The 71412-nt window shown below is 49.6% G+C and overlaps 1 protein-coding gene and 1 long non-coding RNA gene across 2 annotated transcripts; one reads left to right on the forward strand and one right to left on the reverse strand.

Annotated features, from left to right (window-relative positions):
• Positions 1-10882: 10882 nt before the first annotated feature.
• On the forward strand, positions 10883-15878 carry LOC143821868 (uncharacterized). Its single transcript, XM_077306341.1, has 2 exons — positions 10883-12752; positions 15862-15878. The coding sequence occupies exon 1, from the start codon at positions 10948-10950 to the stop codon at positions 12709-12711; it is 1764 nt and encodes a 587-aa protein (XP_077162456.1). The 5' UTR covers positions 10883-10947; the 3' UTR covers positions 12712-12752; positions 15862-15878.
• A 2468-nt stretch (positions 15879-18346) lies between these two features.
• Positions 18347-41245, reverse strand: LOC143821476 (uncharacterized). Its single transcript, XR_013225808.1, has 3 exons — positions 41095-41245; positions 18629-18807; positions 18347-18536 (listed from the first exon to the last, which is right to left on the reverse strand). It is a non-coding gene; the product is annotated as an uncharacterized LOC143821476 (long non-coding RNA).
• Positions 41246-71412: the final 30167 nt, after the last annotated feature.

The following is a 71412-nucleotide window of genomic DNA, read 5'->3' on the forward strand; positions in this document are numbered from 1 at the left end:
AACCTATCTGAGATTTTTGCAATGACCTTTGGAGTAATATACCATCTATAAAACATCTTATACCAGTTTTCCCTTAAAATTTGGCTGTTGGTTTGTTTAGGAATTTTGATCCAAACTCGTTCCCATTCCTCCATATCAATTATGGAGCCCAGGTTTTGCATCCATTTAATCATACAATTCTTTACTTGTTCTGACTCAGTCTCGTATTTCAAAAGAAGTTTATAGATCTGGCCCTGTAAGTGTGGTTTTTTGAGCAGTAACATGTTTTCAAAATCACTAAGAGGCGAGTTTTTGTCCACTCGAATCTCAAAGTCTGTTTTTAGTCTAACTTTCAGTTGGTTATACTCCATCCATCGTTGCTCATATCCTTCTTTGTTTAATTCTTGCAGACTCTTGAGCTCACCTGTTCTCGTTAACAAGTCCTTGTACATTGGGCATGTTATTCTTTTTTGCTGCTGTCTGGAAAAATACGCCTCTATTGGCGATTTCAGTAAATATGATGAGGAGCAAAGTCTTGTTTTGTATTTATTCCAGATCTTTAGAAGGGATCTTGTCCAAAAGTTGACCTTAGGTTTTTCCTTTCCTTTTGTTTTCAAAGAGGGCCAGAGCATTTCATGGAGGCTTTGCTTACTATCTACCTTTTCCAGCACCAAATCTCTTGTCATTGGATCAATTATCCAGTCTGCCACTGCTGTCAGTGTTGCCGCATGTAGGTATAATTTTAGATTTGGGACGCCCTGTCCCCCTCTCTTCTTGTCATCTTGTAAAATTTTAAAGGCAATTCTTGGCCTCTTATAATTCCAGATGAACTTATTTATTTCAGACTGCCATTTATTTACCACAGAGTCGTTAATATCTATTGGCAGGGTTTGAAAGAGGAAGTTAAATTTTGGCAATATTGACATTTTTACTGTGGCCATTCTTGCTGACCACGAAAGGTTCAAGCTGTTCTTAATGTCCTGTTGAATTTGTGACCAGAGCTCCCTGTAGTTGTTAGCGAACAAGGTTTCCTTTTTTGACCAAGTAACAGGTTTGCTGGATTGTGGAAATTCAGTTGATGTCGTTTACTTGGATTTTAGTAAAGCTTTTGATAAGGTTCCCCATGATGTTCTGATGGATAAATTGAAGGACTGCAATCTGGATTTCCAGATAGTTAGGTGGATAGGGAATTGGTTAGAGAACCGCACTCAAAGAGTTGTTGTCAATGGTGTTTAATCAGAAAGGAGGGAGGTGGGTATCGGGGTACCTCAGGGCTCGGTGTTCGGTCCGGTACTTTTTAACATATTTATTAATGATCTAGATGAGGGGGTCGAGGGACTACTCATCAGGTTTGCAGATGACACCAAATTGGAAGGACTGGCAAATACTCCGGAAGATAGAGACAGAATTCAACGAGATCTGAACACAATGGAAAAATGGGCAAATGAGAACAAGATGCAATTTAATAAAGAAGTGTAAAGTTCTGCATCTGGGTCACAAAAATGAAATGCATACCTAGTAGATGGGGGATACACTTCTAGGTAACACTGAGTGTGAACGAAGTACTTGTGGATTGTACTTGTGGTACTTGTGGGTACTTGTGGATTGTAAACTAAACATGAGCAGGCAGTTTGATGCAGCGGTAAAAAAGGCAAATGCCATTTTGGGCTGTATAAATAGGGGCATCACATCAAAATCATAGAATCATAGAATCATAGAGTTGGAAGGGGCCATACTGGCCATCTAGTCCAACCCCCTGCTCAACGCAGGATCATTCCAAAGCATCCTAAAGCATCCACGAAAAGTGTGTATCCAACCTTTGCTTGAAGACTGCCAGTGAGGGGGAGCTCACCACCTCCTTAGGCAGCCTATTCCACTGCTGAACTACTCTAACTGTGAATTTTTTTTTCCTGATATCACAAGATGTCATAGTCCCATTGTATACAGCATTGGTCAGAACGCACCTGGAGTACTGTGTGCAGTTCTGGAGGCCTCACTTCAAGAAGGACGTAGATAAAATTGAAAGGGTACAGAGGAGAACGATAAGGGTGATCTGGGGCCAAGGGACCAAGCCCTATGAGGATAGGTTGAGGGGAAAGTTCAGCCTGGAGAAAAGAAGAGGGGACATGATAGCCCTCTTTAAGTATTTGAAACTTTGTCACTTGGGCCCATTATGCACGGCCGCCAAAACGGCGATTTCGGATCATATGGAAAATGCAGAGGGGGAAGAAGCGAAGCAAACCGCTTATAAACAGGACGGGACGCAATGGCAGCAAAACCCAGAGTAACCGATTATGCATGCGGCGACCCTGGCGCCGCTTCTGGTTGCGCCCCAGTCACCTGGAAGCTGCACCTTCTTCCGCGTTTCGCTAACGCGGCTGTATCGGCAGCATGCACCGAATCTGCAGCCGGTTGCAGCCAGCACCATGCGTTATCAGTGATTTTAGTCACCGCCATTCCACCCCGAATGCGCACTATCCCCCCCCCATAATGGGCCATAAAGGAGGGCAGGAAGCTGTTCCCGTTGGCTGCAGAGATAAGGACGTGCAGTAATGGGTTTAAACTACAAATACAAAGATATAGGCTAGATATCAGGAAAAAACATTTCATAGTCAGAGTAGTAGGCCACCTTAGAGAACCCCGGGAGGAAATCCTGGTAGAAATTGGCGAACCCGAGGAAGGATTGGAGCTGGCGGCGAGTACGGGGAACCTCCCACTCCAACACCGCTTGGACCTTTGCTGGATCCATCCCAATCCACTCCCTGGACACCCGATAGCCCAGGAAATCTACCTGACTCCGGTGGAACTCGCATTTGGAAAGTTTGGTGTACAGCTTATGGTCCGCCAGGTGGCTGAGAACCTCCCGCACCAGGGCAATATGCTCTTCCTCCCCCCGGGAGTATATCAGTACGTCATCCAGGTAACCCCCCCCCCCAGTACAACAGATCATGCAACACCTCATTGATTACATTTATGAAAATGCCCGGAGAGCCGCTTAACCCGAACGGCATGATAAGGTATCCAAATTGCCCCAGGGGGGTATTAAAAGCTGTCTTCCACTCGTCGCCTTCCACGATCTGGACCCTGAAGTAGGCATCTCGTAAGTCCAGTTTGGTGAAAATCCAGCCCTCCCCCAGCAGGTCTTTGATCAGGGGCAGGGGGTAGGCGTTGACACGGGAAACGGCGTTGATGGCCCTATAGTCTGTGCAGAGCCGGAGGAAGCCATCCTTCTTCTTCGCGAACAGCACCGGGGCGGCCATGGGTGAGGTTGCCGGCTGGATGAATCCCCTGGCTAGGTTCTTGTCCACAAAGGCGCGGAATTCCCGGAGCTCCGCCGGGCTCATGTTGTACAGTTTCGCCTTAGGGAGTTTCGCCCAGTTCGATGGCACAGTCCGTGGGATGGTGTGGGGGTAGCTGGTTGCACTCCTCCTCGGAGAACGCTTCGGCCAGGTCCCGATAGCAGGCGGGAATTTCCTCATCCTCTCCTGAGTAAAGACCCACGGCCCGGAGCCAGGGATTGAGGATTGCCGGACTGGCCGACCAGGGGACCACCGTGCTCATCACCACAGTGGGGGGAGCATCGGGCTGGTCCCGGTACCAGAAGTGGAGTTTGCAGTTCGGGTGGGAAAAAAACAGTTGCTTCTCATCCCAGTCTATCTCGGGGCAGTGGAGGTCCATCCAGTCCATCCCCAAGAGGATCGAGAAACCTACGATGGGGGCGATGGTGAGGGAGAGACGTTCCCAGTGGGGGCCAATGTTCAGGGGCCCCGTCCACTTGCCTCATGAAGATCAGTTTGTCCAGCTCCTCCAGCGTGGCTCCCAAGGCCCGGGCAAGTTCCGGTTTCACCAGGGACGTTGAGCAGCCGGAGTCCACGCACACCTGGAGTCCATGCACACATCCTTGTGTTGGCCTCCTCGTTGATCAGTATCGCTGGGAGGAGGATGGGGGGTAGGATTCGTCTGGGGAGCGCCGGCGTGCCGATGGGGAGGGTCTGCCGAGGGGCACCCGGCATGACGGACCGTCCTCGTTTCCCGAGCTGTCTGAAAGTGATGACTCGGGACTGGCTCGGGCGGAGCGATCGCTCTCTTCCAGCAAGGGTTTAGGAGCCACGGGGAGTTTGTCTGCCCGGGAGTTCTTCAAGAGGCGGGCCGCCTCCGGGCGTCGGTGGTAGGCCTTGAAGTCCACCAGGGTGGTTTCAATCACTCCAGTGGCTTCGATCCATTGTTGCAGGGTCCCCACGATGGGGGGCCCCCGGTTGTAGATCCCATTGGCGATGGGGCGATCGAGCCCGTCACGATCTGCACCTCATTTATGGTGGGGATCTTGGCCAGGTGGGAGCGAAAGTCGATAACGTAGTCCATCAGGAGCCTCCCCTTTTGCTTAAGCTCGGCCAGAGCGCTTTCCGTTCTCAAAAAGGGTCGTGGGAGGCCTCCTGGAGCTCTTCCCTGAAGGATGCTAAGGAGGTGGCTGCCACATTCCATTCTCGTGCTGGTCGACCCACCACTCCATTGCCTTGCCATCTAGGTTGCAGCCCAGGGTGCGCATCAAGTCCACTTCGTTCCGGAAGGTGCCCCCCCACTCCGCTAAGAACCCATCCACCATAATTAAGAAATAGGTGAGGCTCTCCAGTGATCCATCAAATCTCGCCTTGAACTTCCGTCCTCCCAGGTGCTCGTGGCGGTCCCCCCGGGCAGCTCCATTGTCCCGGCAGCGCGTGTGTTGGCAAGCCGGAGATGGTGGGGAGCGGCGGGGATTGGCGCTGACTGTGGGAGAGGGGGAGGCTGCTGCGGTGTCGGCTGCGGTGGCGCGCCCAGAGCAGGGGGAGCATAGGGCATCCCCGCTGGAATCATCGGGAATCCTCCCATTGGGGGGGCCGAGTAGGGGTTCCCTCCCCATGGGAGGGGGCCCCCCGGGTGTGCATAGGTTCCCCACGGCCCTCCCGCTGCCGGTGGAGGTGGAGCCGGGGGAGTGGGGATTCAGGTGAGCGGCTCTTCCCACGGGCCCAATAGAAATGTCCCGGGGTCCGGGGCCCGTGGCTGGGATCGTGATGGTGAGTCCCCTCCCCGCGAACGTCGGGAGTCTTGGCGGGGCGGGGGTTTGCTGAAAGCTGGAAGCCGTCCTGACCCCCTCCGGGCCCTGGATTGGTGTCAGCATCGTCTTCCACCAGCCAGGTCCCCGTCATGTCCAGGTGGGGGAAAGTCAACCTCCGAGGGGGGGGCAATCACCGACGGCAGGGTGGAGGAGGTGGTCCCCCCCCATGGTGCCGAAACCTACCGCCGGGGTGCTGTGGTGCTTGGGCTTGGCAGCGGGGCCCGCAGGGGGGCGAGTAGCAGCTCGGGAAACCGGGGCAATAGCTGCGGCAGGTAGGGATGCGGGCAGGGAGGTTCAGCCCTTCGTATCCTTCTCCATGGCAAGGTGGGCGTTCCACAGGTCGCGGTAGGCATTGGCTTGGCGGCGAAGGGCATCGATCTCCCTCTTCTGGTCCCCCACGCGCAGCATCAGGTTCTCAAGTTCTTCCGCGGGGACGAGGTGTTGGCGCCCATCCCGGGTGAAGTCGACCCCAACCTGTCGGCCCATTTCGGCCAGGCGATCTAGGGATCCCGGGTCCTCAGGGGCCTCCTCTTCCTCGTCGGGGCTGGATGGAGAAGGCGATCTCCCAGCCGCCCCCGATGGATCATCTGCGGGGGGCGGGCATGTCTGGGCAGTGGTCTTGCCTTCCTCTGTGTCGAGGGGTTGGGGGTCCCCCTGGGAGACGTCTGAGCCGCTCGACCGGGGGGGAGTTGTCAAAGGTACCGTGATTGCTCTGTCATCCGCTCGCTCCTCAATAGGGACGTGGATGATCAGGCGCTGGCGTCCCCCGTCCGGGGATTGCTCCACGACTGTCAGGATCACTGCTTGTTCCTGCCATGAATTGACATGAGAATCTCCATGTTTGTTTGCTTTGCCTTTTGCCTTTCTGTTCCTGGGGCCCCTTGTAACCAAGGCCCATATATTATGCTTGCATGCCTGAAACCGAAACTATTCTGCTGCATCCTGCTATCTCAGGGAGCTGTGAATTATTTGTCTTTTGAACCTACCGGCTGGGTCTGCCTTTTGTAACCATAACATCTTATCTTGTCCGGAGGTGACCAAGGACGTGCGAGAAGTAACACTATGGTTTATGGCACCTGGCACCTCATCTCCCCCTCCCCTGGGAACTCTCAAGTTTTGGGCGGGAGAACACTATTGATAAGAGGAGGCAAATGTGAACAGATTTGACTTTCTTAGCTTAGGTGTATGAAGTAACTTCTCAATAAACACTTTCTTTATTAAAGAAGCTTGTTGTGAGTTCTTGCAACGCTTGACATTAAGTCAAATCTCACAACACCTTTCGCCTGTCAGCATGCAGGACGAATGCAATATCTATAGTGAGCAGGACGAGGACATGTACGGGGATTACACGCAGGACGAGTTGGCCGCGTTGGGCTCCTTTGGCTCGGGGATGGCCAGAGTCCTGAGCAAAACTACCCCGGGACCCTCGGAGTTCCTGGAGAGACACATCACCGAGCGCAGATGGTTATCCAAGTATGACCACCTGACCGGTGACGAGCTGTGGCCCGACAAACTGCCCGCGGGGGTGCCAGACCGAGGGATGGCGGCGACCCTGGAAGTGCAGGAGCTACAGCAGCGAATAAGCCGTGTATCCGACTGGCTGCACTTAGTATCGGGCGAATTGGCACCAGAATCTCAGCGCGAGGCGAGGCGCCTCTTGCGGGAGCTGCAAGCCGACGCTCGAGGGCCGAGTGGGCGACGATCGGAGGCGCACATGGCGGCGGCCGCGGGCGCAGCGGCCGGAGCCGGGATCGTGATTCCGGCAGCGGCGGAGGCTGCAACCCACTCTTCAGAAGAGGAGGATGACTATGGCGACCTGGCGGGTGCCGCAGAAGGAAGGCGGGAGGAACCCCCGGCGGGGGCCCGAGAGGAGGTCCAGGCAGGAGCTGGAGCAGCTCAAGCAGTGGTGGCGGCTGGCGCAGCGGGAGTTGGCGCGGCCGCGGGAGTCCGCGCGGCCGCGGGTATCGTGGCCGCGACTGGGGCAGCTGCAGGAGTGGGACGCGGGGTGCGCCCACGTCCCCGAGGAGCCCGCCAGCCGAGGGAATGGGGCAGCGCCCGTTTGCCACCGCAGCTTCGCGGGGTGGAGATGAGAAGCACCTATAAGTTCAAGGCTCGTTTCTCCGGGGATCTGGCGGCCTTCCGAGGGTTCCTGGTCCACCTCCAAGCCTACATGATGGACATGGGCTTCACCTTCCAGGACAACGTGGAGCATATTCGGTTCGTGGGGGAGTGCTTGGAGGGCGAAGCAGCGAAGTGGTTCATGGACCTCTACCGCTACAATCCTAGAGCTGTGAGGAACTACAACCACTTTGTGAGAACCATGCGCCTGATGTATGTAGACCCGTTCGAGAGAGAAACGGCGGAGAAGAAGCTCAAAGCGATCAAGCAAGGGACGAAGATGGTGGCTGAGTACTCCTGGAAGTTCCGGAAGCTGTCAGCCTCGGTACCAGAGTGGACGGAGCCCCAGAGGGTGAATGCTTTCGTCGCGGGGCTCTCTGGGAATCTGGCCCGCAAGTGCCTGCACCTGGATGACCCAGCGACCGTGATGGGCCTGGTGCACCTGGCAGGGGAGATGGAGAGTCGTTTGCTGAAAGCGGCGGATCTGGGCGGCGGACAGGAAAAGGCAGCTGTGAAGACCTCCACCCCCAAGAAACCCAAGCCGAAGGGCAAGGTGGATTCCAGCGAGAGGGCTTGCCGGCGTGAGAAAGAATTGTGCCTGAGCTGTGGCCAAGCTGGGCATTTCCTAGCCCAGTGCCCAAGGAAAGCGGGAGGAGCGAGCCCCGCCGAAGCCAAGCCGGCGGAAGGTGCCTCAGCCCGGGGATCGACGGCAAAGAAGCCAGCTACCAAAAAGGCAGTCAGGTCCCTGTTGGCCCCGGCGGGGGTGGCAACCGCCCCAGTGGAGTCTAGCAACAGTGGCCCGGAGGAGGGCTCGAATGCCAGCGAGCCGTCGGGAAACGAAGACGACCTGCTGTGAAGATGCCCCGCCAGCAGGTCCAGGGCAGGGGCAAGCGTTTGGTGAGTGATTCCCCTTTGGTACTTTTGCCGGCCACCCTCATGGAGCCCAGCTCGGGGACGCGGTTGGGGGTGCGCTGTATCATGGACTCGGGTTGCACCAAGACCCTGGTGAGCCCAGACTTGGCCGAGACTCTGGGGGTAGGGAAGGTACCCTTGAAGGAACCCCTACCCATCACCCAGCTTGACAGGGAATGTGCCCCGGGGGGGGGGGGGAAGCGACCGTAAAGACATCCCCCATTGATCTGGACATTGATAAGTATTGGGAGCAGATACAACCCTTGGTGGCCCCCCGTTCGGCCTTTCCGTGCGTGCTGGGCTTGGACTGGCTGCGGGAGCACGAACCTGCCGTGAAATGGAAAAAGGGGACTGTGAAATTCTCTTCTCCGGGGTGCAAACAGCACCGACGACCCTCGACGCTCCCTGAGGGGCCGGTGCTCGCCGCAGTCACCGGGGCGGGGGTGCTTGCTCTCCCGAAAGAATACTGTGGGTTTGAGGATGTGTTTGCGGAGACAGAGTGCAATCAGCTGCCCCCCCACCGCAAGACAGACTGTGCGATTGAACTAAAAAAGGGGGAGCCGCTCCCAAAAGCCAAATTGTACTCCATGAGCCCACGGGAGATGAAGGAGCTCAGGGAGTTCTTGGACAGGAACTTAGCCAGAGGTTTCATTAGGCCGGCCACCTCCCCCTTGGCGGCCCCGGTCCTTTTTGTAAAAAAGAAGGATGGCACGCTTCGCCTCTGCACGGATTACTGGGAGCTCAATGCTGTGTCCACCTGCAACGCTTATCCCTTGCCGCTCATCAAGGACTTGTTGGGACATTTGGGGAGGGCGAAGATTTTTACTAAACTTGACTTGAGGGAAGCGTACTACCGGGTCCGCATAAAAAAGGGGCACAAATACATGACAGCTTTTAACACCCCCATGGGCCAATTTGAGTACACTTTTATGCCGTTCGGCCTCGCCGGCGCTCCGGAAGTTTTCATGAACATGATTAACGAAATCATGCATGATTTACTGTACCAGGGGGGTTTGGTGTACATCGATGACATTTTGGTGTACTCGGACAATCCCATAGAGCACGCGGGGCTGGTCAGGGAAGTGCTGAGCCGACTACAAAAGCACCAGTTGTTTGCCAAACTTTCCAAGTGCAAATTCCACCGTGACTCTGTGGAGTTCCTTGGGTTTAGGGTTTCCCACGCGGGGATTGAGATGGATCCAGGGAAGGTGAAGGACTTGCTAGTGTGGGAACCGCCCAAAACGCGTAAGCAACTCCAGAGCTTCTTAGGGTTCGCCAACTTTTACAGAACTTTTATCCTGAATTTTGCCAAAGTGGCCCTCCCCCTAACGAACTTGCTAAAAACCAAGGAGGGGGGGGAAGGCGGCCTCGCGGCCAGGCGCCCCGCTCAAATGGTCGCCACTCTGCCAGGGGGCTTTCGAAAGACTGAAGGAGCTCTTCACGTCTGAACCGGTACTGGCCCACGCAGACCCGACCAAGCAGTTCACGGTGCAAGTGGACTCCTCGGATGTGGCCATGGGGGCCGTAATCCTCCAGGAGGGGGGCGATGGGAAGCTGCACCCGATTGCCTACCTGTCAAAAAAGTTTTCGGGACCCGAACGCAATTGGGCAATCTGGGAGAAGGAGGTGGCGGCTGTAAAATTGGCATTAGCTACATGGAGGCATTGGTTGGAGGGGTCTGTGGTCCCGTTCGTGGTTTGGACGGACCATAAGAACTTGCAAGCGCTCAAGCAGCCCCGCTCTCTGTCCGCCAAGCAGATGCGGTCGGCGGAGTTTTTCTCCCAGTTCAACTTCTCCCTCAAGCACCTGCCTGGGAAACTGAACTTTCTAGCGGACGCCCTTTCACGCCTGCTGCAGTACAACAGCAAGCGCGACCCATTGGTGGATACGGTGTTCACACCCGCCCAGCTGGGGCTGGCCGCGGTGACGCGTAGCCAGTCAAAAGGGGGCATTCCCGTTCCCGGGGGGTGGGTCCAGAAGGAGGTCCTCCAGGACGCTGAGTTCGTCACCCTGCGCTCCACACTGTTCGACAAGGGGGGCCTGTTTTTCAAAGACGTGGCGCTGGGGGACATTTTAAAATTGTGCCACGACTCTAAAGCCGTGGGACACTTTGGGTTTGTGAAAACTCTGCATTTGACAAGGCAGCATTATTGGTGGGTGTGGAGAAATATGTGCAAGGGTGCCCCACTTGTCTCGCATCCAAACCCTTGGGGGGAAAGAAACGTGGCTTGCTACAACCTTTGCCCACTCCCTCCTGCCCATGGTCAGACGTGTCCATGGATTTTATAACTGATCTCCCTCTGAGCCAGGGCAAAAGCATGATCTGGGTGGTGGTGGATGCTTTCTCAAAGCAAGCCCATTTTATCCCCTGTGGTGGGTTGCCCTCGGCCGCCAAACTGGCCTCTGTCAGGATTGTAGAATCTCTGTCATAAATTAGCCTGAGTTCCTCCATGTCAGTTATATTACTAGATGGGGCCCGGCGCCTGCTAGTCCCGGCCTTGTAGTTTGTAAGCAATAAAATAGAATAGTGATGTTATGTTAACCTTATCTTGTTATGGGCAGAAAGGGCTGTTTGTCACCTCTTTCAAGGATGGGAGTTTGGAATCCTGTTTTGGTTTCACATATGTCTTTTCTCACTCACCTCCCCCCCTGGGAACTGTCAAGTTTTGGGCGGGAGAAATGTATTGATAAGCTGAGGCAAATCTGGCTTCTAGTCAGATTTGACTTTTCAGTCCATTGCGTGTAGTGCTAATCAATAAAACTATTTTTCTTTTGAATAAGTTTTGTTGTGAGTGTCCTGTGCGCTTGACATCAAGTCAAATCTCACAACTCCTTTCACCTGCAAAATGCAGGGCGAGGGACATACTTTTTCTGATCAGGGAGAGGGCCTGGATTGGGACCTCTCCCAGGCCGAAGGCGCTGGTGCGGGGCCGCACAGCTCGGCCATGATGCGGGCTGTCTCGGGGGCAACCCCGGGGCCCGAGGAATTTTTGGAACGTCACATCACCCAGCGCAGGCGGTTGTCAAAATACGACCGCCCTACTGGGGATGAACGTTGGCCGGAGCACCTGGGACTGCCTAGCTACGCGCTGGAGCCTGTGGGTGAGACACAGGACTTGCAGTACAAGCTGGACAGGGTGACTAACTGGCTGCAGGACCTCTCGGGTCGGCTGGATCCGGAGGAGAGACGCCGAACACAACGCCTGCTAAAGGACGTGCTCGGTGGGGGTGCACACGATACCAGTGCACGGAGAGAGAGCGGTGGGTTTGCACTGCAGGAGCACGGCATGGCGGCCGCGCAAGCAACGGCAGAGGCGGCTGAGGCGCTGGCCAGAGCCCGGGCTCAGCTAGAGATCGAAGCCGAGGCGGAAGCACGCGCAAGGGCGCAGAGGGAGAGAGAAGACGAAGGCGAGGAACGAGAGGACGAAGGTGGCGCTGGCGGCGACGGTGCTGGTGGAGACGGCGCGGACGGAGGCGAGGACGCAGCAGCGGCGGCGGCGGCACGGGCAGCGGCGGATGTCGCGGGAGCCGAGGCGGCGGCAGCGGCGGCGGCGCGTGAAGCAGCGCGAGCGGCCGCGCGAGCAGCAGCAGCGGCGCAGGCAGCGGAGCGAGCGAGAGTGGCGGCTGGGAGAGGGAGAGGCATTGGCCGGGGTGCAAGACCCCCGGCCCCGGCCCCAGCACCGGCGGACTGGGGCCCAGGGCGCCTACCTGCCCACCTCCGTGGAGTGGAAATGCGGAACACCTATAAGTTCAAGGCAAAGTTTTCTGGGGACCCCTCCGATTTCCCCACGTTCCTGGTGCACCTCCAAGCCTACATGATGGACATGGGGTTCACTTTCCAAGACGACGCCGAACGGGTGCGTTTCGTGGGGCAAGCCCTGGAAGGCAAAGCTGCCAAATGGTTCGTGGATTTGTACCGTTACCACCCCCAAGCCACCCGCGACTACAACCATTTCATGAGGGCCCTGCGCCAGATGTACATGGAACCGTTTGAACGGGAGACTGCGGAGAAGAAACTCCGGGCTCACCGGCAAGGAAAGTTGTCCGTGGTTGAGTACGCCAGGGAATTTAAGGAGCTGGCTTCCTCTGTACCAGACTGGACGGAGCCCCAACGTGTGCTGGCGTTTGTAGGGGGCCTCAATCCCACTCTGGCTGACAAGTGCCTCCTCCTGGAAGACCCACTCACTGTCGAAGGGTGGGTCCAGCTGGCTGGAGAAATGGAAAACCGTTTGGAACGAGCCTCAATGGTGCAAGCCCTGGCCGGGAAAACCATGGCGAAGACTTCCACCCCGGTGAAGACCAAGCCCCGAACCAAATTGGAACCGGCGGAGCGCACTCGGCGCATGGAGAAAGGGCTGTGCTTGGGATGTGGCCAAGCCGGGCATTTCCTCGCACACTGCCCAACGAAAACGGCATCAACCCCGAAAGCTGCGAGCAGCGCCCCATCGAAAGCCACGCCTGCCAAGAAAACCACCACCAAGAAAAGCACCAAATCTCTCCTGGTTCCAGTGGCTGCCGTGCCAGCGGTGGACGACTCGGAGGAGGGAAGCGGGCTGGAGGACGAGGATCAAGCTGAGGAGCAGTCGGGAAACGAGGACGGTCTGCTGTAAAGGCGCCCCGCCAGCAGGCCGCCAACAGGGGCAAACGCGTGGTGAGTGATTCCCCCTTGCTACTCCTACCGGCCAACCTTTCTAACCCCAAGTCGGGGAAGACGGTGGGAATCCGATGTATTGTGGACTCGGGGTGCACCCAATCCCTAGTGAGCCCGGCACTGGCCGAGACTTTGGGGGTGGGGAAAGTGGCACTGAAAGAACCCTTGCCAATCACCCAGTTAGATGGGAAATGCGCTCCCGGTGGGGAAGCCACGGCAAAGACTCGCCCCATGGACTTGGACATTAAAAAACATTGGGAGCAAATCCAACCTTTGGTGGCCCCTCACTCTGCCTTCCCATGCGTGTTGGGGTTGGATTGGCTGAGGGAACATGATCCCCTTGTGAAGTGGAAGGAAGGGACTGTGGAATTTACCTCCGCCGCTTGCGAGCAGCACAAGCGGCAGCAGGGTCCTCCGAGATCCGGGGTGGTGGCTGCTTTGGGGGTGGGGGTGGACGCGCTCCCTCCTGAATACCGGGACTTTGGTGATGTGTTCGCGGAGGTGGAGTGCAACCAGCTTCCCCCCCACCGCAAAACTGACTGTGCCATCGAATTAAAGAAGGGAGAGCCTCTCCCCAAAGCCAAACTGTATTCCATGAGCCCGCGAGAGATGGCAGAGCTTAGAGAATTTTTGGATAAGAACCTAGCGAGAGGTTTTATTAGACCAGCCACATCTTCCTTGGCAGCCCCGGTCCTTTTCGTAAAAAAGAAGGACGGTTCGCTAAGGTTGTGCACCGACTACCGCGGGTTGAACGCGGTCTCCACCTGCAACGCCTACCCGCTTCCCCTGATAAAAGACTTGCTGGGCCACTTGGGGAAAGCGCGCGTTTTTTCGAAACTGGACTTAAGGGAAGCCTACTATCGAGTTCGGATCAAGAAGGGGCATGAATATTTAACAGCTTTTAATACGCCCCTGGGGCAGTTTGAATACACCGTAATGCCGTTCGGCCTCGCCGGCGCTCCGGGCGTGTTCATGAATATGATAAATGAAATTATGCATGATTTATTGTACCAAGGGGTGTTGGTTTACATTGATGATATTCTTGTGTATTCAGAGAATGTTGAGAGTCATACTAAGCTGGTCCGCGAAGTGCTCCGCCGCTTGCGGAAGCACCAGTTGTTTGCTAAACTGTCAAAATGTGAGTTCCACCGCGAGGCAGTGGAGTTCTTGGGTTTCCGGGTCTCCCAGGCTGGGATCGAAATGGACCCGGGCAAAGTGCGTGATTTGCTGGCATGGGAGCCTCCCCGCACCAGGAGGCAATTACAAAGTTTCTTAGGATTCGCCAATTTTTACAGGACCTTCATTCCCAACTTTGCCAAGGTTGCGCTGCCCCTCACTGACTTGTTAAAAACCAAAGGGGGGAAGACGGCAAGCCGACCTGGGGCGCCTCTCCCTTGGACTCCCTCCTGTCAGGAGTCGTTTGATAAACTTAAGCTGTTATTCACGTCTGAACCTGTGTTGGCCCATGCCGACCCCTCTAAGCAATTTACAGTACAAGTAGATTCCTCGGACGTAGCAATGGGGGCCGTGATCCTCCAAGAGGGGGGGACGGGAAATTGCACCCCCTGGCCTATTTATCAAAGAAATTTTCAGCGGCAGAAAGAAATTGGGCAATTTGGGAAAAAGAGGCGGCTGCAGTGAAATTGGCCCTTTCCACGTGGCGGCATTGGCTGGAGGGGTCCACAATCCCGTTTGTAGTCTGGACAGATCATAAAAACCTTCAAGCCCTCAAACAGCCCCGCTCGCTTTCAGCCAAACAAATGAGATGGGCGGAGTTTTTCGCTCGTTTCAACTTCTCCCTAAAGCATCTCCCTGGCAAACTGAATTTTTTGGCTGATGCACTATCGCGCCTGCCTCAGTACAACAGCAAACGAGACCCATTGGTAGATACCGTCTTTACTCCCGCCCAACTGGGGATGGCCGCTGTAACGCGCAGCCACACAAAAACTGTTACGCCCATCCCAGGGGGCTGGGTCCAAAAGGACTTGTCAACTGACCCAGAGTTTTGTTCCCTCCGCCCTGATTTGTCTGAGAAGGGGGGGCTCTTTTTCAAAGGCGAAAGACTCTTTGTGCCTGCCGCGGCCCGGGGGAAGGTTTTGAAACTTTGCCACGATGCCAAAACCGCTGGACATTTTGGTTTTGTGAAAACTCTGCACCTGGTCAGGAGACAGTACTGGTGGCCATCCTTGCGTAAAGATGTGGAGAAATATGTGCAGGGGTGCCCCATTTGTATTGCCTCAAAGCCAATTGGGGGCAAGAGGAAAGGACTTTTGCAGCCGCAGCCCACCCCCTCACGTCCATGGACTGATGTAACTATGGACTTTATTACAGACCTTCCCCCCAGCCAAGGGAACACTGTTATATGGGTTGTAGTGGATGCTTTTTCCAAACAGGCTCATTTCATCCCCTGCACGGGCGTGCCCTCAGCACCAAAGCTGGCCTCTCTTTTTATTAAACACGTGGTACGTCTGCACGGGATCCCGACACGTGTCCTGACGGATCGGGGCCCCCAGTTCGTTTCCAAGTTTTGGAGGGAGCTTCTTAAACTATTGGGTGTGGAGCAAGCCCTCACCTCGGGCTATCACCCGGAGTCAAATGGCCAGACCGAGAGAGTAAACCAAATCCTGGAGCAGTATTTACGCTGTTTTATCAACCACCAGCAGGATGATTGGGTTTCTTTATTGCCACTGGCTGAATTCGCCTATAACAATGGGGTCCACTCCTCAACGGGGGTATCGCCCTTCAAGGTGGTGTATGGAACTGATTTAGTGTCAGCCCCCACTTGGGGACTTAGCTCCGCAGAGGTCCCTGACATAAACAAATGGGCAGCCTCCATCAGTACGGGCTGGCCAGAAATCGTTGCTAGCCTCAAGGAAGCCAAAGATGCCTATAAGGCTCAAGCTGACAAGAAGAGGGTACCTGCCCCTGATTGGAAAGTGGGTGATTTAGCCTACCTGTCTACCAAGAACTTAAGGTGCCAGCAGAGATCCAGGAAACTTGGTCCAAAGTTTGTGGGACCATTTAAAGTGGTGAAATTGATAAATGCTGTGACTGTGGAGCTAGCTCTACCAAAAACTTATAGGAATGTGCATCCGGTTTTTCATTCCAGCCTGCTGCGAAGAGCTCCAGCCCCGGACGAGTGGCACCCTCCTCCATCTATGCCTGTTCCAATTTACATCGATAAGAACACCCACTATGAAGTCAACCAGATCTTAGACTCTCGCTTGCATAAGGGTCGCCTTCAATATTTGGTCGATTGGAAGGATTTCCCCTCTGGGGATAAAGAGTGGGTTGAGGCTGGAAATGTGAAGGCACCCCGCCTTCTCCGGGCTTTCCATCGAGCATTTCCTGATTGTCCTCGCCCGGTTGATGCCGGCTAGGTGGGGGAGTGAAGTTAGTTTTAATGCGGAGGGATGTCAGGATTGTAGAATCTCTGTCATAAATTAGCCTGAGTTCCTCCATGTCAGTTATATTACTAGATGGGGCCCGGCGCCTGCTAGTCCCGGCCTTGTAGTTTGTAAGCAATAAAATAGAATAGTGATGTTATGTTAACCTTATCTTGTTATGGGCAGAAAGGGCTGTTTGTCACCTCTTTCAAGGATGGGAGTTTGGAATCCTGTTTTGGTTTCACATATGTCTTTTCTCACTCACCTCCCCCCCTGGGAACTGTCAAGTTTTGGGCGGGAGAAATGTATTGATAAGCTGAGGCAAATCTGGCTTCTAGTCAGATTTGACTTTTCAGTCCATTGCGTGTAGTGCTAATCAATAAAACTATTTTTCTTTTGAATAAGTTTTGTTGTGAGTGTCCTGTGCGCTTGACAGCCTCCTTGTTTGTCACCCACATTTTTAGACTACATGGTATCCCTAGGAGACTGCTCTCAGATCTGGGCTCCCAGTTCGTTGGCAAGTTCTGGCGGGCGTTTCTGCGCCTGCTAGGGGTGGAGCAAGCCCTCACCTCGGGGTATCACCCAGAGTCCAACGGTCAAACTGAACGGGTGAACCAAATTTTGGAACAATACCTGCACTGTTTTATCAATCATCAGCAGAACGATTGGGTTGCCCTCTTGCCTCTGGCTGAGTTTGCCTACAACAATGGGGTCCACGCCTCCACGGGGGTATCACCTTTCAAAGCGGTCTATGGGACTGACCTATTGGCAGCCCCTACCTGGGAGTTGGTGTCCTCCGATGCCCCTGATGTGACCAAATGGGCAAAAGACATTGCTGAAGCTTGGCCATCCATTGTCCCCTGCCTGGAAGAGGCCAAACAGTCATATAAGACCCAAGCGGACAAAAAAACGCTCTCCCAACCCGGTTTGGACTGTGGGGGACCAGGTCTACCTCTCCACAAAAAACCTCCGCTGCCAACAACAATCACGCAAACTGGGGCCCAAATTTGTGGGGCCTTTTCCTATCACTAGACTGATCAATGATGTGACTGTGGAGTTGGGGTTGTCTAAAACTTACAGGAATGTGCATCCGGTTTTTCATTCCAGCTTGCTCCGACGAGCCCCCCTGCCGGACACTTGGCACCCTCCATGCTCAACGCCTGTTCCTGTTTTCATCGATAAGGACATGATAGCCCTCTTTAAGTATTTGAAAGGTTGTCACTTGGAGGAGGGCAGGATGCTGTTCCCATTGGTTGCAGAGGAGAGGACACGCAGTAATGGGTTTAAACTAGCGATCCCCAACCTGTGGGCCATGGACCACATGTGGTCCTTCGACTAATTGGGGGTGGGCCCTGAAGAACGCCTTCTCCCCCCCCACCCCGGCCCTTTACTTCATCCCCCCAGCCCTTTACAACACACTTTATTGTTGTGGCGTGTCTGTATCTTATTTTGAAGGGATGTTTAAACATTACCATAGCAATCAGAGAGCGCTAGGGCAGTGGTTGAGAGTAGAGGAGTAAACTACCCCCCCCACTGGGCCATAGTAAAAGGCGTTGAGTGGTCTCCGATGAGTGGTCCCCAGCATTGAGTGGTCCCCAGTGATAAAAAGGTTGGGGACCACTGGTTTAAACTACAACAGTATAGGCTACATATCAGGAAAAAAATTTTCACAGTCAGAGTAGTTCACCAGTGGAATAGGCTGCCTAAGGAGGTGGTGAGCTCCCCCTCACTGGCAGTCTTCAAGCAAAGGTTGGATACACACTTTTCTTGGATGCTTTAGGATGCTTAGGGCTGATCCTGCATAGAGCAGGGGGTTGGACTAGATGGCCTGTGTGGCCCCTTCCAACTCTATGATTCTATGATTCTACTCACAAGAAAAACAGGGAAGGAAGGCACTGCCATTTCTACAACACAGATTTAAATGATGCTTTCTGACAAAGAGACCAACTTCCATAATCTCTCAATTAATAGCATTGGCCCCATGCTGTCTTTTGGAGGCTGCAGTAGATCTTCCCTAATACTAACTTGGTCCTCTACCTCTACAAACCAGCTGGGACTTATATTGCTTTTCTGTTCTGTAATTGTTCACAAGGGACCTGAGCACAAAGGCTTGGAGATTTGTTATTGTTTCTTTTTTTAAAGAAAGGAAAGAAAAGAAAGAAAAGCACTAGTGGAAGAGTTTTTATTTATTTGATTTTAGTCCCCTGACAGAGTAGACAACATTTCTTAGCTCTTGATGGGAATCACCATAAAGCCAGGTAGAAAGGTTATCAAAACAGACAGCAAATTCCCCCCAGCCAGAGGAGTCAGACGCAGCTGCAACAGAACGAGCTTGATGGGCTTTGAAGTGCGGGGTCCACTGATTGCCCAGGGAAGTGGCACCTTCAGTCAGAGCACCCTGGGATCCAGAGAAATTCTTCTGTCAGGCAAGGGAAAGTGCCTAGCTTGGGGTGAACATTTTAAGGGGGCAATGAGGGGCAGCATCCTTACCTGGATGGCTCAGGCTAGCCTGCTCTCTCCAGCTCTTGGAAGCAAAGCATGGTCAACCCTGGTTAGGACTCCCAAGGAAGCCCAGGGTTGCTCTGCAGAGGCCAGCAAGTGGCAAAGCACCTCTGAACTTCTCTTGCCTTGAAAACTTTCCAGGAGCAGCACTTTCCACCAGCTCCACACTGAAAGAGACAGCAAATATATGAAATGGGTATAAATGGAATGGCAGATTTGGCTGCATTCTGCACTTCAAAAAGAGAAACATCACCTTAGATAAATTGCGGTAGTGAAATACTACCTAACATCCTTTATGTAAAACAGCATCAATTTAGGGGGTAGCCATGTTGTTTCGAAGCAATAGTATAAAGTTTGAGTCCAGTTGCAGCTTTACAACCAATAAAGTTTAATTCTGGGTATAAGCTTTTGTGTGCATGCACACTTCTTCAAATAGTATCTGCAGAAAAGTGTATACCCAAAATAATAGTTTGTTGGTCTTAAAGGTGCCACTGGACTCAAACTTCGTAATAAAACAGCTTTGCTTTTTAATGATGAGTTTGTACTGCAGAGATGGCAAAACATCAGTTACCTTTACTCAAAAGACCAGTTTTGAATCTTCAACAAAATGGGATAGTAGCAACCTTCCTTAGATAGTGGCAGAACTCCTCTGTCTTCCAGAGGGCAGCAGAGCGAGACCCACTTAGAATCATAGAATTATAGAGTTAGAAGGGACCTCATGAGTCGTCTAGTCCAACCCCCTGCACTGTGCAGGACACTCACATCCCAATCGCTCATCTCCTGTAACCTGCCACCCCTTTGCCTTCACAGAATCAGCCTCTTCATCTGATGGCTATCTAGCCTCTGTTTAAAAATTTCCAAAGATGGAGAACCCACCACCTCCCGAGGAAGCCTGTTCCACTGAGAAACCGCTCAAACTGTCAGGAACTTCTTCCGGATGTTTTGGTGGAATTTCTTTTGAATTAATTTCATCTATTTCATTCTGGTCTGTCCCTCTGGGGCAAGAGAGAACAATTCTACTCCATCCTCCATATGGCACCCTTTTAAATACTTGAAGATGGTTATCAGATCCCCTCTCAGTCGTCTCCTCTCTAGGCTAAACAGACCAAGCCTTTCTTCATATTTCTTGGTCTCCAAACCCCTTACCATCTTTGTTGCCCTCCTCTGGACACGTTCCAGTTTGTCAGCATCCCTCTTCAATTGGGGTGCCCAAAACAGAACTTGGATTGAACTGACAGGGCAAAGCCATGGAGATGTTCTGCTAAGGAAGACTCCTGGGAACCGGATAATTTTTGGTAATTTCCACCTCTTGCAGCAGACTCCCAACTTCCCCACCCCTTGTTCTTTAAGCCTGTTCTTAGAATGGAGTGTCTGTCTGTGTGTGTGTGCCTCTTCCACTTTCCTTTCTCAAAGGCAGATTTTCCCTAAAAAACAATCATTTTTTTGTATGGGTCATACCAATTCCTTATCTGTACAGAACTGGTTCTCATTAATTACTCGTCTCATTTGCATAGCTCCACCTACTCAATATTTCCCCTGGCTGGGGGTCTTCCCCCACAGATTGTTAGCATTCTTAGTATGACCAAATTTTTCAGGTGGAGGGGGGATCTTTTTAGCTACAGCGAGTGTGAAATGAGATCAAGTGCTTAAAGACCACGAGGTGTAATTTTCACTGCATTCCTAAGCAGAGTTATATCTTTCTAAAACCACTGAGGTCATTAAATTTAGGTGGTGTTAACTCTGCTTAGGATTGCACTGTTTGTTGTTTAAGGAAAGTGTTCGCTACAACTAAATAAAGTTTTTTGCATTTGGAGAAAAAGTAAATCTGAACTAAAAAAATACAAGAAAAAAAGAACTGTCAGTGAGTAAGTAGGAAAAGGGGCAGAGTTTTAGTCCATGCATTTAATACAGGAAGTCCTGGACTCGATCCCCAGCATTTCCGACTGAAAGATTACAGATATTGGGGAAGACTCTTCTAGAAGAAGAGCTGGTTCTTATATGCTGCTTTTCTCTGCCAGAAAGAGTCTGAAAGCATCTTACAATTGCCTTTCCTCTCCCCACAATAGACACCCTGTGAAGGAGGTGGAGCTGAGAGAGAAGAGTTGGTTCGTGTATGCAGCTTTTCTCTGCGAGAAGGAGTCTCTAAGCAGCTTACAATCACCTTCCTTTTCCTCTCCCCATATCATGAGAGCCAGTTTGGTGTAGTGGTTAGGACTGCGGACTTCTAATCTGGCATGCCAGGTTCGATTCTGCGCTCCCCCACATGCATCCAGCTGGGTGACCTTGGGCTCGCCACGGCACTGATAAAGCTGTTCTGACCGAGCAGTAATATCAGGGCTCTCTCAGCCTCACCCACCCCACAGGGTGTCTGTTGTGGGGAGAGGAATGGGAAGGCGACTGTAAGCCGCTTTGAGCCTCCTTCGAGTAGGGAAAAGCGGCATATAAGAACCAACTCTTCTTCTTCTTCTTCAGACACCCTGTGAGGGAGGTGAGGCTGAGAGAGCCCTGATACTACTGAAGAAGAAGAAGAGTTGATTCTTAGGAGATGGGCGGAGCTCCTGTTCCACTGAGGGTCAATCGCTGCTGTGATTGACAGAATCGGGTTTTGGGTACGCAAACCCACCCACCATCTACTCAGGAATTCCTTGTGAATCTCTGGGGCCTCTCTGTTCCACAGGGAAATTAATATTCCCTGGAACGCAAGCTCAGTGTGCACAGGGTCCAGCAAGTGCCATTCGCCATTTTAAAACTTTCGTCTTTCCTTATAACTCTGCAATCTACACAGCTCTTACTTTAATCTTCAAAGCTAATTGGATTCCTCCCTGTAAGACTTTTGACTCATCACAACTCCGGAGTGAAAACAACTGGCAGACATCAGATCGAGCCTACAAACAGTGAGTGGGGTTTTCCCCCGGCACCTTCTCCCCTGGAACAAACTCTTGGCGTGGAAAGCTGCTTTCTTTAACTTAAGCAAGCTAGAGTGACAGGAAGATAAGTGAGAGAAGGTAAGGAAAGGGGTTAAGGTAGCCAGAACATCCCCTCGCCACTGTTTATAAATCGGAGATTGAAAAGTAGATACAAGGATCTCGCGAGAGTTGCTTGCCAGAACGAGAACTTAGGCTTGGAAAAGCTTCAACAGGTCATTAAAGCAACGGATGACAGCTGGTGAAGAAAATAGTTCCGGTTTCCCATTGACAGCTACAGGGAAACAACTGGCAGACATCAGATCGAGCCTATAAACAGTGAGTGGGGGTTTCCCCCGGCACCTTCTCCCCTGGAACAAACTCTCGGCGTGGAAAGCTGCTTTCTTTAATCTAAGCAAGATAGAGTGACTCCGTAGGACCTCTACTGGTTATTTCCAAAATTGCCTAAGACTAAGAAAATTTCAAGCCAACATGTCTATGCTAAAAAAATTTGCTTATTTATTAGAGATACAAATGCAAGACCTGAAAGCATTTACAGATGGCTTGTTTAAAAATATGCTTAAGGAGTTCAAAGGCAGCAAGGAAGAAGTCTCTAACAAGAATGACGAATCAACAACAGTGGCTGATGATAGCTCTAAACAAGGTGGAGAACTACCAGCAGAAGAGAAACTTAAAACTATGGAGATGGAAAAGGGGATGTCGGAGCTCTGCAGCCTAGATAAGGACACCCTACCTAAGAAGACATACAGCCACTCTAAAGCAACAGTACACAAGAACCAATCATGGATCTGCAGTGAAAGTAATCGATTGAAAGGAGCTTCTTGGGAAAAAAAACTGTACTGATATTGGAGCCCAGGAGGTACAACTGCTTCAAGATTTACCGATGTATACTCCGAGGGAAAGACTACATCTGCACTTTCTAAGCCAAAGGCCAATTGGACAGAACATAAGTCAATGGGAACAACAAGATGCATCAAGCCTCGATATGAGACCCCCCTAAGAAGCTTGGGGAACGGAAATAAGACACAGTGATTGAAATTCTTTTCCTTCTTTTTCCTTTTTTCCGTAGCCATATAGGCAATATAACTAGTTAAGAAGTTAATCTGGGGTCTAAGATCTAAGTAAGCTGAATTTGTATTATCAAATCTAACTTCGTAGTGTCTACCAGCCCAAAATTAAAGCTTAATTAAAAGGAGACACTTAATGGAATGGGTTTATACTACCACGTAAGTGTGGGGTCTTAGATTTCCTATGTTAGCTGAATTTGAATTATTTAACATATCTCTGTAGTGACTCTTAGCTCAAACTTAAAGCACAACTAAAAGGAGGCACCTAACTGAGGAGGTGTAAATGTAACTAATGAAGACTTTATTTTACTAACTAATGAAGACTCTTATTTTATCATTTTTGGTATCAATAATGTACACCTATATAGCTTAACAACCTTAACAACCTATATATATATATATATATTTATATATATCCTTTTTCTTTCCGTACAACTAAGTAGGCCTTTATTTTTTCCTTTTTTCTTTTCCCTAGTGAAAATGTGGATGGCTCTAAGACCACGCCAAGTATAAATTGTTTATGATTGCTAAAATTGTTAAAAACTATGTAAACAAATGTTGAAATGATGGTAACAAAGTAGACTTCTCTTTTTAAATGTGGTGGAAACGTGAAAAAGTTTATAAGCTTTGGGTAAAAGTCCATAATATTGTAGCCATGTGGAGTCTTATAATCTTAAATGAAGAGAAGAGGGTTTTCAAGAACAATGGGGCCTTTATCTGATTTACCTAAAAGGGGATTGAAACGGGGTATCAACTGTATCAAACAAAGAGCATAACCCTTTTCTTTCTGTATCATTAATGTAGATTACTTGCATTGCATTATCTTTAATTATTTTAAAAGGGGATTGAAACGGGGAACTAAATGTATCAAATGAAGAGCATAACCTTTTTTCTTCTGTACTAACAATGTAGATTGCCTGTATTTCATTATTTTTAATCCTGGAAAATAAAAATAAAAATCTTATATATATAAAAAAAAAATGAGTTGGTTCTTAGATGCCCCTTTTGTCTACCCGAAGGAGTCTCGAAGTGGATTACATTCGCCTTCCCTTTCCTCTCCCCACAACAGACACCCTGTGAGGTGGGTGAGGCTGAGAGAGCCCTGATATCACTGCTCGGTCAGAACAGCTTTATCAGTGCTGTGGCAAGCCCAGGGTCATCCAGCTGGCTGCATGTGGGTGAGTGGAGCTTCTGCTTTCAGCAAGTAGGCTAATGGATAAGGTACAATAACTCAGTGGTCCCCAATCTTTTTATCACCGGGGACCAGTCAACAATTGACAATTTTACTGAGGCCCGGAGTCTTTCACTGATGGCTGCCTCAGGAGCCCCTGCTCCACTTGCTTTCCCGCCAGCACCCCTGACTTCCCACCGCCCGCTGGGGGATGCTGCCAGCAGCAGCCGTGCAATGCCACGCCAAGGGGGAGCCCCAGCCATGGTGGCTGCCGGAGAGCACCAAAGGTGAGCTGGTGGCAGAGTGGCAGGGCAGCCCCCAAGGCAGCATCCAGGGAGGAGGATGAGGAGGAGCCGTGGCCCAGTACTGACTACTCCACAGACCGGTCCCGGTCCCTGGACTAGGGATAACTCACAAGTTTATACATTCAAGTGAGTCGCCATGTTGGTGTAAAGTAGCAGATCAAAATCTGTGTCTAGTGGTATCTTTAAGAACAACAAGGGTTTATTCTAAGTATAAGCTTTCCCAGAATAAGTACTACTGAACTCAAACTTTGTCCTGTTTATAGATGCTATATATTTTGTTTACAGGCCTTGCTTTAAGTTCAGCACCATGGACACTTCCCCAGAAGAACAGGGGCAGCTGCCTGATCTTTAACTTGTGTTTGGGGGGGGGGGGGTGGACCTACGCTGAGTCCAATGTTCAGTGGCCATTTGTTTTTTGCAAGATCTGGGCTCAGGCATTGTTTATGTTCATGATGCAGAAATGACAAATTGAGGTCCACAGGTGGATTGCAAAGGCTACATTATCGTCACGGCTTGTTTAGAAAACCTGCAAACTTAATAAGCGGCATTAGTTGGCATTTGATTTAACCTGAACTTATTGGTAATCAGATTAATGCTGCCATTTACTTTGCACACTTGTTCAAACTTTGAGTGCGGCAAAAACAAACCCACTTGGCTTGAGCCTTTTATTCTTCCAAGACAGAAGGAAGAATAATCATTTTATTATTATTATTAATCATTTCTATAGCACTCTTAGTATGCAAAGCTGTTTAACTTGCTGGTAACATTTATCCTTGCAAGAACCCACCTGCCTTAAACAATCTACTTTGGGCCAAATGGTGTAAACAAAAGGCAGCTGCAGTCATGGGCTGGGCTTAAGGCACAGTGGAAATGCTCCTACAACTCTTCTGTTACACAACTAGGGTAAGGATACTTTCAAGTTCCCAATGAGAAGGGTTTCATGGAGACTAACAGAAAGTCAACTCTAAGAGCCTGGTAAAGCAGTAAGACAATCACCTCACCATGCATCCCAAAGCATGCATGCTTAACTCTTGGTTGTGTGGACTGGCTCTTTTCAGCCCCTTGTGATAAACAAATGGAGCAATTAAGCCAAAGTCAGGCTTTCTCAAACAGGGTTTCATGAAACCCTGAAATTTCTTGATGGCCATGGATGGATTTCCTGAATGGGTGGGAGTTAGTTAATTTTTAATATATTTTTAAAATTTGTTAAAACATGTATTGAGTGATATGACCATATATGGTCATGTTGACCCCCCCCCCCCCCGCAATGGCCAATGATAGCCCTGAGAGGGTGGGAAGGGAAGGGGTTCCAGACGGGCGCATACCCAGCTATGCTTCCCAACCATATTCTGCATGATCGTACCCCTTCTGGGGTTACTCGAAGCCTGAAGAATGTTTCAGGTGTTTCTCAATGGAAAAAAAAGTTGAGAAGGGCTGGCCAAAGTTATCCATGGTGTTTCTCCTTGCCTTGGTGTCTCCTTAAATTTCTTCTCAATCTTTCTCTTGCCCCCTATGGAGCACTGCTGAAAGAGAATGGAATGAAGATAAGAATAGGAAACCATCAACAAATTGAAAGTTGAACTTATCAACAAATTCCACATAATAATCTCGTTGACAAGCTGGTAAAATGTGGTATGGATCCTAATTCTGTCAGGTAGATCAATAAAAGGTTGCCATGGAGCAGAGTTGTTCTCTCTTGCCCCGGAGGGACAGACCACAACCAATGGGATGAAATTAATTCAAAAGAAATTCTGTCTAAACATCAGGAAGAAGTTCCTGACAGTTAGAGCGGTTTCTCAGTGGAACAGGCTTCCTCGGGAGGTGGTGGGTTCTCCATCTTTGGAAATTTTTTAACTGGCTGAATAGCCATCTGGTGGAGAGGCTGATTCTGTGAAGGTTCAAGGGGTAGCAGGTTACACTGTCAACAGCTACCCCCTCTTGGAGCTCTCCTGAGAACTGCAAATATTTATCTTGGTAGTCGGTATACTTGGAGCCTCCTGTTTATTTTTTACATTTATTTACTTATTTCATTTATTCCCCACATGTCCCCCCAATGAGGACCGAGAACAACTTCTAATGTCCTCCTCATCTCCATTTTATTCATACAACCACCCTAGGTAAGTTAGCCTGAGAATATAGGACTGGCCCAAGGTCACCCAGCAGCTTCAGTGGGGGAGAAGAGTTTCAAACCCAGGTCTCTCAGATCCTAGTGTCACATTTTAACCATTACACCAAGCTGGCTGATGAATGATTCCTGCTGAAATATCTATGGTTTGGCCTACATAGGCTTATGGTTTGGCTGGCACTAAGTGCTGTCTTTACTAGTATGACTGACCCCAACACTAAAGGTACACTGCCTCTGATCACAGAGGTTCCATTTAGCTACCATGTGTAATTACAGTTGTTATTTCAGGCATGCAGAACAAGGAGAGAGAATTATGTTGGGGCAGGTTTCAGACAGGAAGCAATCAGTCAAGCAGAATCAGGTAGGTAGCCTGACAGCACAAAAAGGTGACCCGACAATCTCGGTCAGCAAAAAGCGGGGTTATAGAAGTTATGGTAGTTTAATATCCTGCCTGTCTGGTGTTGCCTGTGGTACACCAACTGGAACTGAAATGCAAGGCCCTCCCCTAGCCTGCAGCCCATGTGACTGAGGAAGCAGGAAACCAAGCCCAGATTGATAGGGCTCCAGGTTTTATCTCTAGGGCAGGGGTAGTCAAGCTGTGGTCCTCCAGATGTTCATGGACTACAATTCCCATGAGCCCCTGCCAGCTTTCGCTGGCAGGGGCTCATGGGAGTTGTAGTCCATGAACATCTGGAGGACCACAGCTTGACTACCCCTGCTCTAGGGCATGAAATTTTCTAACCTCATTGAAGTGAATCACCATCCCCCAGTCTGGCTGGCAATGGATTCCAGAATTCTGTGTCTAGCCTAGGCCAGCTGCCATTTCCCGGCATGCTGAAGCCTTTTCCTCCACAGCTGGAAGTTGTTAATAAGAGATGTGAAGAGCGAGTAGCGAGGGAGAGGGAGAGGGAGAACAACAGCAGCGTCTGTTTTGGCCCCCTGAGTCTGAGAAGACGCTTCTCTTGGAAGCACGCCATTAGAGACGCCAAACAGGCACTGCACACACACTTCATCAGACATCATAATAATATTAATAATGAAAGGGCAGCTCTTTCAAAGATCTTAGACCCTGGCGCACCATGGCTGACAGGAGCGTCGCATGCAAAGAGTTGCGTGAGACTCATTCCAAGTAGAAGCTAAAGAAAATGGGGGGGGGGGGACCAAACACCCACCCAGTCCTTTCTTCAGTGTGCACTGGAGACATTAATGCTGAGTGCTTTTAAAAATATATTCCATCATTTCTGACTGGAATCCTACAGGTCTCTCTCCTATGAATTGAGGCAGGAAGGAACAGGAGGGAAAGGCACCAAGAGGAAAGCAAGAAGGGGGAGGGGGGCACACACCTACAAGTCCTAATCAGGCAATATTTAGGAAACGTCTACCTCAACCAGCCTGTAAAAGAAGCACAGTCAAATCTGAGTGAGGGGGTGGCAGAGAAGAGATTCCAAGAGATCTTAGCCCATTTTGCACATCCATGTGGAATGACCAGGAATGGCCACGCTGCTACTGAGGGCTCCTCAGGGATGCTAGGCCCAGTGGGGCTGCCAACCTCAAGGTGGCACCTCATCCTATTCCAGTTTATCTCCAGCCCTTGCTGAGGCCCCTCCCTTCCCCCATACCTACCCTCGTCCCCCAACATCTCCAAGTATTTCCCAGTCCAGAGTTGGCAAGGCAGAAGCCCAGTGATTCCATAAGCAGCAAGCAGCCTTTTGCTCTTCCCCCCTCTCCGCACACTGACCATGGGGGGAGGGGAGGGTATCCGGAGAGGGGAGACCTTAAAACCTCAACCTGAGCTCACTGAGAACGAAGCAAGATTGTGATCTTCCCCCTGAGCTGGATCTGTGTTTCCCTGACCTACTCCCATTCATCTCGGTCAGATGTCTGCACAGATTTCCACACAGTGGTCAAAACAGCCAGATGCCTCCTTGGCATATATTAAATCACACTACCTCTCCTCTCCACACGTGAAAGCCTTCCTGCTGTGTCTTCTTGCGCTTTCCCCTTCTCACATGCTGCGCAAAAGGCAAACGGAAGAGCAGTGTGCTCTTTCACTCACTACTCCTCGGCCTGTCAGTCAAAGCCCCCCCCCCAAACAGAACATATCCAGCAAGTGGTGAAGAAGGCAGATCCCTCCCCTCCATCATTAAAAATGGCATTAAGTCTCTCTTTAGTTGTTTTTAACTATATGCATCCTTCCCTTCCTCTTCGGTTCTCAGACCCTGTCCCTTCTTCTGTCCCCCCTCCCCTGCTCAGACATTCCATGACATTCCACAGTCACCCCAGACTATTTCCCTCCCTCCTCCTCCTCAGCATCTCTTAAGCTGAGCACTGCATGCATGCTGCCCACATAGCCTCCATGCTGCCCACCTAGTGCCCATCTTAAGAGGTGTTGGGGAGGGGGAGGGAGGGAAGGACTGTGGAATGTCATGGAGTATCTGAGCAGAGGAGTGGGGAAGAGAGGAGAAGAAGGGATGGGAGTCTGAGAACCAAAGAGGAGGGGAAGGATGCACTAAGTTCAAAACTACTAAAGAGAGACTTAATGCCGTTTTAAATAATGGGGGGGGGGAGGGAATCTGCCTCCTTTGCTGGGCAGGCTATAGTGTGTTTCACACTTCATACCTCCTTTCTGCTGGTTGCAGGCTCATTATTCGCTGGGGGATCACACATTTTACTGGGACTTTACTGGGGTGTCTCCTGCCTGGTTCCTGACAAGATCCTCACAAGGAGAAGGGGTTTCAACTCCTGCACTGTTTTCCAGATCTGAAAGAAGATTCAGGTGGCTTGCACTTAGAGCAGACAATCCACAAACGACCATCCAAGGAGCTACCTTCTACTGGATCAGGCCACCTGTCCATCAGTGTTGGGGATGTCTGGTTAGTCTGCAAGAGCAGGGGTACTCAACCCCTTTGCTGGCAGGGGCTCATGGGAATTGTAGACATCTGGAGGGCCACAGGTTGACATCTGGAGGGCCACAGGTTGACTTGCTAGAGTCTCTCTAGGGTTTCAGGGGGGGGGTCTTTTGCATCAGCTACTGCTTGGTCCTTTGAAATTGGAGATGTTGCCCAGGACTGAAGATAGAACCTTGTGCACGCCAAGCAGGGGATCTGCCACTGAACCACAGCCCCTCCAGAAGCCCACTGGAGTTCCTTGCCATGACTGTCAGCTCTAGGATTTTAGTGTCCTGTGGGCAAAGTAGCCTCAGTGGGGGGGGGGGCTAACCTGCAAAACAAAACAGGATTCTCTTGGGTGCCCCATGCAAAGGCACCACTGTTTTTTGCTTTTTGCCTATTTGATATCAGAACCAAGTTGGTTCTGTCAGATGGTTGTGGTCTTAATGTATATCTTTCCACCATCACCCTCCCTCATCTTGTGTATTGTTACCACTATGGGGCTTTGATATGCTGTCTACTGATGTGTAAATTGCCTACCCTGAGGAACTGTTTTTGTATTGTAAATCATGTTGGCATTCATTGAATCATTTGTCTGTAAAAGCTGTGGAATCTCCTCACCCGGAGATTCACGGGTCTGGACAAGGTCTCATAGCTGATTGGACTGTTGTTTCCTTTTCATCTGCATGCCCATGTTATGCAGTTTGTTATGGTTAGATGGGTCGATTGACTAGAGAATTTATTGTCCTTCCCTCCCACCTACATTCTCACCTCCCTGCTTGAGTTCTGCCTTTGGGTTCCACAGAGAGTTCCCAGTTGCCTGGATTGTTTTCCCTTTGAAGCTTCCCACATTAACTGAGCCCCACGAGTGGGGGTTGGGCAAAGGGGTTATTTACTGTGTAACTGCACTGAAATTTCAGTGCTGACAATGTTTATGTTTGCATTAACTTGCTTGCTCTAGAATAAATATCTCTTTTACATCCAGTCAAATATTGTTTTCTTGGCAACAAAGATACCTGACATTTGAGGCCCCTGGCAAATACCCCCAAATACACTGGCCATTAAACAGATGGCTACAACCAAGGTTGTTATATATGGTTAATATTTTTTCCCAAGGCTCTTTTGCTGGAAACAGATGGCACCAGTGACCCAAGGACAAACTTTTATCTTAGGAGTCCCTTGTTGCTCTTGGAGACCAGGACAGGTCTTTGTAGGGAACCAGTTAGAACTGGAAATATATTGGATTGAACCATAGATCCAATTGGTAGCAGTTGAAGAGTATTATCTAGTCTGTCTCCAAAATCTCGGGCAGAGGTTTTCCCAACTTTAATGATGGTTGAATGTTAAGCCCTCAGCTGTCACTCTTCTGAATGCTCTTTGAGCAACCCAACCAGTGCTTTAAGAAGTGGTAACAGCCAGCTCTTGCCACCTAGGAAGCCTTGGGCTGAATTCAGGGCCTTTGGCAAGCCAGACAGGTGCTATGCCGCTAAATTTCACCCCAAGTGAAATTTGAAGGTTCCTGCTCAGGAAAAAACATCTGTGGTGTTTCCAAAGAAGCAAATGGAGTTTTGATAAGATAAACAGGGGGAGAAACTTTGACCCGTGCATAAATACCATCTGGCCTTTCTAATGAGGTGACCCTACTGGACTTCCCATCAAATCATTTGAGTTCTGAGGTACCTTAGACTAAGAGAAACTGACTGGTCTCAGGTAGACGGCAAGCATCATGGCAGAGGAGAAAAATGAACCCTGGGACTCTCCAATCTTAGCTAGGGATGGGCATGAACAATATTTTATGGTTCTTTTTGGTTTGTTCATGTACAGGCTTGTAGTGGTTTGTGACCTCTGCTTTCTGTTCTCCATGGATGCTTTCCTTGGGGAGCAGAACAAACCTCCACGAACTGCCATAAACTGCCTTAAATTTTGTGGAGGTTCATGGTGGTCATAAACTGACCATAATTGATCACAAATTTACTTTCGTGAGCTGATAATCCTAGCCTGGTCATCAGAGGCCCCCACAGAGAACACATTCCAGTACTCCAGCTTTGATGTGGCTGCGATATAGATTTCAATGAAGTATGCTTGTAAGTATGATTTATCGTATGGTGTGTGTGTGGTGTAGCCAGGAGATCTGGTCGCACAGCAAGAGACGTTCAGATGTCTGCCTCAGCACCATGATCCTAGTTTTTCTTGGAGGTCCTACCCAAATACTACCCAAGGCCAACCCTGCGAGGCTGCTGAGATCTGACACTATCAGGCATGGCTGAGCTACCCTGATCAGGGCAGTGTAAGGTGGTTGTTGAACATTCTGTGGATGAAAATTGGAGCATGCTTGAAACACCCACATTCTAACACCAAGGATCACTTCATCAGCTGCCCTTCTGAATTTTGCACTTTGTGAAGGGCCTTTTCACCAGTGTGGTAGGCTTAATTTACTCTGCAAATTGCCTCATCTTTCATTGATTTTCAAACCAAAAAACTCCTTCGTTTAAAAGAAAACATAATTGTTCTGCAATTTATTATCTTGAGCTCAAACCCTTTCTTGGCAGCTGCAAAGTGCAAAATGGCAGGCTGCAGACTGTGTGATGAACAGGTTCGATAGGCCAATGCACCGGGTTCAACAGTCACAGGTCTTCAAGTACCAAGCCTTGGATCCATTTGCCTCACCCACCACCTGCTCTGAGAAGCTGTCAGACTGCTTTGCAACTGTGCATTAGAGGCTGTGTTTCAGCTTCATTTCCCTCTGACACTGGTACACTTGCCCAGGTGAAATCAGTTCTCCCCAGGATTATAGATGGTGAGGACAGGGAATTATATAATGCAGCACAGTGCTCAAAGTGTCAAACTAGGATGTGGGGAAAATGGGTTCAAATCCCCACTGTGCCACGGAAGCTGGCTGGGTGACCTTGGGCCAGTCACACACTGTCAGCCTGACCTACCTCACAGGGGTGCTGTGAAAATGGAGGGGAAGAGAACAATATCATCTGCTGTGGGTACCCACTGGGAGAGAAGGGAATATGGTAAGTAAGTAAAGAAACACAGCATTTCCCATAACACTCCACAAATGTCTGTGCAAAAAAATGTGATGAGAACAGAGATTTAAACAGTAAATGGTACTTAGAAAAGTACCATTTTAAGTAAATGGTACTTAGAAAAGTACCATTTTTTATTCATAATCACTGTCTGACTGATCAGTTTGCTCACTTTTTGTTCATAAGACTAGGGGCCAAGCCTGTTGCATTCAGGAATACAACGGGCGCTAGATTGGGAGTGTGTGTGGAAGAACGGACAGCCTCTCCCTCCCCCCAGGACCTGGAAAGGCGCTCTTACCCAGCAGGGATCTGCAGCCTCCAAGCCTCAGAGGGAAGTGGAAGGGGGCGGTCAGGGGTGGGGCACAGAAGGTGATTGGCTGGCCACTGGGCAGACAGGCAAGCCGGTTGGAGGAGGAGGCACTTGGGGGCAGGAGAACCACCCTGAGTGGGTGTTAAGTGGGTGGCACGTAAGCCATGAGACGCACTCCTCCTCCAAGACTTTACCAGAAATATATAGTGGAACAGATTGGCTCCCAATCTGTGAAAACAGAGGAAAACCAGTGCTTCCATTGAGCTTTGCAAGGACCATGCACCAAGAAACCCTGCTGACTGCATCGTTTTTGATGGCACTCTTCAAGTACAGGAGAAGGACCCCAATGCCAAGGAAGTGGCTGGTTTCTCTGCAACCCAAGCACAGACTATTAAGTCTGTGGTTCAGTGATCACAGACTCCAATTCTTCAGAACAGCAGTTGGTGCTGATGTTGTGATCAGTCAGACGTATGAAGAAAGGTTGAGGGAGTTTGGTCTGTTTAGCCTGGAGAGGAGACAACTAAGAGGGGATGTGATAACCATCTTCAAGTATTAAAAAGGGTGCCATACAGAAGATGGAGCAGAATTGTTCTCTCTTGCCCCAGAGGGACAGACCAGAACGAATGGGATGAAATTAATTCAAAAGAAATTCCATCTAAACATCCGGAAGAAGTTCCTGACAGTTAGAGTGGTTTCTCAGTGGAACAGGCTTCCTCAGGAGGTAGTGGATTTATTATTTATTTATTATATTTATATACCACCCCTCCCTGGAGGCTCAGGGCGGTTTACATAGAACATATAAACAATACATGTGTTCTTCATCTTCGGAAATTTTAAATCAGAGATTAGATAGTCAGATGAAATAAATGATTTCAGAACAAGGAAATTGCCAGTTTACCTGCTGAAATCATTTTTTCTCATGCTTTTGGGAGCCCATAGGATGGAATCCCTTGCTCCAATCTTCTTGAAACTTGCAAAGGAATTCAGGAAGGGCCTTCCCTGAGTCCCCTGCAAGTTTCAGGAAGATGGCACCAGGGGGCCCCATCCTAGGGGCTCCCAAGGAACATTCAATATATACAATGATATATCAGGAAAAAATTTTCACAGTCAGAGCAGTTCAGCAGTGGAATAGGCTGCCTAAGGAGGTGGTGAGCTCCCCCTCACTGGCAGTCTTCAAGCAAAGGTTGGATACACACTTTTCTTGGATGCTTTAGGATGCTTTGGGCTGATCCTGCATTGAGCAGGGGGTTGGACTAGATGGCCTGTATGGCCCCTTCCAATTCTATGATTCTATGATTCCCCATAGAAGTCTATGGGGAAACATGTTCAAACTAAAGAACCTGACACTCCATTATATCCAATGAAGCGGATAGGAGCACCCTCTTTGGGAGCTCCTAGGATTGGACCCCTTGGTCCAATCTTCTTGAAACTTTCAGGGGACTTGGGAAAGACTCTCCCTGAGCCCCCAAAGACGCCACTTACACCCGCTCCCCCCCAGCCCCCGGGGAAGGCGGGGGAAGGATTTCCAATGCAAGTCAATGGAGCCATTGACTTGCATTGGCTCCAAACAGAGCAGGCCAGGAAGGGTCTCTCTCTCCCAGGTGCAGGGGTACCTGTGGCTGGCAGCCTAAGCAGCCTCCAGGTGAGAACTGCAGAACCAATAAGGTCCACTGAGTTTTCACCTGGGTTCCCCTGCAGAGAAGAGAGGGGCCCTGCACTGGTCTGTGGGGGGAATATCCCTGCACTACTAGGAACACTAGTGGTGCAGGGATGTCAACCTCCAGGGGAGACCTGGAGATCCCCCCCCAGCCCCCTGTGAAGCTTTAAAGCTTCACAGCACCTACGCACTAACCTGGGAGAGCCTCAGAAAGCAAATGGAGATCAGAGGAAAATCTGGGTGCTCCATGCATGCTGTGGACTCATCACTGGCTCTCCCATCCAGCCTCCCCCCTCTAACAAATACAGAACAAGAGGAAGACTTGCTTTTGCAAACTTTAATAAACTCAGAGACATGATGAGTGTCATACCATGGACGACAATGCTGGAAGGGAAGGGAGCATGTGAAGGGTGGGCGCTACTCAAACAGGAGCTATTGCATGCTCAATCAATGACTATCCCAGAAAGACGAAAACACTGCAGGAGCTCTAAGAAGCCTATTTGGATGAACAGAGAACTTCAAGAGGAACTAAGAAAGAAAAGGAAAATGTTCAGGAAATGGAGGGAAGGACAGAGCTCTAAAGAAGAGTACCTACAGGTTACTAGGCACTGTAGATCAATCATAAGAAAGGCCAAAGCTGAAGGTGAGCTAAGATTGGCCAGGGAAGCCCATTGTAACAAGAAAAGATTTTTCAGCTATGTGAGGAGCAAACGTAAAGTGAAGGAGGCAATAGGCCCACTGTTAGGTGCGGATGGACAAACTCTAACGGAAGATGCAGAGAAAGCAGAAAGGCTTAGTGCCTATTTTACATCTGTTTTTTCCCACAGGTCAAAGTGTTTAGGCACATCTAGAGATGGCCGTAGCCAAAGGACAGTGTCTGGGTGGCAGGTTAACATGGATAGAGAGGTTGTCGAGAGGCATTTAGCTGCACTGGATGAGTTCAAATCCCCTGGTCCGGATGAAATGCACCCGAGAGTACTCAAAGAACTTTCCTGAGAACTTGCACAGCCCTTGTCCATCATCTTTGGAAACTCTTTAAGGACTGGAGATGTCCCAGAGGACTGGAAGAGAGCAAATGTTATTCCGATCTTCAAAAAAGGGAGGAAGGATGACCCGGGAAACTACAGACCAGTGAGTCTGACCTCTGTTGTGGGGAAGATAATGGAGCAGATATTAAAGGGAGCGATCTGCAAACATCTGGAGGACAATTTGGTGATCCAAGGAAGTCAGCATGGATTTGTCTCCAACAGGTCCTGCCAGACCAACCTGGTTTCCTTTTTTGACCAAGTAACAGGTTTGCTGGATCGGGGAAATTCGGTTGATGTCCTTTACTTGGATTTTAGTAAAGCTTTTGACAAGGTTCCCCATGATGTTCTGATGGATAAGTTGAAGGACTGCAATCTGGATTTTCAGATAGTTAGGTGGATAGGGAATTGGTTACAGAACCGCACTCAAAGAGTTGTTGTCAATGGTGTTTCATCAGACTGGAGAGAGGTGAGTAGCGGGGTACCTCAGGGCTCGGTGCTCGGCCCGGTACTTTTTAACATATTTATTAATGATCTAGATGAGAGGATGGAGGGAGTTTGCAGATGACACCAAATTGGGAGGACTGGCAAATACTCCGGAAGATAGAGACAGAGTTCAACAAGATCTGAACACAATGGAAAAATGGGCAAATGAGAACAAGATGCAATTTAATAAAGATAAGTGTAAAGTTCTGCATCTGGGTCAGAAAAATGAAAAGCATGCCTACTGGATGGGGGATACGCTTCTAGGTAGTGAACGAGACCTTGGGGTACTTGTGGACTGTAAACTAAACATGAGCAGGCAGTGTGATGCAGCGGTAAAAAAGGCAAATGCCATTTTGGGCTGTATCAACAGGGGCATCACATCAAAATCACAAGATGTCATAGTCCCATTGTTTACGGCACTGGTCAGACCACACCTGGAGTACTGTGTGCAGTTCTGGAGGCCTCACTTCAAGAAGGACGTCGATAAAATTGAAAGGGTACAGAGGAGAGCGACGAAGATGATCTGGGGCCAAGGGACCAAGCCCTATGAAGATAGGTTGAGGGACTTGGGAATGTTCAGCCTGGAGAAAAGGAGGTTGAGAGGGGACATGATAGCCCTCTTTAAGTATTTGAAAGGTTGTCACTTGGAGGAGGGCAGGATGCTGTTTCTGCTGGCTGCAGAGGAGAGGACACGCAGTAATGGGTTTAAACTTCAAGTACAACGATATAGGCTAGATATCAGGAAAAAGTTTTTCACAGTCAGAGTAGTTCAGCAGTGGAATAGGCTGCCTAAGGAGGTGGTGAGCTCCCCCTCACTGGAAGTCTTCAAGCAAAGGTTGGATACACACTTTTCTTGGATGCTTTAGGATGCTTAGGGCTAGTCCTGCGTTGAGCAGGGGGTTGGACTAGATGGCCTGTATGGCCCCTTCCAACTCTATGATTCTATGATTTTCACAACCCAAAGGTGTATCAAAGCAGCTTCCAGTCACCTTTCCCTTCCTACACATGGGCCACCGCCCTCAAACGCCACAAATCCAACTGCCTTACTCAGGCCACATCCTGAGAGAGCCCTGACAGAGCTGTTCTGGGAGAACAGATCTGGCGGCAGCAAAAAGACACATCCCCCCCCCAGAAGTCCACACAGCGCACAGTGAACACTGGTGGGGAATCCAACAACCTAACAGCAACAGGCCACCGCCTTAAACCACCTCTAATCCAACTGCTCTACTCAGGCCACATCCTGAGAGAGCCCTGACAGAGCTGCTCTGGGAGAACAGCCGTGGCAGCATCAGAAAGACAAACTGGCACACGCACAACAACAAACTCCTCCTGGGTACCCACTGAGAAATGCTCAGTTACGTCTTGGGTTTAACATGAGCTCTAAGGCTCACTTTGGGACTGGGAAAAGTTTTCCAAATGGGTGGCATGACTGAGGGACCCAGATTTAATCTCTGGCCCTCTGGTGATTGCAGAATTTCTGTGTGCGGGGTGGGGGGGCAATTTAGATTGGCCAGGGCACTGGTCCTGTCTGAATTTTTACCTTGGGCGAGCATTTTTCACCCCTGCCACCCAGAACAGACTCAGAGGGGATGCAGTCACAGCAATTCTGTGCTCACCTCAGTCCTCCTCCAAGAATAGTTCTGGATGGCCAAGAGCCGGCAAGTTGACCTTGAGGAAGACCAATTGCTGGACTCTTTCGGGTGCCAGGCAGGAGCGATACTCGCAGACGGTGCTGCTTGCATGAGAAAATGCCCGCTCGCTCTGGACGCTCGTTGGTGGACACGAAAGGTAGACACGGGCCAGGCGGGAGAGGGCCGGCCAGACCGCCTCCATCCTGGCCCAGTATCTCAAGGGACAGGCGTTCTCGGAATCCTGGGGCTCACCGAGATAAGCCCTCACCATCCCAGACACACTGTCCTCCCTCGGGCACCCACTGCCCTCAGGAGAAGGAGTGGGCTGAAGGAACCCCAGCAAGAAGTTGCCTTGCTCAGCCTTCTTGCTGGGGTGGCCCGCGGTGGCTGATGTGCCAGCAGGAGCTGGGGGGGGAGGAGCAGCGGAGCAGCGGACGTGCTGGCTCCTTCCTCCCCTGCCTGGCCTGACACCTCAGCCTCCTTGGACTTCCACCAGGCAAGCCTCTGAATGAGCAGCTCGCGCCATTCAGGAAGGCTCCTCTCCCTTTCTGCTAAGCTGCCCTTGATGCGTGGATCACACATGGCGGCGAGCCTGTATGTCACTGACTTGCAGAGGGGCTCAAAGCAGCTCTCAAGCCCTCTCAGAAGCCTCCTTGCAAGCGTGCGCACGGCTGGAACAGTGTCTGCACGTCCTCGAGCCGGGTCCAGGAAGGGGGCCAGGACCACATGGGCCTTGTGGACCATGGGCACGACCAGACCCAAACTCGCCATGTCAGATGAGAGCATCTCCATGAAAGTCTTGAAGGGCCCAAGAACTTCCACGGTCTGAGAAATGATCTCCCACTCTCAAGGGTGACCCACTCCCCAGGCATAAACATCCTCGTCTCCTGGACAAGGGTGTCTAAAGCTCTCCTCTGCTCCACCAAGCGCTCAAGCATGGCACGGGTGGAGTTCCAGTGCATGCTGACGTCTCTGATAAGGCAGTGCTGCGGTATGCCCATCAGGACCTGCTTTCTCTCCAGCCTCGAGATGTCGTACGAGCTGTGAGAGAAATGTGCCACGATCTTCCGGCACTTCTCGATGAGATGCAGGAAGTCAATGGCTTCGGCGGATGAACTGGTTCCCTTGGAGCCGATCCCAAGGGCATCCTTAACGACGAGGTGGAGAAGGTGGGCCGCACAGGAGATGTGCTTCAGGCCCATGCCCTTGACCGCCTTGGTCATGTTGAGGGCACCATCTGTCACCAAGAAGCCCTTGGTGACCCCCGTCCCACTGCCTACCCACCCATCTACCATTCTACGAATGGTGCCCTCGATGTTGTCTGCCATGTGCCGCATATCAAAGGGCTCGATGTGCAGCAAGGCATGGCGATAGCATGCCTGGCAGCGTGCACCCTGCCTAACAGGCTCTACCCCACCCAGCACCTCCCATATGTCTCACCAATGCGCAATCAGCGAGATGTACGCATCCTGTGCATGAAATGACATCCATATGTCCGACGTGAAGTGTACGGTCCCTGAAGCTCGGGACATCTCTACCTCCATGGGGCACTTGGCTGCCCTATAAAGAGAGGGCAACACTGACCTGCTAATTGTAGTACGACTAGGAGGCATGTACCAGGTGGATATGCGAAGGCATAGTCAGTGGAAGTACACGTCGTCAGCCAGACGAAAGCAGTACCCACCCACGGCCATGAGCACAGCTAGGTCATGGTTCGTGGCCCTACACCTTGCCTCAAACCCCCCTTTTGGCATGCTGCTGCCAGCCCGGGCAAGCATTTCTACCATGGTCGCTTGCCTCCCTCTAACTCCACCCGCCCCCTGAGCAGAACTCTTAGGGAGAGCTCTGAAGGTGGAGGTCCCGGGGAGACTCTCCAGCCCCATGCTGGTAGGTTGTGCGAGCACAGGCACCCCACTGCCAGCCTGTCTCTCCCCCTGAAGCAGGACAGCCTAGTGGTGCCTCTTCAGGTGGTTCATGTTGTGTAGTAACACTGTGTTACTAGTCGTGTAGTAACACTGTTGTCTTCCATGGCTAACCCTCTGCCTACAGTGCTGGCACTCTGCAAAAGTATGTTCCCTCCACTATCTGGATGTAATTCCAGACTTTGGACAACGCAGGCTGGCTCACAGCCTGGGAAGTCCCCTGAGCTGCCTCCTGTGAGGAGCTCGGGCCGGACACACCGTGTACTGAGGTGGAGACAGAAGGAGGTGAGAGAGGGAGAAGGAGTCAAGATAGCAGGGCAGGGGTGCCACCTCCATCTGTCCCTCTTGCACCACCTCTTCCATCTGCTCCTGTTCCCGCCCCCCCCCCCCAACTGAAGCCTGCTGGATCTTGGAGGAGAAAGGGGAGTAGACTGGCGAGCCATGAAGGACCTGGCTTGTCCTTCATGCCTGGGGACATGAAGGACAAGCCACTCATGTCCCCAAGGCTCACCCCGAGGGAGAGATCAGGCAATTCCTCCTGACGCCTCCATGCCTCACTAGCAAAAGGAACGACACAAGGGGCTGCCTGATCAGCAGGCCCTGCAGAAGTGCCAGCAAAGACCCCTACCTGACGCACCTTAGAAGGGGGCGCCACATCTCAATAAAGAGACCCTTGCGGAGATTCTTTATTGCACCACTCCGGCCAGAGGTCCCAAGACAGGCCTCTTCTCAGGTGGGGGGAAGGACGCTTCCATCCCCCTCTCAGTCCCCTCCACCTCTCTAGTTTTCTGTAGGGCCTTTCCCCCAGGGCCCCTAGCCTGACCTTCCTTCTTGCCACTCATGTTCCCTTGGACAAACTGTTTCTTCTAATCTAAGAGACAGGGAAATTTGAGGCCCTGCCATTAACTGCCCTTACACCTGTTTCTAAGGAAACCTTGCAACTTATAAAACCTCCCACCAGCTACCTGTTTATTTTAGCTGACCTGACTTCTATGGAGTTTTCCCTTTTCTCTCTCTTGTTTTTTTTTTTTAAACTTAAGATACCTGTCTGGGCCTAGCTAAGTTTAACTGGCCCTACCTAACCTACAGCAGGGAAAAATTAGAAAAAAACCTTTTTACACTTTTAAAGTGTTTTAAGCTATCTGAGTGTTACTAGCTAGAAGGAAGGCTGGAGCAGATTTATGCACCAAGCCCCCACCTGATCTGCTAAGAAGAACCCCTAAAGCTGGCAGCCTCTAAATCAATTCCTGTCTCTATCAGGAAAGCTGGCCTTCAATAAGGCACAGCCCCTGCTGGTTTAAAGTTTTTTAAACTACTAAGAAAGTTCTTTTTAGCCTAGATCCCAAATCACTTTTATCTTATAAAAATGCAATCCTATCTAGCTACTTAGGAAAAAAACTATCTATTCTAAAAAATTAGTAGCACTTTATAATTTTTCCTGAAACTATGGATTTTACTGCCTATTTAAAGGGTCACTAATTGGGCATCCCAAGAAGAACGCAGCAATTCCCCCCAGGAAACAATCTCTAAAACACCAACCAGCTGCCAGCCACCCAGGGCACTCCCCCAAAGGTAGCAACCGAGAAAAACTGGCCCTGCAAGGCCCAAACTGCCAAACCAAACAAGCTAACTCTACCTAGGCCAAACAAGGAAACTGCTTAAACAAACAAACAACCAGCAGCCACTCAGGGCACTCCCCCAAAGGTGGCTACCAAGAAAAACTTGCCCTGCAAGGCCCTAACAGCTAACCAAACAAGCTAACTCTACCTAGGCTAACCAAAGAAACAGCTTCAACAAACAAACAACCTTACCAGCAGCCACCCAAGAAAAGAAGAGGGAGGGAGAGGGAGAAGAGAGAGAGGGGAAAAAGAGAAAAATAGGAAATAGAGGGGGAAAACTCGTAAAACAAACTGTTTGCGGTCTTCTCCAGCAATGTCAGGCCAGGTCCAGGAGGTCCAGGGTCCAGGAGGCAGGCAGGCAGGCAGGTAGGCAAGCCGCTCAACCACGCAGGGAGCTTGGGAGCAGTACAGCCAGCCAGCCAGCCGGAGAGCTCAAGTGAGCTCCAGCAAGCAGCCCCTTGCTTTAAGTAGCCTCCTCCTCGGCAGGCTACAAAGCAAGGGGATTTAAAAATGAAAAGTGTTCAGTGAGTGGCCAGAATGCCTGAGCTGAAAAGCTACAGGCTTCTGATTGGCCACTCACTCCCCCCTTCCCCCGCTGCAATTTTCGGCGGGGAAAAACAGGAAAAAAAATAGAAAGGGCAGCCAGAGGCTACAGGCAACGGCTGCCCGGCCTCCGACTCTGCCGAATCGTCGAATCACAGCGATTTGGACCGTTTTAACCGCGTAGGGGCCGGATTCGGGTGATTCGGACGTTTCCGAATCTGAATCGCCCATCCCTACTTAGCAGCTCTCTGCCCTCTTCAGTGTGTTCTGCTGAATTCCAATTTGTGATTTTATTTCTGAATGCTGATTTTATGAACTTAGGCAGATTGTGAGTGGATGGGCAGGAAGGGATGTCTCTTGAGGCCTTTCCTTGCATGCTCAAGGAATTGCTGATTGCCGCTGTGGGATGGTTGGTGATTTTCCTTCAGGCCAGGCTGGATTCTGGACATTTTTGGTGGGGAGCATGACTCAGGCATGAAATTGGGGTCACTGTAGGTAGGCAGGTAGTTGTTAGTTCCTGAATTGTGCAGGGGGTTGGACTAGATCATCCTGGAGGTCCCTTCCAACTCTATGATTTTATGTGATAAGGTAAATTTGTCTTTTTTACGGAGGGTGGGGGGACGAGAAACTCTGTGGCTGAGGACTGGGGGGCAGTGCACAAGAATTCATCCAGGCCTTTGGAAGGTTAATTCATTACCTGTCCCTATGGCAAGCTTGGAAGAACCTCCATCACGATATTCAAGCAAACCATCACAAATACCTCTTTGTTTCTCTCACACGGCCCAGTTTAATTTCATTTTTGCTTTCTCGCCTCTGAGCTTCTTCCCCTCCTCTTTCTTGTCTCCATTATTCTCTCTCTCTCCTTCATTCTACCACAGAAGAATATTGATTGGAACATCTTGTAATCCATTGCTTCTTTGAAATGTTGGCTTTGAACAATCCCAGGTGGATGTCGGGGAGGGGTGTGTGTGCATGCATTAGCGCCGTATTTCTCTTCATTGGCAAAGGGGTGGGGGTGAATTGCAAAGAGGCTTCCGGTGGTCTGTGTGGCACTGAACAATGGCAATGGAACAGGCATCTTACTGCTAAGTAAGGAAAACCAGGTGTTGTGCTCCATCCAGCTTGATTTGCCAGAATCATAGATTTGGAAGGTAAAGCCAGGTTCATCTAGTCCAACGCCCTGCACAATGCAGGAACTCACAACTACCTGCCCACCCACAGTGGCCTCAATTTCATGCCAAAGTGATCCCTCCACCAAAAATAAAATAAACATGTATATGACCATCTGCTTAGGTGCAGCTAATGATGTCTTGAATCGGTACCTGAAGGCAGTCAGTGGGGAGGACGTGAGTGGCTGCAGGGAAGTCCCTCCAGGTGAGGTGGAACTGCTATTAGGAAGGGGCTCTGCAGGCACCAAAATGGGGGTCAAACATCCAGTATGGGTAGGACAGATGCCGCTGGAGGTACCAGGTTTATATTGGGTTGGGGATAGGTTTGACCCAATTTTCAGATGGCCAGGGCCATTTCCACATTTCCCCCCTGCTTCCCCACGACATCATGGTACCTCAGTGCGCATCCCAGGATTTACAGGGCTTTTTTCAGACTATTTCCAAACCAGCTTTGCTATTAAATAATGAGAAAACCTGGAGGGTGCTGTGTGAGTGTTAAAGTTCAGTCTTCCCTAAACGCGCCCCCATAGCAACCATTTAACCTTGCCCCAGCCTCTCAGCAACCCTTGCAATTTGGGGGAGGGGCTGGGTTGTTTATAAATTGATGAATCCTATACCATCATCCTGTGGCCATCAGTACATTCTCTGGTGGTGAATTTCAAATTTTAATCATTCTCTGTATAAAGTATTATTTCCTTTTATCCATCATGTTTATTGGATGCCCTCAAGACTGAATATTTTGGGAGAGGGAGAAAAAGTTCTCTTTTTCAGTTCTCTCCACCTCAAGCATTGTTTCCATTTGTGTAGTATAGAATCATAGAATCATCTTCGACCGCTCCTGCAGAGCGGAAGAAATAAAAGAGTAAGGGCAATGTGGGAGGAGATAGGGCAGGCTCTGTCCGGGATAAAAACTCAGGTAGCCCAAGCGGCTCCTGATTGGGCCCCCCAAGTGTCCATCCAAGGCCAAGCGGCCAATGGGAAGCCGCGCAAAGCGCATCTCCCCATTGGCCGCTTCCCCAAGCCTCGCTTGGCCTGGCTGGGGAGTCGCCGCACAGACAGAGGATGCTGCCTGCCCAGTGAGTCCTCCAACTGCCTTCCACTAGTTAAAGACGCGGCATCCCTGCTCCTTTCCCGCCCCGGGTCCCTTCCTCACGAGCCATCTGCCGGGCCCAGCCGCTCCCTTGCAGCCACGAGAGAGCACCTGGCCCCGGCAGAAGCCTCCGCCACCCGCCGCCGTCATTTTCGGCCTTCTGCCGGGCTCAGGTGCTCCCTCACGGCCGTGAAGGAGCGCCTGGGCCCGGCAGAAGCCTCCGCCGCCCACTGCCGTCGCTTGCTGGCTTCTGCCGGGCCCAGCCATTCCCTCACAGCCGCGAGGGAACGCCTGGTCCTGTCAGAAGCCTCCGCCACCCGTCACCTTTTTAGGCTTCTGCCGGTCCCTGGATGCCTTTGGGCCCGGCAGAAGTCCACCCAACACACACATACACAGAGACCCTGATCTTCCCCCTGCCCACCCCACCTCACCTCTCCCTTACCCTCCCCTCCGGACCCACACAAACGCACCTTCTACCCACACAAACACACACACGCACACACACACACTGCCATCTCACTCCCACTTGCCCCCGCGCCCACCCACCCCTTCACATATACCCCTCTCCCATCCCATTCTATCTACTTCCCTGCCTCCCTTCTTCCCTTCCTTCTTCCCTTCCTCTCTTTCTCCCTCTCCTTCCTCTCTCTCTGTCTCTCCCTCTTAAAGAGCTTGCCCTCAGCCACAGGTTCAGAATGGCAGCCTCTGCCTGACATGGGTATAGCCTGACTCAAATACTGCTCTCCTCCTAACCAACAAAAACAGCATCCTGCCCTCCTCCAAGTGACAACCTTTCAAATACTTAAAGAAGGCTATCATGTCCCCTCTCAACCTCCTTTTCTCCAGGCTGAACATTCCCAAGTCCCTCAACCTATCTTCACAGGGCTTGGTCCCTTGGCCCCAGATCATCCTCGTCGCTCTCCTCTGTACCCTTTCAATTTTATCGACGTCCTTCTTGAAGTGAGGCCTCCAGAACTGCACACAGTACTCCAGGTGTGGTCTGACCAGTGCCGTATACAATGGGACTATGACATCTTGTGATTTTGATGTGATGCCCCAGTTGATACAGCCCAAAATGGCATTTGCCTTTTTTACCGCTGCATCACACTGCCTGCTCATGTTTAGTTTACAATCTACAAGTACCCCAAGGTCTCGTTCACACACAGTGTTACCTGGAAGCATATCCCCCATCCAGTAGGTATGCTTTTCATTTTTCTGACCCAGATGCAGAACTTTACACTTATCTTTATTCAATTGCATCTTGTTCTCATTTGCCCATTTTTAGATTGTGTTCAGATCTTGTTGAACTCTGTTTCTATCTTCTGGAGTATTTGCCAGTCCTCCCAATTTGGTGTCATCTGCAAACTTGATGAGTAGTCCCTCCACCCCCTCATCTAGATCATTAATAAATATGTTAAAAAGTACCGGACCGAGTACCGAGCCCTGCGGTACCCCACTACTCACCTCCCTCCAGTCTGATGAAACACCATTGACAACAACTCTTTGAGTGCGGTTCTCTAATGAATTCCCTATCCACCTAACTATCTGAAAATCCAGATTGGAGTCCTTCAATTTATCCATCAGAACATCATGGGAACCTTGTCAAAAGCTTTACTAAAATCCAAGTAAACGATATCAACTTTAAGAGGTCCCGAAGATGATGGACAAGGGCTGTGCAAGTTCTCTGGAAAGTTCTTTGAGCACTCTTGGGTGCATTTCATCCGGCCCAGGGGATTTGAACTCATCCAATGCATCTCGACAACCTCTCTATCCATGTTAACCTGCCACCCAGACACAATCCTTTGGCTAAGGCCATCTCTAGATGTGCCTAAACCCTTTGAACTGTGGGGAAAAAACAGATGTAAAATAGGCACTAAGCCTTTCTGCTTTCTCTGCATCTTCCGTTAGAGTTTGTCCATCCGCACCCAACAGTGGGCCTATTGCCTCCTTTACTTTACGTTTGCTCCTCACATAACTGAAAAATCTTTTCTTGTTACAATGGGCTTCCCTGGCCAATCTTAGCTCACTCTCAGCTTTGGCCTTTCTGATGATTGATCTACAGTGCCTAGTAACCTGTAGGTACTCTTCTTTAGAGCTCAGTCCTTCCCTCCATTTCCTGAACATTTTCCTTTTCTTTCTTAGTTCCTCTTGAAGTTCTCTGTTCATCCAGTTAGGCTTCTTAGAGCTCCTGTAGTGTTTTTGTCTTTCTGGGATAGTCATTGATTGAGCATGCAATAGTTCTTCTTTGAGTAGCGCCCACCCTTCACATGCTCCCTTCTCTTCCAGCATTCTCGTCCATGGTATGACACTCATGATGTCTCTGAGTTTATTAAAGTTTGCCCTACGAAAATCCAATATCCGTGTCTGGCTACAAGCTTCCTTGCCTCCCCATCTGAAAAGGAATTCTATGAGGACATAATCACTTCGCCCTAGGGTCCCCACTTCCTTCACCTCATCCACCAACTCTTGCCTGTTGGTTAGTAGTAAGTCCAGTATGGCTGAACCTCTTGTGGGTTCATCTACCATTTGATAAATGAAATGGGCAGCCAGGCAGGTCGGAAAGAGTTTGCAGAGTTTGTTTCCCAGCACACATCTGGGAAATTGAAGTCACCCATGATGACAAGGTCCTGCCGCTTGGATATTTTCTCAAGCTGCTCACGAAGTGCAGCATCCACATCCTCTTGTTGGTATAGCCTATGGTAGTCTGGCAGCCATAAAGTCTAGCTCTATAGCAGTGGTCCCCAACCTTTTTCAGGCTGGGGAACGGCAGCAGCAGAAAGGGCGATTGCCCTGCTTCACACGCGCATTGCGCATGCGTGGCACTTTTCGCACATGTACGCATGCGCAACATGCGCAAAAGTACTGCGCATGCACGATTTCAGCTGTGCATGGCGATTGCGTGCATGTGTGGCCCGGCCATGAATGCACGATGCACAATGCACAATGCACAATGCACAATGCGCATGCGTGGCCCTGCTTTCTTCTCCTCCCCCTCCCACAGTAAGAAGCTTGCCGGGCCACAAGTTTGCAGCCTGGGAAGTTTTTTACTACGGGGGGACGGGGAGAGGGAGCCGCGGCCCGGTGGTTGGGGACCACTACTCTATAGTATTATCTAAGTCAGTGGTTCTCAACCTTCCTAATGCCTTGACTCTTTAATACAGTTCCTCATGTTGTGGTGACCCCCAACCATAAAATTATGCAAGTGTTCTTTCTCAAAAATTAAACTGAAACTGACCAATGGTGTGAAGATCCATTGTTCATGATCTGTAAACCACTCAAGGAGAGGTATAAATAATTTGCTAAGGCTAAGGGGGTGGGCTGAGTCCAGGATAGGAAACAGGGGACATTGGCCTCTTGGCCCCGGACTGACAATTGGAGGGGCCAGTCGAAAGGCGCGAAGCCTGGGCCCTCACCAGGACAGACCACAGTTCCATCTAGTCAGCCCAGCCAGGGGCAATCAGGAGACAGTCTGCTCCTGACCACCGCAGGGAGAGGAGGTCATTAGGGCTGCCAAGGGGGATGAGAACACAGGCTGCGCCAGCCCTTTTCACCCCAAGGCTGCCCTAACTGTCATATCCAACTGTAAATTGCCTCAGAACCCTGAAAGAGCTGGCAGGAGGCTGGTGAGTGCGTTCTCTCCCCCTCCCTTCAGGCCTGCTGGGAAGGAGCCTCTAACAGGCCCTGACTGAGACATTTCCGAGAGCAACGCCGGGAAGTCTCAGGGCATGGGGATGGGCATTCCTCTTGAGGGGGGGAATTTCCCCTTCTGCCAAACAGTTGGCTGACAGGGAGGCCACAGAAAAACCCCTTCACACTTAAAATACTGCTCTGCCTGTAGGTTAGAGACAGCGAAGCCATGTATATTCTTCTTTGTAACTCTACAGATTTGAGGCCACTGCACAGGGTTATTCTGCAGACAAAACTGGATGCTGTTGCAGAGGTTCTTTTGTCTCCTGTTTCATTTGCACAACAACCCTGTGCAGTAGGCCTCATCTTTTAATTCAACAACAACCTGTGTGGGAGGCCTTAAATGTTTCTTCTCTTCCACAACCCTGTCCAAAGTACCCCTTTCTGCCTAGGGGGCTGATCTTTATACTATGAAGATGAGCTGTAATTCCAGGCGCTCTCCAGGCCCCACCTGGAGGTTGGCTACCCCTGGGTTGGAAATATTCGAGTTTTGGAGGTGGGACTTCAAAATTGTACAATGCCTCAGAGTCCATCCTTCAAGGAGGCTGCGGGTACACTTGTGGGCCTAGGGGAAAGGCCATGCCGTTGCCGGGCGGGGGGAGGAAGCCTTCCCCCCAGCCCCAAAAGCACACCTAGCGCCCGTTGTATTTACAAATACAACGGGCTTGGTACCTAGTTGTATATACATTGTTTTTTTCCCAGAGTTTCTCAGTTCAGTTCTGCCTCTTGTCTCACCATGCCAATTTTGCTCTTTTCCAGACAGACAAACACTCTATCTCAATCTACCCCACAAGGCTGCTGTATGAATGACGCCCCCCCCCCCCCGGCCAAGCTGCTTGCCCTGCCACGACCCTTGTGAAAGGGTCGTTCAACTCCAAAAGGGGTCCCGGCCCCCAGGTTGAGAACCACTGATCTAGGGTGTAGAATGAGGAGGCATCTGTCACAGGAATGTGAGTGTCCTGTTTTCTGCTCTCCAGGCAGAAATGGCTGTTTTGGAGGCTGGATATGGTTATTGTGCAGAAGAAAAAAATGAGGCTTCACATACAGGTTGTTGTGTAGATGAAACAGTTGAGACCTACCACACAGAGATAAGGCAAAAGAATCACCGCAACAGCATTCAGTTTCATCTGCCCAACAACCCTGTGTGGTAGGCCTCAAATGTTCAGAGAGTGGCAGAGAAGAGACACATATGGCATGGCTGTGTCTTCCCTCCAGCAGCGAGGCCAGCCACAGCAGTATTTTAAGTGAGAAGAGGCTTTTCTGTAGCTTCCCTGTTGACCAACAGGCAGAAGGGGAAAGCTTTCTCCCTCAAAAGGAAAGCATGCCCATTGTGTTGCTCTCGGAAACGTGTCCATCGCCTCAGCCAGGGGCTAGTAGAGGCTCCTTCACAGCAGGCCTGAAGGGAAGGGGGGAGTAGCAATTGGCCCTAAGGGGGGAATATTCCACCCATAGGAGGCTTTGGAATATTCAACATGTTGTCAGGTCACAATTTTATGTATATAGATATGAATCCTGTGTGTAACTACACCATATGATAAATTACCTGTCAGGATCAGCCCCTCTGATCTCTGCCATGATTTGTGGTTGGCCAAAGAAACTCCATGTTGGTTTGATGTGTGTTGTTTTAAGAACCTTTTGTAACCCTTTTTACAACCCTGAACTATTTCACACTGCTCTGTGTATCTTTTCATGCTATGACACTTTCTTGCAAATGTTGCTCTGTACTTTGTTATCTGAAAGGGAGAGCACTGGTCCCCCAAGTCCAGCTGGACCAGAGACAGCCTGGCAGGAAGCCCAGGATGGCACCTGTGTGAGGGAGGTAATTCCACCCTGGGAAAGAGGGGGCAATTGGGCGGGAAGGATGCATTGATTGCTTGCTTGCCATGTATCTATTAGATTTGACTATAGACATCGGAGTGTTCAGATCTACTTCCAATAAAGCTTTCTATTAATCCGGAAGCCTAGTTTTGAGTCTGCCCCCTTCCCCCTTTTCTTTTTTTCTCTTTTCTAACCTGAAAAATCCCAGACTCTTCAGCTTTTCCTGATATGGAAGGTGTTCCAAACCCCCTCCACCTTGCTTGCCCTCCTCAGTACTTATTCCAGCTCTGCAATGTCTTTCAGAGACAAGGACCAGGACTGGACACAGTATTACAAATTAGGCTGCCCCATCAGCTTATGCAGGGGCATAACAATATCATCCACTTTATTCTTCATCCCTTTCTTTGTGATATCCCCTATGATCCCAAGATATTTTCCACTCCTGTTCTCAGCAAATAGAGGCCCCATGAGCCAATGGATTTTGGGTCCCAGTATGTATCACCTGACCCTCAACAACTGATGACATACTTCCTTGGACTCCATTTGGTGGTCACATCAAAGTGGGATTACTGGGATTTGTTCTGTGTGAGGCCCCATCCCCAGGGTTCCCCTAGAATCATATAATTTAAAAGTTGGAAGGGGCTTCCAGGGACATCTAGTCCAAACCCCTGAACAATGCAGGAGCTCACAACTACCTGCCTACTCACAGTGACCCCAATTTCATGCCGAAGTGATCCCCCCACAAACAAAAAATCTCCAGAATCCAGCCTGGCCTGGAGGAAATCCACCTACCATCCCACAGCGACAATTAGCAATTCCCTGGACATGCAAGGAAGGTCCACAAGACGCAAACACTGGCACATCCCTTCCTGCCCACTGTTAAGTATGGCAGGGCCCCTGCCGCACCGACTGGCATACTGTCTTCAACAACCAGTGGCACCCCTCAATAGTCTAGGCTTGAGCCAAAGCCAAGGCACTCTTAGTCTTCCAAGCCAGGTCAGACTCCATCTTAAAGAGCTTGCCCTCAGCCACAGGTTCAGAATGGCAGCCTCTGCCTGACATGGGTATAGCCTGACTCAAATACTGCTCTCCTCCTAACCAACAAAAACAGCATCCTGCCCTCCTCCAAGTGACAACCTTTCAAATACTTAAAGAAGGCTATCATGTCCCCTCTCAACCTCCTTTTCTCCAGGCTGAACATTCCCAAGTCCCTCAACCTATCTTCATAGGGCTTGGTCCCTTGGCCCCAGATCATCTTCGTCGCTCTCCTCTGTACCCTTTCAATTTTATCGACATCCTTCTTGAAGTGAGATCTCCAGAACTGCACACAGGACTCCAAGTGTGGTCTGACCAGTGCCATATACAATGGGACTATGACATCTTGTGATTTTGATGTGATGCCTCTGTTGATACAGCCCAAAATGGCATTTGCCTTTTTTACCGCTGCATCACACTGCCTGCTCATGTTTAGCTTACAATCCACAAGTACCCCAAGGTCTTGTTCACACACAGTGTTACCTAGAAGTGTATCCCCCATCCAGTAGGCATGCTTTTCATTTTTCTGACCCAGATGCAGAACTTTACACTTATCTTTATTCAATTGCATCTTGTTCTCATTTGCCCATTTTTCCATTGTGTTCAGATCTCGTTGAACTCTGTCTCTATCTTCCAGAGTATTTGCCAGTTCTCCCAATTTGGTGTCATCTGCAAACTTGATGAGTAGTCCCTCCACCCCCTCATCTAGATCATTAATAAATATGTTAAAAAGTACCGGGCCAAGCACCGAGCCCTGAGGTACCCCGCTACTCACCTCTCTCCAGTCTGATGATACACCATTGACAACAACTCTTTGAGTGCGGTTCTCTAACCAATTCCCTATCCACCCGACTATCTGAAAATCCAGATTGCAGTTCTTCAATTTATCCATCAGAACATCATGGGAAACCTTGTCAAAAGCTTTACTAAAATCCAAGTAAATGACATCAACTGAATTTCCCCGATCCAGCAAACCTGTTACTTGGTCAAAAAAGGAAACCAGGTTGGTCTGACAGGACCTGTTGGAGACAAATCCATGCTGACTTCCTTGGATCACCAAATTGTCCTCCAGATGTTTGCAGATCGCTCCCTTTAATATCTGCTCCATTATCTTCCCCACAACAGAGGTCAGACTCACTGGTCTGTAGTTTCCCGTGTCATCCTTCCTCCCTTTTTTGAAGATCGGAATAACATTTGCTCTCTTCCAGTCCTCCGGGACATCTCCAGTCCTTAAAGAGGTTCCGAAGATGATAGACAAGGGCTGTGCAAGTTCTCAGGAAAGTTCTTTGAGTACTCTCGGGTGCATTTCATCCGGACCAGGGGATTTGAACTCATCCAGTGCAGCTAAATGCCTCTTGACAACCTCTCTATCCATGTTAACCTGCCACCCAGACACTGTCCTTTGTCTACGGCCATCTCTAGATGTGCCTAAACCCTTTGAACTGTGGGAAAAAAAACAGATGTAAAATAGGCACTAAGCCTTTCTGCTTTCTCTGCATCTTCCGTTAGAGTTTGTCCATCCGCACCCAACAGTGGGCCTATTGCCTCCTTTACTTTACGTTTGCTCCTCACATAACTGAAAAATCTTTTCTTGTTACAATGGGCTTCCCTGGCCAATCTTAGCTCACTCTCAGCTTTGGCCTTTCTTATGATTGATCTACAGTGCCTAGTAACCTGTAGGTACTCTTCTTTAGAGCTCTGTCCTTCCCTCCATTTCCTGAACATTTTCCTTTTCTTTCTTAGTTCCTCTTGAAGTTCTCTGTTCATCCAAATAGGCTTCTTAGAGCTCCTGCAGTGTTTTTGTCTTTCTGGGATAGTCATTGATTGAGCATGCAATAGCTTCTGTTTGAGTAGCGCCCACCCTTCACATGCTCCCTTCCCTTCCAGCATTCTCGTCCATGGTATGACACTCATCATGTCTCTGAGTTTACTAAAGTTTGCCCTACGAAAATCCAACATCCGCATCTGGCTACAAGCTTCCTTGGCTCCCCATCTCAAAAGGAATTCTATGAGGACATGGTCACTTCCCCCTAGGGTCCCCACCTCCTTCACCTCATCCACCAACTCTTGCCTGTTGGTCAGTATTAAGTATTAAGTATTAAGTATTAAGTCCAGTATGGCTGAACCTCTTGTGGGTTCATCTACCATTTGATAAAATATTGCTGATTCAGTGGCCCAGCTAAATCTGTTTGCCCAGGGCCTCCTTCATGCTTTGCCCCTCTGCCAGAGGAAATCTCTTTCCCCAAACCCAGAAGCTAGACCTATAGAGACATTATGGCTCCCTTCTCATAGAGACATTGACAAATAATCAATTTGTGCTATGTTACCAACCTCTCATGAGCCTCTTGTGGCGCAGAGTGGTAAGGCAGCCGTCTGAAAGCTCTGCCCATGAGGCTGGGAGTTCAATCCCAGCAGCCGGCTCAAGGTTGACTCAGCCTTCCATCCTTCCGAGGTCGGTAAAATGAGTACCCAGCTTGCTGAGGGGTAAACGGTAATGACTGGGGAAGGCACTGGCAAACCACCCCGTATTGAGTCTGCCATGAAAACACTGGAGGGCGTCACCCCAAGGGTCAGACATGACTCGGTGCTTGCACAGGGGATGCCTTTACCTTTACCTTTACCAACCTCTCACAAAGCTCTTGCCTCCCTGTTGAATATACATGTGTCACCAGACACACATGTATGTGATTTCTGGTAACATCACTCACTCACAATCAGTCTAAGTTCATAAAATCAGCCTTTTTGTCAGATTATCTAGCCTCTGCTTAAAAACTTCCAAAGAAGGAGAACTCACCACCTCCCGAGGGAGCCTGTTCCACTGAGGAACCACTCTGTCAGGAACTTCTTCTGGGGGTTTATCCAAAAATTCTTTTGAATTAATTTCAACCCTTTGGTCTTACCCTCTGGGGCAGCAGAGGGTCCCCACTGTGTCAATGAGGCTTGCTATCTACCTGGGGCCAGCTCATCTCACAGGGTTGTTGTGCTGATAAAAACCCAACTAGAAACAGTTATAGGGCATTCTTCAAATGCATCCGTCTATTGTGCATAGCATACCAGTTTGCAATAGCCCATGGACTGGATGTATGTTTTCTATTACTAAAGTTGTTTTTAAAAATTGTGCACAATAAAAGTATCATTTTAACAATAATACAGACATTTAACCTTTGAAGGTCCTAACTGTTTCTAGTTGGGTTTTTATGGCTGTTGTACTGATAACCAAACTGAAAGGGAAGAACCACCCATGCTGCCCTCTGTTTCCTGGAGGGTGAGAGGGATAAAAATATAACGGAAATTGGGGGGAGGGAGACCCAGGGTTTTGTAAAAGGGTGATCAGGAAACACCCAGAGTTGCCAGCAGCAATATGGGAAACACTTGGAGATATATGGGAGTGGAGTCTGAAGAGGGTGGGGCTTGGAGGGAAGCTGGATGCCCTAGAGTCCCGCCTCCAAGACAGCCAATTTCTCCAAGGGAACTGATAGCTGTTGCCTCAAGATCAGTTGCAATCTCAGGAAATCTCCAGTCTTTGCCTGGAGTTTGGCAAACCTAGGAAACACCACAGCGCTCCATTAAAAGAGCTACATTGCATTTTAGTAGAATGAAGTGTGAGTCCAGGGGCACCTTTAAGAGCAGCAAAGTTCAATTCTGGGTAGCAGTTTTCGTATGCAGGGACACTTCTTCAGTATGCCTCTTGGCAAAATTTAAAGCACTTTAATGTCTCTGCCCAGGACACAAGGACCTGAATAACTGTGCAGACCTGCCCATCTCCAGGTGCTCCCATATCCTCAGCTGAGGCCTACTCAGAAGCAGGACTTCCTCCATGCTTACTCATGGAACACTCTCCCCGTGAGATTCACCTGGCTCTTTCTCTTTTTTCAGCAGCCTGCTGAATTCTGCTATTTCATTCTGCTTTTTTCTGAGTTGCTTTGATTGTGATCTTGTTACTTTACCCACCGAATTGGTTGGGCTATCTTACCTGCTGGTTTTGCAGGTTTGATTTGCTGGGGATTTTTTTCCTGTTTCTTTTCTTTCTTTCTTTTTTAAGGTCTGTTGTTAGAATCATGGAATCATAGAGTTGGAAGGGGCCATACAGGCCATCTAGTCCAACCCCCTGCTCAACGCAGGATCAGCCCTAAGCATCCTAAAGCATCCAATAAAAGTGTGTATCCAACCTTTGCTTGAAGACTGCCAGTGAGGGGGAGCTCACCACCTCCTTAGGCAGCCTATTCCACTGCTGAACTACTCTGATATCTAGCCTATATCGTTGTAGTTTAAACCCATTACTGCGTGTCCTCTCCTCTGCAGCCAACAGAAACAGCATCCTGCCCTCCTCCAAGTGACAACCTTTCAAATACTTAAAGAGGGCTATCATGTCCCCTCTCAGCCTCCTTTTCTCCAGGCTGAACATTCCCAAGTCCCTCAACCTATCTTCATAGGGCTTGGTCCCTATGAAAGGCTTGGTCCCTTGTTTTCAGTGTCTTGAAATGCTTAATGATTTTGATGTGGGTTCAGTTGTTTTTGAATCAATTTGTCAGAGGCTCTGAATGTTAGGAAAAGAAGGACAAACCTGTTTTGTGCAAAGCAGACCAATGAGTTATTTAAAGCCAAGGTGGAGGTCTGGAGGAGGCAAGATAGGGAGGGGGGAGGGAAGGGGAGGACAGAAGGAAAGAATCTGTGTTCAGTTTTCTTGCAGGTGTCTAGACTTGCTCACAGCAAGAGACAAGGACTCAGCAGAGGTAGGTTTTCAGGTGGGATCCGAAGGGAGAGGAGGCACCACGCAGGCCTTCTAGAGGGACAGAAAGGAAGAGAGGGCAGAGCAACGGTGGAGTTGGTAGGGGCTAGACTTTCGGGAACTGCTCTACAAGGCTTGAGAGATTCCTTAGCTGAGAGGGCAGACTGGGGGCATTTCTGCACATTGGTAAAAATGTTGTTATGCCAGCTGAATGGTGTCGTGCTAAATATTATCGCACCTCCTGGCCACTCCTCACCTTTTTGCTGTCTCGCTCTTGTCTGCTGCCTTTTTGTGCTTCTCACCCTCCACAAGTGCTGCTGGAAATGGCGGAAGAGAGCAACGCACTTTATATACAACTCTCTTCTGCCTGTCCGTTTTCTCCATGTTTTAAAGGTCCTGCAATACCCGCTAATTTTTTAAAAAATTCATACTTCTCCATTGAAACGCCTATGCATCTCATCATAAATGCATAGTGCTTTTTGAACACCACCCTTCACAAGTTTTGATACTTCTAATAATTAATCTCATTTCTGATTTGTTGGGTTAGACTTTAGAGTGGCATGCTTTGTGTCACAAGTTCTGGAAAAATATTTCTGGCATCACCTGCACACTTGTCCACCTATTCATTGCTCCAGGCATTTTGCCTTTTAAAAAAAGGACTTTCCATCCCCAGAAGAAGGGAGAGTGAAGTGGGTGCAAGGACAGGACATTGGAGGTGGAGGTAGCCCTTTTTCACCTCCATATATGCTGGTTGTCCACTGGGGAATAGCGCTTTTAGTTTGGTGAAGCCACTTTTTGGGATTGACCAACTCGCACTTTAAAATGGCAAATGTAGCAAGCAATTTGCTGGGCAGACACGGGAGGTTAGCAACATCATGCGGAGCAGCCAGAATATAGTTTTTTCACCAGGAAGCATGACAGTAAATTTATGGCATGCAGAAAAGCCCCTAGGATTTGGTGGTGGAAAGTGCTGTCAAATTGCAGCTGATTTATGGCACCTCCAATAGGCTTTTCAAGACAAGAGGTGGCTTTCTATTGCCTGGCTCCGCACAGCAACCCTGGGCTGCCTTGCTGGTCTCCCATCCAAGTCAGGGCTTAGCTTCTGGGGTCAGATAGGGTCAGCCTAGCCTGGGCTCAGAAGACTTAAGATAACATGTCATTTGCAGAATATACATGGAGGCAAATCCACTCCCATGAGTAGACAGCAAAGCTGTTCACCCTACGCTAGCGTCTAGAAACAAGCCAGAGCCCAGGAGCACCTTCCTCACTAACCTTTGGGGCAGAGGAAGAGCTTGCCTGAGCCATGGTTCCCTACTTTGGTTTCCAGGGATCGACTTCAGTATCACCATTCTTCCACCAAATTTTATTTATTTGTTTATTATTTGATTTTTAAATAAATACTACCCCTCTCCACATGTGGGCTCGAAGGAGTTTACAACATTAAAACAAAGATTAAAAGATTGATAAAGCCTAGTTAAAAACCTGTCCCCTCCCCCGCCCTCTTTAATTCCATCCACATTCCATCCACATTTGATAGTATGAGGGACAGCGGGAGCCCTTGAGAGGAGGGAGGCCTGTATGGTTTCCGACCACCATGGCCTCAGTCGTAGGGAGGTGGAAGAGTGCCGTTTTGCAGACTTTGAACCTTGACTGCTCTGCGAGGGCCCAGATCTCAGCTGGCAATTCATCCCACAAGGCTGGAGCCAGGGCCAAAAGGGTGCTGGGTCTGGTCAAGGACAGGCAAAGGTCTTTAGGGCCAGGGATTACCAACAAACTAGTGTTAGGAGATGACCAACAAACTGCTCTCTAGGAACATATTGCTAGAGCTACACAGTGCCCAGAGTGTGCAGGGGCTTTGAAGGTCAGTACAAAAAAACTTGACCCGATCCGGAACTCCACTGGCAGCCAGTGCAGATGGCAGGTCAAACATGAGCCCTCCAGGGGGTCCTCGTAAGGACCTGAAGAGCAGAATTTGGGAATGGTTGTAAGGGCCAAGAGTAGCACTGTTTGGAGCGAATTGATTTATCCAATTAGAAACCCTTATCCTTTTGTGCTTCTCTTATCCCTTCTCATCCATGCTGGCTCAAGCTGTTTCTCTTCCCCTGCTGGCCAAGGGCATCCTGTGTGCTGCCATCTGAGCACATGCACACTTGTGAGTTCCTCCAGAGGACTGCCTGGCCTAGGTGGGACCACTGGTCTTATCCAGTGGGGCTCTTCCGCTGCAAGTATTCCAGTGGGCGGAGGCAACCTTGTTAACCTCACTTATTTAGCCAGCTATGGCTCCGTGGGAAGCCTTCCAGAGGGCATCACTTCAGCCAGCCTGTGGAGAAGAAGTTAATGGGAGTCTGGCCAGCCAATGGAAGGGAGGTGATTAGGTGGCTATCCTAGGGACGTTGCAGGAGGCCTCTTTCCAAAGAGCACACCTCATCCTTTCTTTCGTTTGGTTGACCAGTGGCTGAAAGGGACTCATTATCTGACTATGCAGCAAGCTCTGAAGGACAATAGTTTCCCTTCAGTATTATTATTTTTTTCAAAGGAGGCAAAATGATGAGGAGGAAGCTGTTAGGGTAGAGCCCCTGCTGGTGCTAGCCAAAGGAGACCTTTCCCTCACTCCACTCCAGCAACAATCATTACAGGCAGCCATGCCTCTCTTCCTCTCTGTGACAGCCCTGGTTGCTGCTAAAAAATACAGGGGAATGCTTTTAATTTTGGCAAGGCCTCTCTGACTTGGATGGGGAGGAAAGTCAGACACACTGAGGAGTTGAATCCTCTTTTCACAAACTAACTGTAGTTAAAACAAGCCATGGTTTGCATTATATTTGAACTCCATCCTCAGGGAGATTAAGCTGTCTCCCTTTATCTAGCTCTTTTGAAAGCAGGTGGAAACCTTTGTTTCATCTGACATACCCTCAAATGTGGCCTCCTTCTAATGTAGCCCTCCTTCTAATGTAGTTTATGTGTTTTTAATTGCATTTTTCTGTAAATAGAAAAAAGAACTATTGTATCTCTAAATACAATTGGTGCTAAGTCTCCTCCCCGCCCCAGGCAGGCCAGTCTCGGTGGGCATTCTTTTTTGGGGGAGCACTGGCAGGGACTCCTCTCCTCCCGCCCACCCCCAAAAGGCCCACCAAAGCCTGTGGAGGTCTTGACGGGCCTTTTCAGGGCAGCAGGGGGAAGCACTGGCAGTGATTCCATTCCCCACCCCCACCCTGGGCCACTCTTCCACTATGGGAGACTGGCTTGTTCTCACTCCCCGCCACCAAGGCCTGTATTTAATTTTTTCAAATGTTTTATTTCTTTTTGTTTGCCACCCTATGGACCCTGATGTCATGACGTGGCATAAAAATGTTTCAAATAATAACAACAACAGTGTATATCGGTTCACACATGGACTTTCATCACTTGATATCATGTACATGTGAATAGACGCACCTGTGGCATGTGATTGGGGGGATGAAAGTAGCAATTGCTCTCTTGCAGATGGACAGAGCTGGGGACTTGCTAGAGGTAGGGGGTTGCTATGGGTTGAGGTGGATAATGGCAAACTTTGGGGCAGCTGAGAGTAAGTCAGGAAAGGAGCAAAGAATGGATGTACTTCCAAGTGTTCGAGAGCCAGCTTGGTATAGTGGTTAGGAGAGCAGACTTCTAATCTGGTGACCTGGGTTTGATTCGTGGCTCCTCCACATGCAGCCAACTGGGTGACCTTGGGTTAGTCACAGCACTGATAGAGCTGTTCTGACTGGCAGTAATATCAGGGCAGTGAAAGGGAAGGCTGCTTTGGGACTCCTTCGGGCAGTGAAAAGTGGGGTATAAACACCAATTCTTCTTCTATGCATGGATGTAGCTGGTTCAGGATGCCTTGGTTGGAATCTCACCTCAACCCGAAGATTAGTTGCATGCAAGGTGCTTTAGTTCAGTGTCTTAAAGCCAAAAGAACACAGGTGAGGGCTAATGACACTGACCTGCTTCACAGGAGGCTTGTAAGACTTGCAGCATGAATCATAGAATCATAGAGTTGGAAGGGGCCATACAGCCTATTCCACTGCTGAACTACTCTGACTGTGAAAAACTTTTTCCTGATATCTAGCCTATATCGTTGTACTTGAAGTTTAAACCCATTACTGCGTGTCCTCTCCTCTGCAGCCAGCAGAAACAGCATCCTGCCCTCCTCCAAGTGACAACCTTTCAAATACTTAAAGAGGGCTAATGTCCCCTCTCAACCTCCTTTTCTCCAGGCTGAACATTCCCAAGTCCCTCAACCTATCTTCATAGGGCTTGGTCCCTTGCCCCCAGATCATCTTCGTCGCTCTCCTCTGTACCCTTTCAATTTTATCGACGTCCTTCTTGAAGTGAGGCCTCCAGAACTGCACACAGTACTCCAGGTGTGGTCTGACCAGTGCCGTATAAAATGGGACTATGACATCTTGTGATTTTGATGTGATGCCTCTGTTGATACAGCCTAAAATGGCATTTGCCTTTTTTACCGCTGCATCACACTGCCTGCTCATGTTTAGTTTACAATCCACAAGTAACCCAAGGTCTCGTTCACACACAGTGCTACCTAGAAGCGTATCCCCCATCCAGTAGGCATGCTTTTCATTTTTCTGACCCAGATGCAGAACTTTACACTTATCTTTATTCAATTGCATCTTGTTCTCATTTGCCCATTTTTCCATTGTGTTCAGATCTCGTTGAACTCTGTCTCTATCTTCCAGAGTATTTGCCAGTCCTCCCAATTTGGTGTCATCTGCAAACTTGATGAGTAGTCCCTCTGTCAGACGTTGCAAGGACTCACAACCAACTTCTTAGAAATAGAAAGTTTTATTGAGAAGCACTTCATACATCTAGACTAGCGAAGTCAAATTTGCCTGAGGGCCGATTTGCTTCTTCTTATCAATACAATTCTCCCGCCCAAAACTTGAAAGTTCCCAAGGGAGGGGAGAGTGAGAGAGGAGACAAATGCAATTAAAAACAGTGTTACTTTCACATGGCCTTGGCTGTCTTCAGACTCAGATAAGATGGTATTTGTAGTAGAACCAGACCCAGCCGAGAGGCCTCACGGAAAAGCACATTCAGAGATAATGGTTACAATAACATACATTTCGCTTTCTACTAGTTAGCATGATATAGGACCTGGAGCTCCCAGGCACCAAGCAATAAAACTGTCATGGAAGAACTCAGGCTAATTTATGACAGGGTTTTCTAACAATCCTGACATCCTTCCGCCCCAAAATAGACTTCCCCCACTAGCCCGCATCCACCGGCCGTGGACACGCTGGGAAGGCACGGTGGAATGCTCTGAGAAGGCGGGGGGCTTTCACATTCCCCGCATCAACCCACTCCCTTTCCCCTGAAGGGAAATCTTTCCAATCCACCAAGTACTGGAGTCGTCCCTTGTGCACACGAGAGTCCAGGATCTGGTTGACTTCGTAGTGGGTGTCCTTGTCAATAAAGACAGGCACAGGCGTTGAGAGCGGAGGGTGCCACACATCCGGCAAAGGGGCTCGCCGCAGCAGGCTAGAATGAAAAACCGGATGTACATTCCTGTAAGTCTTTGGCAACCCCAATTCGACAGTCACATCATTGATCAACTTCACAATGGGAAAGGGTCCCACAAATTTAGGACCCAACTTTTTTTACTGTTGTTGACACCGTAGGTTTTTCGTGGACAGGTAGGCGTGGTCTCCCACTTTCCAGGCTGGTGCCGGCACACGTTTCTTGTCTTCCTGGGACTTATACGCTTGTTTAGCCTCCTCGAGGCTAGAGACAATGTCTGGCCAACCTGCACTAATGTTTTTTGCCCATTTAGTGACCTCAGGAGCCTCAGTAGAAACCAACTCCCAGGTGGGTGCAGCAATCAGGTCAGTCCCGTACACCACCTTAAAGGGAGATACTCCAGTAGATGCATGCACCCCGTTGTTGTAGGCAAACTCAGCAAGGGGCAGGAGGGCGACCCAATCATTCTGTTGGTGATTAATGAAACAACGTAGGTACTGTTCAAGAATTTGGTTCACCCTTTCCGTTTGCCCATTGGACTCAGGGTGGTAGCCGGATGTCAGGGCTTGTTCTACCCCTAGCAACTTCAAAAGCTCCCGCCAGAACTTGGCAACGAACTGAGGGGCCCGATCCGTGAGCAATCTCCTAGGAATTCCATGTAGCCGGATTATGTGAGTCACAAACATCGAGGCCAGTTTGGCCACCGAGGGCAACCCCACACAGGGGATGAAGTGGGCTTGCTTTGAAAATGCATCCACTACCACCCAAACCACAGTCTTGCCCTGGCTGGGGGGCAGGTCTGTGATAAAATCCATAGTAACATCGGACCAGGGACGAGAGGGGGTGGGCAGGGGCTGCAGCAACCCTCACTTCTTTCCTCCTGGGGGTTTGGAAACAAGGCATGTAGGGCAGCCCTGCACATACTTCTCCACATCCCCCCTCAACGTTGGCCACCAGTAATGTCTTCTGGCCAGGTGCAGAGTTTTTACAAAGCCAAAATGCCCTACTGTTTTTGCATCGTGGCATAATTTCAAAACGTCTCCGCGCGTCGCCGCCGGGACGTAGAGGCGCTCGCCTTTGAAAAACAGGCCCCCCTTGTCGACGAGGGCGGGGCGGAGGGAAACGAATTCAGAGTCTTGTAGCACCTCCTTCTGAACCCACCCACCAGGGACCGGGCTTCCCTTTTTTGTTTGACTGCGCGTCACAGCTGCCATCCCCAACTGGGCGGGTGTGAACACCGTGTCCACAATGGGTCGCGTTTGCTGTTGTACTGGGGCAAGCGAGAAAGGGCGTCCGCCAAAAAGTTCATTTTGCCTGGCAGATGCTTAAGAGAAAAGTTGAACTGAGAGAAAAACTCCGCCCACCGCATTTGCTTGGCTGACAAGGAGCGAGACTGCTTGAATGGTTGGAGATTTTTATGGTCCATCCAAACTACGAACAGGACGGCCGACCCTTCCAGCCAATGCCTCCAAGTGGCAAGAGCTAACTTTACTGCAGCTGCCTCTTTTTCCCAAATTGCCCAGTTGCGTTCTGCCCCAGAGAACTTTTTTGACAGATAGGCTAGGGGGTGCAGCTTCCCATCCTCTCCCTCTTGCAGGATCACGGCCCCCATTGCTACATCCGACGAATCTACTTGCACCGTGAATTGTTTGGATGGGTCAGCATGTGCCAACACCGGTTCAGACGTAAAAAGGAGTTTCAAACTCTCAAAAGCCTCCTGGCAAAGGGGGGTCCACTGGAGTTGAGCACCCGGGCGATTCGCCCCCTTCCCCCCCTCTTTCGTTTTCAACAAGTCAGTCAGAGGCAATGCCACCTTGGCAAAACTGGGAATAAACGTTCTATAAAAGTTCGCGAAGCCCAAGAAACTTTGAAGTTGCCTCCTAGTCTTGGGAGGTTCCCAGGCCAACAAGTCCCGCACTTTGCCCGGGTCCATTTCAATTCCAGCTTTGGACACCCGGAATCCAAGAAACTCCACCGCCTCCCGGTGGAACTCACATTTTGAAAGTTTGGCAAACAGATGGTGTTTCCGCAGCCGGCTGAGCACCTCCCGGACTAATTTTGTGTGTTTGTCCAGGTTGTCAGAATACATCAAAATATCATCTATGTAGACCAGCAACCCCCTGATACAACAAATCATGCATAATTTCATTTATCATGTTCATGAACACGCCCGGAGCACCGGCGAGGCCGAACGGCATGACCGTGTATTCAAATTGGCCCAAGGGGGTGTTGAGTGCCGTCAGGTACTCATGCCCCTTCTTTATGCGGACCCTGTAGTACGCTTCCCTCAAGTCCAATTTTGTACAAATTCGGGCCCTCCCCAAATGTCCCAACAAATCCTTAATCAATGGCAATGGGTAGGCATTGCAGGTGGAAACAGCATTCAGCCGCCTGTAATCCGTGCAGAGGCGCAGTGACCCATCCTTCTTTTTCACGAAGAGGACTAGGGCAGCCAGGGGGGAAGTGGCCGGTCTGATGAAACCCCTGGCTAAATTCTTGTCCAGGAACTCCCTGAGCTCCTTCATTTCCCTAGGACTCATAGAGTACAATTTGGCTTTAGGAAGCGGCTCTCCCTTCTTCAGCTCAATTGCACAGTCTGTCTTGCGATGGGGAGGCAACTGATTGCATTCAATCTCTGCAAACACATCCTCAAACTCTCGATACTCCCGTGGGAGGGCGAGTGCCTCTGCCTCCGCCACCGTGGCCATGGTTTGGCATCCCGGAGCGGGTAGGGGTCGCACATGCTGCTTGCAACCCAGGGACGAAAACTTTACTGTCCCCTTCTTCCACTTTACTGTGGGGTCATGTTCACGCAACCAGTCCAGCCCCAACACACACGGGAACGCAGAGTGAGGTGCCACCAGGGGTTGGATTTGCTCCCAATGTTTATCAATGTCCAAGTCCATCGGGAGCGTTTTCACTGTGGCCTCCCCCCCTGGGGCACATTTCCCGTCCAACTGAGTGATGGGTAGGGGCTCCCCCAGAGGCACCTTCCCCACCCCCAAAGTCTCGGCCAGTGCTGGGCTTACTAGGGTTTTGGTACAGCCCGAGTCCACTATGCAACGTACCCCCAATTTTTTTCCAGAGCTGGGTTCTGTGAGAGTGGCGGGCAAGAGAACCAGGGGAGAGTCACTCACCGCGCATTTGCCCCTGCCGGAGACCTGCTGGCGGGGCGCCTTTACAGCAGGTCGTCGTCGTTTCCCGACTGCTCTCCAGACTGTATTTCCTCCTCTTGGCTGCTGCCATCAGATTCCTCCACCACAGTCGCTGCTCCAGCCGGATCGAGCAGGGACTTGGCGGTCTTCTTTGGGGCCATTTTCTTGGTTGTCGTGGCTTTGGCTGGTGCTCCGCCCGACGGTTCGGCGCTCGCTGAACCTGCTGCCCCGGTTTTGGCTGGGCACTGAGCGAGGAAATGGCCAGCCTGGCTGCAGCCCAAACATAATCCTTTTTCCATGCGCCGAGTGCGCTCGCTGGGATCCAGTTTAGCTTTGGACTTGGGTTTCTTAGGGGTAGAGGTCGTTCCCCCCACTTTTCCCGCAATTCCTTTGTATTCAGCAGCCCGTTCCAGACGGCTTTCCATCTCTCCTGCCAGCTGCACCCATCCCAACACGGTCAACGGGTCGTCTAGGAGGAGGCACTTGCTGGACAGGTCTCCGGAGAGGCCCCCCACGAAAGCATGCACTCTGTGGGGTTCCGTCCAATCCGGAACAGCCGATGATAATTTCTTGAATTCTTAGGCATACTCAGCCACAGTCATTGTCCCTTGCTTAAGAACCTTGAGTTTCTTCTCCGCTGTCTCCTTCTCAAAGGGCTCCACTTACATCAAGCGCATGGTTCTCAGGAAGTGATTGTAGTTACGAACTGCTCTCGGGTTGTAACGGTAGAGATCCATGAACCACTTCGCCGCCTCTCCCTCCAGGCACTCTCCCACGAAACGAATGCGCTCGGCATCATCATGGAAAGTGAAACCCATGTCCATCATGTAGGCTTGGAGATGAACCAGGAACGAAGGAAAAGCTGACGAGTCGCCCGAGAAACGGGCCTTAAACTTGTAGGTGCTCCGCATTTCCAATCCCCTCAGATGAGGGGGCAGGTGGCCCGGGCCCCAATCCATCGGAGCCCGCACTCCACGGGGTCGTGGGCGCACTCCGCAACCAACTCCTGCCGCTGCTCCCGCCGCCGCCGCCTCTCCAGCTACCGCTGCCGCTCCAGCCGCCGCCGCCGCTGCTCCATCAGCCGCCGCTGCTCCATCGGCAGCTGCTGCTGCAGCTGCAATTTGTAATCCACCGGCTCGGGCTCCATCAGCCGGAACTAGGGCCACAACCTGACCCCGCACCTGGGGTCCCGCTCCTCTCCCGGCATCAGCCACTCCGAGGTCGTCTTCGTCTTCCTCCTCACTCTCCGTTTGCGCTGCTGCTCTCGCCGCCGCCAGGGCCGCAGCTTCGGCTTCGGCCGCGGCATCCATCGCCGCCACCTCGCGCTCTCTCAGGGTTGGAAGGTCTCCCAGCAGCTGGCCGCCGGGCTCGCGGAAGTCCGCCTGCAACTCTCGCAGCAAGCGCCTCGCCTCACGCTGCGACTCCGGAGCCAACTCCCCCGACACCGTCTGCAGCCAGTTGGTCACCCTGCCGATTCTCTGCTGCAGCTCCTGCACCTCGAGGGTGGTCGCCATTCCTCGACTTGAAACCCCATCAGGCAGTTGTTCAGGCCACAGCTCATCACCTGTCAGGTGGTCGTACTTTGACAGACGCCTGCGTTCAGTGATGTGCTTTTCCAGGAACTTCGCGTGGCCCGGAGTCGCATCTCCCAGGACTCTGGCCATGCCCGAGCTAAACGAGCCTGCGCCGGCCACTTCGCCCTGAGAGTAGTCCCAATCCAGACCCTCTTCCTGCTCAGTATAGATATTACCTTCGTCCTGCATGTTGGCAGGCGAAAGGTGTTGTGAGATTTGACTTAATGTCAGACGTTGCAAGGACTCACAACCAACTTCTTAGAAATAGAAAGTTTTATTGAGAAGCACTTCATACATCTAGACTAGCGAAGTCAAATCTGCCTGAGGGCCGATTTGCTTCTTCTTATCAATACAATTCTCCCGCCCAAAACTTGAAAGTTCCCAAGGGAGGGGAGAGTGAGAGAGGAGACAAATGCAATTAAAAACAGTGTTACTTTCACATGGCCTTGGCTGTCTTCAGACTCAGATAAGATGGTATTTGTAGTAGAACCAGACCCAGCCGAGAGGCCCCACGGAAAAGCACATTCAGAGATAATGGTTACAATAACATACATTTCACTTTCTACTAGTTAGCATGATATAGGACCTGGAGCTCCCAGGCACCAAGCAATAAAACTGTCATGGAAGAACTCAGGCTAATTTATGACAGGGTTTTCTAACAATCCTGACACCCCCTCATCTGGATCATTAATAAATATGTTAAAAAGTACCGGGCCGAGCACCGAGCCCTGAGGTACCCCGCTACTCACCTCTCTCCAGTCTGATGACCATGCATATCTTTTCAAGCAAATTATCTCCAAGGTAACTTTGCTGTTGTTAGCTGCAAAGTCATGTCTGACCCATCATGACCCCATGGACAATCATCCTCCAGGCCTTCCTGTGCTCTACCATTCCCTGGTGTCCATTTAAGCTCTAACCAACTGCTTCAGTGGCTCCATCCAGCCATCTCATTCTCTGTTGTCCCCTTCTTCTTTTGCCCTCAATTGCTCCCAGCATTAGGCTCTTCTCCAGGGAGTCCTTCCTTCTCATGAGGTGGTCAAAGTATTTGAGTTTCATCTTCAGGATCTGGCCTTCTAAAGAACAGTCAGGGCTGATCTCCTCTAGGACTGACTGGTTTGTTTGCCTTGCAGTCCAAGAACTCTCAAGAGTCTTCTCCAGCACCAGAGTTCAAAAGCCTCAATTCTTTCACGCTCGGTCTTCCTTATGGTCCAATTTTCACAGCCATACATTGCAACTGGGAAGACCATAGCCTTGACTAGACGCAGTTTGGTTGGCAAGGTGATGTCTCTGCTTCTTAGGATGCTGTCTAGAGTTGCCATAGCTTTCCTTCCCAGAAAAGAGTGACAAGTGGAGTACCCCAAGGATCTGTCCTGGGGCCTGTGTTGTTCAACATATTTATTATTGATTTGGGTGAGGGATTAGAGGGGATACATTAAATTTGCAGACGATACTAAACTGGGAGAGATAGCAAACACAACTGAGGACAGCAACAGAATACAGGATGATCTTGATAGCTCGAGATCCAGGTATGGTCTGACCAGTGCCGTATACAATGGGACTATGACATCTTGTGATTTTGATGTCCCAGTTGATACAGCCCAAAATTACCCAGATATCTTTTGGAAGACCCTCTGCTAAAAATGCAAAATCTTACCGACAGCTTCATTTCCCAGAAAGTGGAGAGGGGAACCAGGGCCTCTGCTATTTTAGACTTGATTCTCATCAATAGGGAAGAACTGGTAGATGAGGTGGAAGTAGTGGGCACACTTGGTAGCAGTGACTATGTGCTTTTGAAATTTTCAATTGTGGGAAAGAGAAAACATTTATGTAGTTGTACGTATAGACTGGACTTAAGGAGAGCTGATTTTCCCAGACTTAAAGGTATGTTGCGTAGAGTTCCGTGGTCAGAAAGACTTAAAGAGATGGGAGTCCAATGGGGCTGGGAGCTTCTTAAAAGTGAAATACTGAAGGCTCAGTCACAAACAATTCCCTTGAGAAGAAAAGATGGAAGGAGCCTAAGGAAGCCAAATCGGCTCCATAAGCAGTTGTCAAAAGATTTGAGGAATAAAAAAGAGTCATTTAGGAAATGTAAGGAAGGCCTTATTACCAAGGATGAGTATAAATAAATAACCAATAATGGTAGGGGGAGTGTTAGAAAAGCTAAAGCTGCATATGAGCTTAGGCTAGCAAGAAATGCTAAACATAACAAAAAAAGGCTCTTTTAGTTATATTTCAAGCAAGAAAAAGAATAGGGACACCATAGGACCACTTTGAGGACAAGAAAGTGAAATTATAACAGATGATGATGAGAGGGCTTAACTGTTTAAATCCTGTTTCTCCTTAGTCTTCTCTTGTGAGGGAAATAGTGATCAATGTGGCAAAAACATAACACAACACGGGGGATGGGAATGGTGGCCTAGGATCACTGTTGGAGCAATCCACAAACACCATGTTTCTTTACATGAAACAGTATTCTAGGTTAGATGAACTGCATCCCAGGGTACTAAAAGAATTTGCAGATGTTATCTCTGAACCTCTGTCCATTATTTCTGACACTTCTCGGAGAACAGGTGAGATGCCAGATGATTGGAGGCAGGCAATATTTGTCCCCATCTTCAAGAAAGGGAAAAAGGAGGATCCGGGTAATTATCAACCCATCAGCTTGACATCTGTAGCTGGCAAAATTGTGGAACAAAGTATCAAACACTGAGTCCTTGAGCAGCTGGAACTGAGAGCTGTGATTCCTAAGCACGGGTTTTGCAAGAACAAGTTATGTCAGACCAAACTTATTTCTTTTTTCGAGAAAGTGACCACCTTGCTGGATCAGGGGAATGCCATGGACATAGTTTATCTGGATTTCAGTAAAACTTCTGATTACATTCCACATGATATTCTTGTTCACAAGTTGGTAAAATGTGGTATGGATCCTAATTCTGTCATGTGGATCAATAACTGGTTAACAAATCATACCCAGAGGGTACTTGTTAATGGTTCAGCATCTTCTTGGAAAAGAGTGACAAGTGGAGTACCCCAAGGATCTGTCCTGGGGCCTGTGTTGTTCAACATATTTATTAATGATTTAGATGAGGGATTAAAGGGGATACTTATTAAATTTGCAGACGATACTAAACTGGGAGGTGTAGCAAACACAACTGAAGACAGCAAGAGAATACAGGATGATCTTGGTAGGCTTGAGAAGTGGGCTAAACTGAATAAAATGAAGTTCAATAGGGACAAATGTAAAGTTCTGCATTTAGATGCAAAAAACCAAATACAACAATATAAGATGGGGGAGACTTGTCTTGGCAGTAAAAAGGTAAAGGTAAAGGTATCCCCTGTGCAAGCACCGAGTCATGTCTGACCCTTGGGGTGTCGCCCTCTAGCGTTTTCATGGCAGACTCAATACGGGGTGGTTTGCCAGTGCCTTCCCCAGTCATGACCGTTTACCCCCCAGCAAGCCGGGTACTCATTTTACCGAGGCTGAGTCGACCTTGAGCCGGCTGCTGGGATTGAACTCCCAACCTCATGGGCAAAGCTTTCAGACGGCTGCCTTACTACTCTGCGCCACAAGAGTCTTGGCAGTAGCATGTGCTAAAAGTATCTTGGAGTTTTAGTATACACATTGAGCATGAGTCAGCTGTGTGACTCAGTGGCTAAGAATGCAAATGGGATTTTGGGCTGTATCAAAAAGAGAATCGTATCCAGATCACGGAAGGTGATGGTACCGCTTTACTCTGCTCTTGTTCGGCTTCACTTGGAGTACTGTGTTCAGTTTTGGGCACCCCAGTTGAAGAGGGATGTTGACAAACTGGAATGTGTCCAGAGAAAAGCAAAAAGATGGTGAGGGGTTTGGAGACCAAGACATATGAAGAAAGGTTGGGGGAGCTTGGTCTGTCTAGCCTAGAGAGGAGATGACTGAGAGGGAATCTGATAACCATCTTCAAATATTTAAAAGGGTGCCATATGGAGGATGGAGCAGAGTTGTTCTCTCTTGCCCCAGAGGGGCACCAGAATGAATGGGAGCAAGTAGAGAGAGCTGGGAGCAAGTGGAGAGAGCTGCTGGGGAGAGCTGTTGTTGCTGACCAGTTGCACTGCCTAGAAGTTACAATGGACCTAGAAGTTACAGTGGACCTCCAGGACACTCATCCCATCATCTGCAGTGAGTGTGACATGATTGCCTTCCTCCCTGAAGACAAGATGGGCTACATCTGCCCCAAGTGTAAGCTGGTGAGACTTTTGGAGGAAAGGATTAGAGAAGAGAAGATTATGTATTATTCTGACAGAAATGAAGAAAGGGAAGGAGTTCATAGACAGGAGCTGTGCAACTCTGAATAAAGAGGATACAATGAGTCCTGAAGAGGATAAGGGGATTGACCTCATTACGGAGCCTCTGCAGACAGTTAGGAAAAATACTCAATGGCATAGAGCGAGACGGATCTCGGGGCCTTTGGAGCTCCAGAATAGATTTCAGGCCCTTGCAGAGGAGGTGCAAGTTTCAATGAGGGAAGAGGTCCCAAAACATAGTCTAAGACAAACAGTTTGGTGGTTGGTGTCTTCTACCGACCGCCTGACCAACGAGAGGATGAGGATGCTGTACTTTGTGAACAACATGGGAAAATATCCAAGCGGCATGTGCTACTTGGATCATGGGTGACTTCAATTTCCCAGATGTGTTCTGGGAAACAAACTCTGCGAAGCATCCTCAGTCATGCCTGGCTGACAATTTCATGCCATTCTGACCTGCCTGGCTGACAATTTAATTTATCAAATGGTAGATGAACCCACAAGAGGTTCAGCCGTACTGGACTTAATACTGACCAACAGGCAAGAATTGGTGGATGAAGTGAAGGAGGTGGCGAACCTAGGGGGAAGTGACCATGTCCTCATAGAATTTCTTTTGAGATGGGGGGGGGGCAAGGAAGCTTGTAGCCAGACGCGGATGTTGGCCCAGGACAGATCCCTGAGGCACTCCACTCGTCATAGCATAGAAAGTGATGAACCAATTACAAGCACCTTTTGGGTGCAATCTGTCAACCAGTTCTCAATCCACCTAACAGTAATAGGATCCATACCGCATTTTACCAACTTGTTAACAAGAATATATTGCAGAAGCTTATCAAAAGCCTTACTTAAATCAAGGTAAACTATATCCATGACATTCCCCTGATCTAACAAGGCAGTAACTTTCTCATCATCATTTATTTATTTACGGTCATTTAGACCAAAATTTTAGAAGCACTACTATACAATAGCAGTTTGTAAAAGGGAAGGTAATACACGAAAAGCTTAAAAATGCATCAACAATAAAACTTAAAACTTCTCCACCATAAAAGCCAACATTTAAAAGCATGAACTGCCATTGACTATTTTACACGGATAAAATGAGCCATAAAAGCAATAAAACTAATAAAGCTGTTAAAATATAAAACAAAAGACGAGATTAAGTGGCTACTAACCAAAAAACATAAGAAGTTCTGTGGACCTATTATGGCTATACATGAGTGACCCATTCTTTCCTAATTCTTAAAGCTAGTCACGCAAATTTTGCTACTTTGCCAGTTAACAAATTATCTGTATCTGATAGCAATATTTGCAGGCGATGCTTTCTCAGGTCGTGAGGGCATTCTACAAGCATTGGTACTAATGCACCTGTGCGAATATGTTTATATAGCTTGCACTCAAATAAGATGTGTTCTGTGTTCTCTACTTGACCCTCATTGCAGATACAGAGTCGATCCTTGAGAGGGAGTCCATCAAATTTCCCACTCAAGTAAGCAAAGGGCAGGGCATTGTGACAAAGGAGGGTAATTTTAAGTCGTGTCTTCTTCGGGCAGTAACTTTCTCAAAAAAAAGAGAAGGTTAGTCTGACATGACTTGTTCTTGAGAAAGCCTTGCAGACTCTTAGTAATTGTCAAAAATAATGGACAGGGGCTCAGAAATGACATCTGCAAGTTCTTCTAGTACCCTTGGATGCAGTTCATCTGGCCCAGAGGATTTGGTTTCATTAAAAGAAACAAGGCATTTATGGGCTATCCCTACAGTGATCCTAGGCCACAACTCCCATCCTTCATCACGTGAAATGATTTTGCCATGTTGAGCACAATCCCCCTCTCAAGAGAAGACTGAGGATAAGTAGGAATTGAGCAGTTCAGCCCTCTCTTCATCACTTGTTACAATGTCATATTATTGACCCTGCAATGTTTCTACCATGCTCCTATTCTTTTTCTTACTTTGAATATAACTAAAGAACCCTTCCCCCTTCAAGGATCGCTGCCTTGTTGTGGCAAGGGGGCTTGCGTAGTTCAGTGAAGCTA

This window comes from Paroedura picta, chromosome 12, assembly GCF_049243985.1.
Source record: "Paroedura picta isolate Pp20150507F chromosome 12, Ppicta_v3.0, whole genome shotgun sequence".
Classification (NCBI taxonomy): Eukaryota; Metazoa; Chordata; class Lepidosauria; order Squamata; family Gekkonidae; genus Paroedura; species Paroedura picta.

Coding starts and splice junctions, on each gene's coding strand:
- LOC143821868 (XM_077306341.1), top strand. CDS start 10,948: ATGCAGGGCGAGGGACATACTTTTTCTGATCAGGGAGAGGGCCTGGAT.